This window comes from Vipera ursinii (genome assembly GCF_947247035.1).
Source record: "Vipera ursinii genome assembly, chromosome: 1".
Taxonomy (NCBI): domain Eukaryota; kingdom Metazoa; phylum Chordata; class Lepidosauria; order Squamata; family Viperidae; genus Vipera; species Vipera ursinii.
In genome coordinates this window covers 164,605,830-164,666,777 of record NC_139512.1, presented here as the reverse complement: position 1 = coordinate 164,666,777, position 60,948 = coordinate 164,605,830, and the positions used below count along the sequence as shown (strand labels likewise).

Genomic DNA, 60,948 nt, shown 5'->3' with positions numbered 1-60,948 from the left:
AAGACTCAGGGCAGTTTACAAGCTTAGCAGTGTTCTTGAAGGTGGGAGTGTGCTGTCTTGGAAAATTCTTCTTTAAATCCAGCCATGTTGGGAAACTTCCCCCTAGGCCCCAACCTTCCCTTTTTAGGAGAGGGTAGTATGGAATCAAGGTTTCAACATCTGATCCACAAATACTTGCTGGGGGTCTTTGAGAAACTAAGGGCAGTGGATGGCTGGAGTTAGTTTAATCACAGCTCATTTTCCATCACTAGAGCTTTGCTTCTTGATTAAAGATTCTGGGAACTTTGAAAAGAAGCAACACAATTAAGAAAATATTCAGGGGGAAAAATCTGACAGAAATATCACAATCCTGAAATACAGTTTAATTTATCATAAACTCTTTGTTTACAATACAATCATAGGGTGAGAGAAGAACTTTTGACAGTCACAGTGTAGTTCTGTATCTGTTCTGCTTAAAAGGGCTAAGAAGAATAGTGTTTTTTTTATTTGTAAACTTTACAACGGATTTTAAAACAGAATTGCCATTCTCACACCAAACATTTATAAAGCTCCTCTTTGTAGCACACAGAAGTACAGGCATCCAGGAACAGGTATATATTTTCCCCCCAGACAAGTTGTTTTAGCTTTTGTGCCTTCACATATATTTGATTCCCAATACTGTAGGCAATAATAGGCCCATCTCACAAATGAGTTCAGGCTACTAACATTCAGTTTTCTTCCTCAAATGAAAGCCCAATTAATCAAACATTCTGTGTTTCTTCAATCACTTGTTCTTCTTCTAGTCTAGTATCCAAAGGTATGACCACATACTTAATCAGTTCAGAATATAGGAGTGTCTTCCTACAGTGCAGAATCTTTGGCCTAGATTGTATAATCAAGGAGCACAAAGGTAGGTCTATATGAGCCTAACAGATCTTCCAGACCCAGTCATAAACCACGTTTCCTTATTAGCAAAACCCATTCTCGGGTATACAGAAAATAATTTGCAAGTCAATTTCTAAGACTAAAAGTAAATGGAAGGCAGCTTTTTCTCCCTCCTCCTGCAAGGTAGCATTTTAAAAGTTTTTCTACATTACTGAATCCTGCATCCCAAATAGGCTATATGAGAAACTAATGAACAAAAACATTTATCATTAGATGTAGCCATTTTATCTATTATATTCTATTACAGACCAAATCATATTCTTGTTTTGCTTTCTATTCACCAGCAGTGTCTGTAACCTTAACCTTGGAAGAAGCATATCTGGAAATTTTATAACAAGATGTGCATTCCCAGCTCAGTTATCACTGATTACATCTGGCTATGGATATTTCAGATTATGGAAGTACGTATGTCCATCCTGATCCTTCCATATGCAGAATTTTTTTCCCCCGCATATAAGAAGTCGGTAACAATTACTAGAATGCGTTCACCAATAATCGACCTCAACTTGATGGCAGATAATCCAAAAAGCTACGCATGTGAAAAGTGGTTCCTTTTCTTAAAACAATACTGCCACTAAATCTTGTGTCAATATTAAGCACCACACTCCATTTTTAAGCATAGATTATTATTTTTTTCAAGTAACTAGCAAGAGAGTTGTAAGGAAAGATGTGAGAGCAAGTGAAACATAAGATTTTAAGAACCTGGAATAAGTTTCGTATTTTCATAGGTCTTGATTTGGCATCAGAAAAGAATTATATTGTATGGATACGCATCAAGAACACTGCTCTCCATCCTTGAAACAAGTCTAATGAGAATATCTCAAGAAGGTTCCCAATACCACAAGCTTCACAAAAGTAACCATAACCATCAGTAAATGTTCAGAAGGCACTTAAAATATAGATTTATGTTTTATAATTCTGTTTCTCAAGACATAGGAGTCGGCTGGCATCGAAGCACACTGCCTCAGATGCAGGTTTGATAATCCTGCTTTAAAAAAAACAGAACAATTCTGCTGTGGCCCAAACTGAAAAAGGTGTATTCTGACTGGAAAAATTCCATCCAGACAAATCTTTTTATAGGCTTGCTTTTTAAAATGTGTATCTGCTTTGATATAGAAAGCTTTAAGCTGTTCTTCTACAGTTTAGCTGAAACCAACAAAATTCAGGTAGCCATGGAAAAATCCATGCCAATATTATCTCACTCTTGCTTCAAGTGATTATGACAGAAGCCATGATGGATAATGCCTCTGTTCAGTAATGTTCATAGTACTATTATTACAATCCACAGAAGGAAATTCTTTAGCCTGGGATGAAAAAACTAAACTGCTTTAGCTGGCAACACTGCAAACTTGTGCATGTACTGCCAGCTGCTGAATTCAGCCCACTGTATGACCCTAGAGACAATGGCATTGCTCTTTGAACACTTACATTGGTGTTCTACAAAATGTTCCACCAACGCAAGCATGGTTTCCTCTTAGCTGCCATGCACCGAAATCCTCATGTTGTTCATGATGATCTGAGTGTTCTTCAACATAGTCTAGAGGTCAAGAGAACTCATATTCTATAGAAAGAGGGTTGAATTTTAAAAGGAATTGATCCTTCTTAGAGCTTTAATTTACCCAGTGAATCCCTGACAAAGTGCACTAACAGTAAAATTGAAGTTCAGTCTTTTTCCCTCAGAGATGAAACCGAAGTTCAATCTTTTTCCCCCTCAGAGATGAAGAGATTTGCTTAGTCTTTCTATCTTGAAGAAAAGACTATTCACCTACCACCTTATTGAGTTCTTTTTTTCAAGACAAGAGAGATGATTCTCTGGAGTAAGGTTGGGAAGATGGAAAAAAAAAGAAACAAAACCCACTACATATCAAGTCCCATGTCCATAATCAAAGAAGAACAGCCTTCCTGAGATGCAGTTAGGGTATCAAACTGGTTGCTGGAGTCGATGTCTCTTATTACTAAATGTAGACTTTGGATGATTCAGAACATGTTCCTTAATAGTCATTGAAGATCCACGTGCCCAGGATTTTCAGTCCATTTCCTTTTCTTCTTGAGGAACATGATCTGATCATGCCACTGCTGCAGATTCACTTTGTTCTGAATTCACTTCATAAGTTAGAGTTCATCCTGGTTTTCAGAAAAGGGAGGAAAAGAACAGAAAACACGACTGAGCTAGCAAAACACTAAGAAATTATTGGATTCATAGTCTCAGAAACCCAGATTCATCTGTCCTGCCTACTCCAGAAATATCAGCTGTGTTACACCTTAAAACAGAGGAAAACACTCTTTTTTTAATTAACTTTGTTACAATGTGTTAAGTATTTCCTAGTTGTTCAGTATCGGTCCCCTTCCTTTTTGGATTAAATCTTATGACTCATTCTTTTTCCTGAACATACTGTTGTTAATTTTCTCAATTGAAATGATCTCCCTGGGATTGCAGAGAACTCCTCTATCAGGTTTTTGTTTACTACCACCTGTTTGGGCTGCAGTCCCATTCAAAATCAGCGTTCTGAATTCCGCCAATGTGTAAATATTTGAAATGATTCAGTCTCAACAATGAAATGTTGAAACTGAAAAATGAAAGGAAAGGAAATGTAAGAATGCCATTCACAGGAAACAAAGTTGTGTTTTTTTTTGTTCACAGGATGCATTTTTACAGGTTCTTATTATATGGCATCTTTGCTTTTTGGCAGTTTCTCAAACCTGGCACACATAGAGCAACCCAAATTCCAGTCACCAAGGCCAACAGATCTGGAGGGCATGAAGGAAATGTATGAATTAGTAGTTGATTATCCAATAAGATGGGACACCCACATTTCAGTGATCTGATCAAATATTCAGAAAAGTAATTGAACCTTCAGGAGCAAGTTTTTCAAGCACATTAATATTGATGGTCAGACTGATGAAAATTGGGGTTTCTAGTAAATGAGTATACAGCTATTCTTTACAAAGTTTTTCCACAAATGCAACTACTACCATATCTGGTCTGTAAATATTCAGGAAAATCTCTTTGTTAGCATCTAATGATCACACTGATTTTTTTGCAGGCCAAATGTGGCAGCTCAAACACTTTCAAAGATGCTGATGATACAAGATAATAATATTAAAGCATGTTTCTGGAAAAAAATATCTACCTTTTTTCTGGAAGACTGTTTTTTCTTTTTTTTAAGGCTTTCCACTTTCTCCATCAGTAGTTCGGCAATAACTTTTGCTTCATGGCTGTCAATCTGCTCTCCCAAAATATTTTTCTTTGCAAACAGAGTAAGAAAGAATAATCAGCTCTGCTCAAAATACATGCAACATAAAAGGAGCAAACTGATTTACAGGTGATTTTATAATAATGCTTGGTGTTGCTTAAGTAGGTAATGAATATGTAGGCTTGATACTGTTGTGTTTGGCAGAACAAAGTGATACATATAAATAAGGAATACTTAATATTAAGAGGTGAGGAGTAAGAACACCCCCCCCCAACTTCTTTTTGGCTTACAGTACTTAAAAAGGTGGGCTTATAAATCAGTGAGTGGGGCTCTGCATATGACCAGGTACATTTTATTGGATGCATTTCTAAGATAACACAGGAAAATTCTTTTGGAACAGATATTAATCTATACATATGTATTTTGTAAAAAAACACTTGTAAATGCCCACCCTGTATCTATAACTTATCAAACCATGGTTTATTAAGAACCAAGCAACTAGTGCCACATGTCTACACTGGTGGGTGGCTTTCCTGCAGGTTTTCATAAAAGAGTGACCATGGCAAGGTGGCACAGGTGGTTAACCCTCAAATATTCTAATCTACTCCTTGCTGATGCAGATGGCTTACCTTTGTTCCTTGATAAGGATAAAATTTAACTGTGGGATAGGCTCTGATGCCAGCAGATTGACACGTATGAGCATAGGCTTGGCAGTCAACTTTGCCAGCTTTCACTTTTCCTTTAACAGTCTTTTAAAACAGGAAACAAGAAAAGGAGCTGCATGTTAAAAGTCCATTGGCTTAACAATTAGTTTTACTACTAAGCAATTAGGTGAAAGCAGTTAATTTGTCATTCGTTCATTCATTCAAGTTTTCATAACACCCGCCCCCCCATAACTCTGCGTAGTTAATGCTTCTGTCATCCCAAATAACTAATTTCCTAACTAATCAATTCTCAAAAGCTTCAAAAATCAATGGATTTTGGTTCAGCCATTTTCAACTTTTGTAGGCTGTTTCAAAGAAAGGAGAGAACCGCCACATCCCACCCCAAAATGTAGTACATTCCTCCCTGGAGGATTTGCCATAAGAGGATTTGTTTGTTTGGAATGATAAAAGTAGTTCTAGCATTACTAATAGCAGTGCTTTTTTTGTAAAAGAAAAAGGTGCCAGAACTCACACAACCCTAACCCTAACCCTAACCCCTAACCCAGACATGTCAAACACAAGGCCCGGGGGCCAGATCCGGCCCATGAAGTGGTTTCATGTGGCCCGCGAAGCCATCCTGGAAACAGTGAGGGAACGGCCCCCACTGCCATGGCCCTGGCCCAGAGACCCTCCTTCTGCCACAGACCCTCAGATCTGTCCCACTCCTGCCCAGGCCTCCATAGGCACCCTTGATGCGAACGATGTAGAGCTGGCCATGCCCACCCAGTAGGCCATACACAGTCTAGCCACGCCCACCCAGGCCACACCCACCCGGCCCCCTGAGGGCAACCGCAATGCTGATACGGCCCTCAATGAAATTGAGTTTGACACCCCTGCCCTAACCCATCCCGCCTTGCCTACCCTACAAGGTTCCATCCAAAAAAGGTGCCGGAACTCCGTTCTGAGCGTTCTATGAGGAAAAAAGCCCTGACTAATAGGGACATAAATCAACTGAGCAGATCCTGGGAAAGCAGCCTTTGAACTATCTATTATACAGTGAATTCCTGCGAGAAAGCCACACTCATGTGCTTGGGCAACTGAAACTGATTTTCAAAGTTCAGGTTCAGACACTTTGTGCTATCCCTGCTCATGGTCCTCCCCTCCTCTTTTTATCCCACCTTTTTATATATACCACATATACCTATGGCTATACCTATTCACAGATAAACTGACCCTGGCTTATCTGCACATAAATACAGCAACTCAAAGCGACAAAAATAACTCATACTCCTATACTCCTATGTCTCCTATACTCTTCCCAACAATCCTGTGAGGTTAGTGGGGTTGAGAGAGTGACTGGTCCAAAGCCTCTAAACCAGCTTTCAAGGAAGGCCTGGAAGTGACAGTCTTCTGGTTTCTAGGCCAGCACCTTAACCACCAAACCAAATCAGCCAATGAAGTTCGCCATTATTTTTTCCGGATGATAATAGAGAATTTATTTGCCAGAAAAGAGCTATGCTTAGATTAAGTATATTGTCAACATTTCTATTTCTGACGTGAGACTCCTTTTATTGTTTTGCTTCAACAGTCATTCCCAAGTTTTGAGTTTTGAGAGACTCTATTTGAAGTCCTTGGTGCTCACTAATTATGTTAGTTAGGCTGACTTTACCCTAGGTGTTCATTGTGATATTAGGAGCACCCACTGTGATGTTAGGAGCATTGGTGATGGTGCTCACTGATGATGTTGCTCACTCCTATATTACATAGTTAAGTAAGGGAACGACCACAAGCAAATAACCAAGCTCAGACAGCACCAAGGACTCCACAGTTCCCACCCTGAGCTACATATATTTGCTTCTGCTGGAGACTGTATTTGAGTGAGAAAAATAATTTACAGGTTAAAATGCTAGATATCCTGGTTGGGAGCTAATTTGAGGGATACATCAAGTAAATTCAATTGAACAAATATTTTCTGATGCTGGAAAACCATAAGAATTTACCTTTGCTAGTATCTCAAACTCTGGAGCAAAATTTTGACAAGGGCCACACCAAGGGGCATAGAAGTCAATGACCCAATGCTCTTTCCCATTCAGAACTTTATCACTGAAGCTCTGAGGTGTCAGATCCAGAGACACTGGAGGCAGATAACTAAACAAAGAGAAGAACCATAGGATTCTAGTGAAGTCAACAATGAAGTTAATGCCTTCATGTGAAGGAGAATCTCCGACTGGAACAAACAACTCAATATTCTTAAAAGCAGAGAATCATGAGAGTTGATTTTGACTGCCCATTCATCATCATCCAAGATGAAGAGCACCTACTGAAATACTGATCAGCCCGAGTTTCAGAAAAAAGTAACATTTTACTTTATTTGAATGAAGAATTTCCTTTGGCTAATTTCACTTAGGATCTTAATAATAAAATCTTGAACATCTCTAACACTTTAAATGGTGAATCAACTCCAATAATGTATTCACCAAAGGGAATTTCTGGTTTTAGAAGATGCATTAAACCAGGGGTGTCAAACTGCCGGCCTACGGGCTGGATGCGTCATGGTGAAACCACGCCCACCCCACTGCCGACAATGGGAAAAAAAGTTGCAATACATCACAACACGTCACATGACATCACGAGTTTGACACCCCTGCATTACACACTTGCCTACAATATGGCATGAAAAGCATTGTGATAACTGTTGCTATAATCTTCCACATTTCTAAGAATTCTTAATCAAGCAAATTGATTTTTAAAGCAAACAAAAAAAGTTTGATCAAATTGTGAACCAAGGTAGAGGTAAGCAACTCACCCAAGCGCCCATCTTCGCAATGAATAGGCATCTCGATGCCAGCCATTGTAGCTACTGTTGATAGGTATTAAAAAAAAACAAGTTACCCTTCTAAAAGGTTCAGTTTTGAGAAGAGCTACATAAAAATATCCTTACCCCGAATCTGACTAATACATTTTTCCTTAAATAAACACTCTATAGCCTCAAGATTTTCCTCAAGTTTTCTTCCACAGAAGAAATTGTGACAAGAAAGGACAATTTAACATCACAGATTCCGAAATGATGGGCATCCTTTTATAAAAATGTATGAGTACTAAGAATATACTACAAGTGCAACTGTGCTAAGTCAGATTCGGTAGTTCTCTGTCCATCCAGTGGTCAAACAGCCTTAAGAAGCCTGCAAGCCACCAGTCATTTAGAAGGATAGTGTGCCCTCATCTGGCATTTCACACAGCAGTCATCCCTAATAGATTCTATTAGGATCTATTTCACCCCAATTTATTTAAACAGCTTTTAAAGTCCTTACACTAGATTCTGTCACATCTCAAGGGCAGGAATTCCATAAATGAGTAGTTAAATACAACTGAATAATAAAAATAGTGCAGAAAAGAGATTCATTCCAAAGAATAACAAAGTACTACACTAGGATACCTATGTCGCTGTGCTCATTTAGTTTAATTAGTCATATTGTACACTTGCTTTTTGATAAATATTTCAAAAGAGAGTGATCAAAGTGTTACAGATCCTATTGTACAAATTTTGAACAACAGCTCGGAAACAAACAAACAAAAAAAGATATTTTGGATTATGTAAGGTGCAAATGTAGCACCTATGTTCAACTCTTTAAATCAGTTGTACACTACCCCTGGATTGTGTGGTTTTCTGCAGCTGCTATGCTATGGGAAAAAGATGCAATGATGTAAGGAGTTGCAAGCAGCTGCTATATTTGCCTTTCCAGCCATGCCAAATTACTAATATGCCTTCAGTTATGAAGTACTACACAATTGTAATGAATAGGGTTTAATCCAAATCACCGAATTTTATATTAGACCATCATTATTTTCCCCATCTAGACAAATAAAAGACTTGCTCAGATCTTCAAAATGCACCACACATACAAGCATTTTTAACTAAAGCATTTTTGCACGAATTTAGACTGGAATAGGAGCAACTGCATTACTCACTAGTACTGATAAGATGAAGCTGATTTTTGTGGGAACAGCCTTATTTCAGGATAGCCTTGAATATTTTCTTGATGACACAGGGAAAAGTATTTTTGGCAGTCCACACTACCAACTACAATCAGTCCATTCAGCATCTAAAACAAAGGATTGGATTATTCTAGTCGAGTTGTAAAAAATTGCTCCAATAAACCACCCAAATATAACTGCAACAAAAAATTAAATATGTTTTTAAAGAAAATCTACCCAATTACCTTATTCTATAGCTTGTCATCTGTAGAGTTTGCTAACAGTTTCTCCACAGGCAAATAACCATGACTTGAGTTAGCAAGAAAGTATACTTTTATACAGTTTGAGGCTGTTCTTTGGCAGTGTCAGAATAAGTGGGAAAATACCACTTTTAACACCAGAACAACTAAGGACAATTTAAGATTATCTCACTCATAGGCAGATTAAGAGATGAAAACAAAACAAAAAAAAAATAGCCGCCATGCTTATTAGTGCCCCAAGTAGATACAAGTTAGAAAAGACACCCAGACTTTCTTTATTTTTGCATGGATTTTTGGTTAAGACACCACACTGGTTATAAAAGGAAAGAATGCACACTCCTCTGCTTTTTTCCAAAATAAAAAGCCTTTGAACTACATGAGCCTATACCTAGGTGGTGAATTGGAGTTGTTATATGTGTATAATGGTTATGGCAGTAAACCAAGCTTTTAAGATCTCATTATAAAAAAAAGACTTCCGGTCCTGCGCGGTAGCGACGGGTCGCGTGCTTGCGTACCACCATACCCACGCAGCTAATTTTCGTCCTGCCTGGAGACCCTAATGGGTCCAAGCCACCCCAGACAGGCGGCGAAGAAAGAAGGGTGTCCCGGTGACTCTGGAATGACAACGGTCGCTCCGTTCGTCTTGGGGAAAGCCTTCTAACCCGACAGGAGAAAGGCTGTATTTCACCGATCAGCCCAAGCTACTTGCAACCAGAGTCCAAAAGAACTAACCAGCACAACAGTAAACAGCGTGCTTGAAACTGGGCGAGGAATCTGATTTTCCCTTTTCCAATCCACACTTAATTTCCTGGAAAAGATCCCCAAGAAGCAAAATACCTCCGAAAGTGAAGGAGGGGGGACTTCTGCCCCACCCGTATGCTAACAGAAGTGGTGAATTAAAATTTCCATGGAGGATCAAAATATATGGTAGTGAAATAAATTTATAAACTTGAAAGCTAAAATTTAACTTTGGACAAATTTAAAATTGTTGAATGGTTAAGACTCTCATTTTAAAGACCAACTAAAGAGTGGCAGATGAAGATTACGAGAGTTATTATTTCCATAGAGAACTTGCCAAAACCTGGGAAAAGCTAATCTGTTTGTGACCTTCAAAGCTTTAATAACAAAGAACAGCTGTGACAAAAAAAAGACAACAATCTGGGCTGCAGACAAAGAGAGAATTATAAACTTTAGAAAAAGAAACCTTTCTTGAACTCTTTGGATTACAAATATCTATTTAACCGGGATTTTAAAGCTATTTGCAGAAAAGAAGGAAAATCATGGATCAGAGACATGTAGATAGAACACACCAAAAAAACATAAATACCTCTCAGGAGGAGATATATAATATACTGCAATTATGAGTATATGATATACTACAACAATGAGTTCAAATCACAAAGAAATCCAAAATAAATTTGAAAATAGAAATCAATCTATTTCTAAGTTAACTCTACAACAAAAAAAACCTTCCAGGAAACAACAGAGAAGGAGCAGACAAAACAAATAAGTGGACATAAAATTGAAAATAGAGACTCAAAGATAGAGCTCAACAAAGCAAGAACACACGATTTAATCCTAGTGGGGAAAAATTCACAAGAAATGGAAGAAACAACTCAACCCTTAAGATTACAAAATAAATCTGAGGACAAAACAACAGACTAGATAAAATGGAATGTAGAGATGTTGAAAACATCAGAGAGAAAGGAAGTGATAAGAGAAGCAGAAGAAAAAAAAGATTTTCAAGAAACATGGAAAGGCAAAAGCCTCATATAAAGACACTTCATTCAATTTACTTTTTATACCTACAGCAACAGTCATGAATATATGGAAAAACTTTTTGATTCAGCAAAACACTGATCAAGAAAGATACTGGTCAAAGGAAAAAGATCAAAGTGAAAATTAAGAAAATAGATATGGGATCTATCGGAGAGAATATTTAATAAAGAAACATTTGTTTGAATATGGTTAAAGAAATAGAAAAGATTTTGAATACATATGTCATTCTAAGAGGGATGAATTCCTTAAATAATACTGTATGCTTCCCCCCCTTTTTAATTTTATTTCTTGATATAAGTAATATAATACTGTTGAAATGGCTTAGATAAAGGAAATGTTTTAGATAATTAAATGTGTTTGAATGTAGGGAAATTATAATGTATAAAAAAGAAAAAAAATGTTTTGAATAAGAGTTAAAGGATTAGATGACTAGACACAGTAAATGGAATATTTAAATATTAAATATACTTGTAATTATGGTTAAAAAGAATAAGAAATTTTGGGAATGAATATATATTAGCTTAGGAGGAATATATATTTTAAGTACTATTTTACTTTTTATGTTTCTTTACTCTTGGTCTCTTTTCTTTTAGGTTACTGTTTTTACCTATTCTTTAAGAAATGTAAAAGTGTTGAGATGGTTTATATGGGGAAAATGGATTTAAATCTTTAAATGTAATTAACTGTTGAGAAGATCTTAACCAGCAAGAATATTTTGAACTTTACGGGAGAAACAAATTTAAATAAGGACTGTAACAGGATATAAGATGAGGCAACCAGAATGATTAAATAGAAAAGAAATATTATATTGATGTGATCATTATTTCTAGGAATATTGGGGGGAAAATCATATATGTAACTGTTATTTTTCAAAATAGAACTGTATTAATTCAAGGTTTGCAAAGAAGACATTTTGGGGAAAAGGGGAAATCAACTAAATGTCCTATGTGGATTAGGGATTATAGAAAGTAATTGTTAATGATTTTTCTTTATAAATGTAAACCCAGCAATCACACTGTTTACCAACTATTAAGTGATTTATGTTTTTAAAAAATCAATAAAATATATGGAGAAAAAAGATCTCATTACAAAAATGACTAAAGATAAAATGGTAGTAATCAGATGAACCATAGCTGATGTTCATCTAGCTAAGTTTCTCCAGTGAGTGTCTAATCCCAAATTCCTTGTAAGAAAGCTAAAGGAAAAAGCAATTTGGAGATGTTTCTTTGAAGCATCTTCCTTTCCCCAAAGACAACATTTTGCAATTGTAGTCAAGGAGCCAAGAAGTTGTCATTTCCCTTGTGTATGCATAAGTTAATGCTCTTTTTTGTTGGTTTCTTTTCTCTGACATTCTATGCCATGAATAGCAATGCATTATTCAAAATAACTGAGGAATTTAAACACACCAGAGCCGTCAATCCGATATGGAATCTCAAATAATGTCAAAAGAAAAGCATAAGCCTATTTAATGTCTATTTTCACTGCACTTAAAAATCTGTTGCACTATTCCAATGAATTCAAACTATGGAAATAGTTGCTTTGGAAATATCAGCATCAGCTACAAAAATGCAATTCGTAGGGGCAAGCAGGTAACTTGGACCGCGCTTATGGTTCAAGCACACTATCTATTACACGCCTTTTTCCGCCTACTTTTTATGACAGAAAGGGAGGAAAATATTGAATGGAGTAAGTCAGTTGTTGTTATGGCAAGCTTAAACTCAGTTGAGGAAACTAACAATGACCGTCCAGTTCCAGTGTTGCTGGACTAACTGCTGCCTGAGGGCAAAACCAGCAGGCATAGTTGCCGCTGGTCTCTGAAGATCAGGACCCTGGGCTACCGTCATTTCCTCCTCCAGTCCCAGGGCTCGCCATGTGGACAGCAGAGTAGAGAAAGGAACATCACCCTTCCAAACGTGCAACACTGAGGATGCTTTTATTTAAGAGGAGCAGCATGCTTAGGCCTCTCTGTTGGCAACATTTTTTTTATTTACTCTGACTGTGTGGGCCTTGACTCCCAACTTGAATGGAAAGGCTTGTGGGCACTCCATCACTCGAGGCTTTTAAGAAGAGACTGGACAAGCTACTTGTCTGATATGGTGATAGGGTCTTCTGCTTGAGTGAGGGGTTGCACTAGATCCCTTCTGTTTTTGAGCTTGGACCTGGACCAGCTGAACCTTCTACAACCCTTGGGCTTCATTTGACCACTCTCGTACCTGCTCTTTTGGACTAGACCAGGGGTCTTCAAACTTGGCCCTTTCATGATTTGTGGACTTCAACTCCCAGAATTCCTCAGCAAGGCACGCTGGCTGAGGAATTCTGGGAATTGAAGTCCACAAGTCATAAAAGGGCTGAGTTTGAAGACCCCTGGACTAGAACTTTCTTTAGGGCAAGCTTTTGGGGACTTTCTTTAGGGCAAGCTTTTGGGGCCTGCACATACGCCCTCTGCTGTGGGCGTATGTGCAGCTGCACTCACATTTCCCTTTCACAGATGTATCACTAAAGTTTGCAACCACCTCTCTAGGGATTTGTGTGTGCTTTCCCTGGGACAGGACAAGAGGTCTTTTACCACAGGTCTTTTACCACTATATTAAAATTAAACATAAATGTTATGGAATGCTGGGAGTTTCCACGGATGGTATTTTGGAAAAAACAACCCCCCCGCTGTATACACCCTAAGACAACTAAAAATGAGCAATATTTGCTTTTACCCTTGCCATCCTCTTCCATTCTGGCATTAAAGCTTGGCAAGGACCACACCACGGAGCATAAAAATCAACCACCCAGATTTCATTATTCTTCCTCTTCTTCACTAGCTCAGTGAAGGTATCTGGTGTTAGAGACATCACTGATGGATTCATAAGATCCTGAAACACAGAACGGAAAAGTTTTAATGAAATTCCTTTTCAAATGTATCAACCCTCTCCAACCATACCAAACGGTGCTAGGCAACACTGCCTCTCCGGACAGGTAGGGCTTCTCGTGACTATATCAAGGTTTTAAAATTGGAAAAATTGGTGTTATACAGTTTACATTTCCTTCCTTGTAACTGTTTATTACCTTATGATTATTTATATTTTGATTGTTTTAAACTTGTTATTTACTCAATGCGATACTGTAATACATGTCATGGCAACATCTGCGACATTTTTTTAAACATAAAAGTTTCGTTAAATAAATTTATGATCAAAATAAATTGCTATTTTTTTTGATGCATATCTTATAGGCCAAAGAGTCTAACCCTAACCCTTGAATTGTTTCTGGCTTGAATACAGTACTTCAGGTTTTGTATGATGCTAACTGGACCATAGTAAAGGTAAAGGTTCCCCCGCACATGCGTGCTAGTCGTTTCCGACTCTAGGGGCCGGTGCTCATCTCCATTTCAAAGCCGAAGAGCCAGCGCTTGTCCGAGGACATCTCCGTGGTCATGTGGCCGGCATGACTAGACGCCAAAGGCGCACGGAACGCTGTTACCTTCCCACCGTAGTGGTCCCTATTTTTCTACTTGCATTTTTACGTGCTTTCGAACTGCTAGGTTGGCAGAAGCTGGGACGAGTAACAGGCGCTCACTCTGTTAAGCGGCACTCAGGATTCGACCCGCTAAACTGCCGACCTTCCGATCAACAAGCTCAGCGTCCTAACCCACTGAGCCACCGCGTCCCTTTTAACTGGACCATAGATGTTCTAATTATATTTGTTTTCTGGCAAAGCTGCTGAGACTCCTGTGGGATTGCAATGTGGTAGAAAATGTTAATAAATAAATAATTACCTCAATAAACTCCAAGATCTGTTCAGCTGAGTGATGTCCTTCATACTCATGCGTGTGAGACTGATTGAATACCACAGTGGTTGGATAAGCTCTAATGTTGTGCTATAAAAGATCATGAAGTAAAAGATCTTGAAAAATGGCAAAAGCCACGCCATTCAGGACTCTGGCAGGCCCTTTCTTCTGAAAACTAAATCAAAGTACCCATATCCTATATCACTGAAATCATTTATTAAAAAAAAACAGAAGAGAACAAAACACCACATAAATATTACGTCAGGTTTTTTAAAAAGTTCTACATGCATATATTTAAGTCCCAACAAACATGAATAGGACTACAGGTTCAAAGTTACACATTGTAATTCCAAAAAACAAACAAACCCAATAACCATGATTTTAATTTCTGAGGAGTGCTTTTGAGCTTTTTTTTTAAAGCAGAAATTAACTTAAATAAGTTTTTTTTTATTATTTTAACAGTAAATAACCAAGAAATTTTTCCACAGAAATCTGTTATCTGGATATTCAGCTCATTTATAAAGTTCTAATTCTTTAAAATCAGAAAAATTATTCTGCCTTTCTATGCACCTTATTCTTTATTTTCAAGGTTCATAAAGTTTAAAAGCTGTTAAGATCCTGAAAGAATTAGTGCGTCTCTGTGTGTGCACCCATGCAAGTGTATGTATAAAAGACTCTTTCATATAGAGGCTTTAACTAAAAAAAAGATGTAATTTCCCCTTTCCCCCACAATATGATTATGTTAATATGTGTAAGTGTATGCCAGTGTAAGTGTACGCCAGTAATCTTATTTACAACTTACCAAATTGCAAATCCCTTCATGAACCGTACAATCCAGTGTCCCAAACTTTAGTTGGCCATACAAATGCTTTGATGCTTTCCTCAGTTCTGGCAATAAAGCCCGACAAGGAGGACACCACTAATACCAGAGAGAATGAAAAAAAAATATCAACATCTCCCCAGTTACTAGAGCATCACATTTTGGGGTTCTTTTTGACCAATTGTTGTTGGTAATTGCCTATTCATACATGTGTTCCTTAAGAGTTTAACTGGGAGGAATACACAAGTCTCTCTGGGCTCAGTTCTTTAAGGATGAATTTACCAAGTACTTCTATTACTCAACTCAACATGTGATCCTGCACTAACTACACAAAAGCAGGGCTGTTTTTGTCACAGAACGCTCAGAACGGAGTTCCGGCACCTTTTTTGGATGGAACCTTGTAGGGTAGGCAAGGCGGGTTGTATGACATGTGTGAGTTCCGGCACCTTTTTCTTTTACAAAAAAAAGCACTGCACAAAAGTATGATGAAATGATTGTTCGTGTGCATGCCTTTAGGTCAGTCATGACTAGCTGGATATATTCTTGCAGTTTTTATGAGAAGATTGCCTTCTCCCAAGGGCTGAGAGAGAATACCTTGCCCAAGGTCACTCTAGAACTCACAGTGTCCTAGATTCAACTAAGGTGGCAGTGCCTGGATCGGCTGCAGCTGCACTGGCTCTCAAAAGCGAAAAGTTTTTGAAGGGATATAAGGGATATAGGCCACATGATCGGGAAGGTTTTAATGTGTTTGAGCAACGTGGTGGGACTAAGCTAACACTTGACTGACAATCTTTGCCGGTATGGTGAGTTTTTAGTTGTTCTGGAACTGTTAGTGAGACCGTTTGCGCTGTTTGAAATTGTTCTGCGGGCAGCAAGATCTGACTGCTGGCCCAGTGAGGGATTCTATTGCAAATCAGGGCTGTTTCCGAAGGTGGCAGAGGAGGAGAGGTCCCAGGCCTTATGGAGCGAAGGAACTGGATGAGGCTGTCGGCAGGCCCAGAGGAAGAGAGAGAGGCTTTTGGAGGAGTTGGGGGTGGCAGCAGCATGCTCCAGGGGCAAAAAGGAGCAAGGCCCCTTTAAGGAAAAGAAGAGACAGGATCAGAAAAAGAAAAGGAGGCGAGGTTGTCATGCAGGAATACAAGTTAATTTGAGGGCTAATCCACATGGAGCTCCATTTCCATCTGTCCTGTTTGCCATCGTTCACTCCCTAGAGACTAAAATGGACGTTCTGAAACTTGAACTGGCCACAAACAAGGAGTGTGTATCAGAGGTGGTGACCCTTTGAGAGCTATATTGAATGAAATTTCATTTTGATGTATGCCAATTCAAAGTGACAAAGTTGTTGTTGTTGTTGCCAATTCAAAGTGACAATGTTGTTATTGTTGTTGTTATTATTATTAATAATTATTATTATCTTGGTTACTTAACCACCACAGAAAATTGGTCCTTGATGAAATACTTACAGGTGCAAAAAAATCAACAAGCCATGGTTCTTTCTCCTTGCCAGGAAAATTTTGAGGTCCAAGTGTAATGACATGGGAATTCACACTCTCCTTGGCAAAGGCCACTAAATCATACAGAATATTTTTCCCTTTAAAAGGAAACAAAAATAGAGATGTGGTGTAGACAGCCACCTACTCTTTGTTCAGCAAGTCAGGTCAAGATGAGAAAGAGAGATTAAAATAAAAGAAAAAGAACATGTGTTCTGAGGAGGATTAATCAAGTTTGCAAGATCATTATTTCCCAAAATGGAGTTTAGTTTTTTAAGATGTCATAACAAATATAGCACTCCCAAAGAAAGCACAAGAATGCTACAAGTCAATCTAATAGAACTATGTTTTAGACTGCAACTTCATCAGCAATATAAATCAGCACGCCCAACAGACAGTTACTTAAGGCAAGCTACCATAGATTAATGATCCAGTATTGTGAGAAGGCCTCTTTCAATCACCCTGATCTTAATTCCAAACAATCTTCTGGAATAATCATCCCTGACTTCTACAGCATCCAAATTTTTGCTTAAAGTAGCAAACATAAAATCAATTCTCTTTCTGATGAACTGAGAGCAAAATCAAGAGAACTCCAGTACAGGGACAAACTAGGCACTGTGTTAAATCGATCAGAGCCAAATCAATTTATGATTAATCTAAGAAATACCTATTAAATTTTATCCCATCTTGCACATTAAATGAAAAACAGTCCTAGAAAGCTATCACCTTGAACAAAGGAGTAAAACAAGCAAAAGAAAAAAAATTGCTTAAATTCAGTTGGCCATTTTCTCATCCAAAGGGTAACATATTTGCAGGACCGTCTGCTGCCAGGAACGACTGCCCACCGCCCTGTGCGCTCACACAGGGAGGGCCTCCTCAGGGTGTCATCGGCCAGACAATGTCGATTGGCGACCCCCAGGGGGAGGGCCTTCTCTGTGGGGGCACTTGCCCTTTGGAATCAACTCCCCTTGGAGCTCCGGATGGCCCCGGATCTCCATTCCTTTCGTCGCGACCTTAAAACATGGCTTTTTCAACAGGCCGACCTGGACTGATGGAAGGGAGGTTTTCTTAATTTTGTTTTATTGTGTTTTTAATCGGACTATTTATGGGATAATTTGATTTAATACTTTTTAATGTTTGTATTTTGTGTTTTTATCGTTGTTAGCTGCCCTGAGTCCTTTGGGAGATAGGGCGGCATACAAATCCCATAAATAAATAAATCTATCTCAAATTATTTTCCAAGCTATGTTAAAGCAAGCAATTTAGAGGATGAAAGCAAAGGAGGGAGGTGACAAGTCAGAATGGAAAAATGATCAATACAGAAAAAGCTAAAAGCTCTCCTAGTCATTTCTTTGCTTAACAATAGCAGTATCCAAGATTGCTTTTGATATATACCTTAAAAATGACATTTGGTAAACGCAGATTTGTACTTTCCCTCTGTGGCTAGAGTGGGCAAACCTTTTGTTTTGGAAGCCATTTTTCTTTTCTACACAACACATTTTAATATCAGAATGGATAGACCAAAAATGTTGGCCCTTTCCCAACTGTTTATGTGTATGCCTGGGGCTGTGTCATTCGCTAATAAAGAATAAATCTGAGGTTTGGGGATGAGGCTAAGGGGTGCAGGGTATGCCTTAATTTGCACAAGCTGTTAACAGCATAATCTTTTTGTGACCCCAGAATCCTGAAAATGGAAACAAAAATCTTAATATTATGTCCTCAGCAACTTCATGGAGAATTTCAGCGAGTGTTCCAAAAGGGGAGCTGCAGGGGGGGCATGTATGGCTAGCAGACAGTCCAACCCTTCCCTAAACAAAGGGCATCAAGTACAACATAATGAATCAGAAAGAAGCTATCTATTCATTTTGTACTTTGATTCCAATTGATTTTAACTTGAATGTCAATGGGAAGGAACTGTGAAGCTGCCAGTATATTTGTAAAAAACTAAGTTGCCTATCCCAGTTATAAATGTTGTAAATCTTCTATATAAAAATGGTTTACCGTGGTGAATTTCATAGTTATCCATTCCACGTCCTTTAAAGACCACTACACATGGTTCATAAACATACAGACTGTTACAAATATTAGCAGCAGTAAGACAGTCAAACTTCCCAACCTGTGAAACAAAGAGTTATAAGTTTAAGGCAAACTTTCCACAAAATAAACATTCTACTTTCACTCTCATTTTTAAAACTTCTTTCCTTTTCTTCTTTGTCCATTTTTTCCTCAAGATCTTTGTTGAGTAAGAAATGATCTTCCTTTGCTAATTAGAACATTGGTCAGTTTTAACATATTTTAGCCAATGGACCTTAAGTGCAATCAAAGCCTAGTTTTACCCCAAGCATGCTCACACTGTTTTATGCAAGTTAGAATCTCAAATCTTGAGACTACCTTGCAATTTCACTATATTCTCCATTATAGGAGAAAAGAAACACCCAGAGCTTTCTAACGTTATTGGTGTGCACTTCCAAATCAATCCCAACTTGAAAGGGGAAAGACTATTATTTTAGATGTTGACTCAGCGCATGCTCTAAATCTTTAATGAAGGATCTTTACTACTACTTTAATCTTTACTGCTAAGCTTGTAAGCCGCCCTGAGTCTTCGGAGAAGGGCGGGATATAAATGGAATTAAAATAAAAATAAATAAACAAGTAGCTGTGGATGTCAGTCTGGCAAAAAAATGTTTAATCAGTCTTCCCAACTCAATGATACATTTTTTAGGAAAAGTGCAGGGATGCCCAGATGAATGTGGAAAGCAAGGGACTAAAACAAAGTAGCAGGGAGCTTCAAAATGACCAGGGTTTGAAGAATTAATGGAAGAAAAAGGCACTACATCAGACATGTCAAACACAAGGCCCGGGGGCCGGATCCGGCCCGCGAAGTGGTTTCATGTGGCCCGCGAAGCCATCCTGGAAACAGTGAGGGAACGGCCCCCACTGCCTTAGCCCTGGCCCAGAGACCTTCCTTCTGCCAGAGACCCTCAGATCTGTCCCACTCCTGCCCAGGCCCCCATAAGGCACCCTTGATGCGAACGATGTAGAGCTGGCCACGCCCACCCAGTAGGCCACACGCACTCTAGCCACGCCCACCCAGTAGGCCACACCCACCCAGGCCACACCCACCCGCCCCCTTGAGGGCAACTGCAATGCTGATGCGGCCCTCAATGAAATTGAGTTTGATACCCCTGCACTACATAAACTAATATTGTCTCTTTAAATCAAAGATTATTGAGCTTCACATATTGGTACTTACTTGAATATTTTCAGCTTTAAGGAGAACACTTAACTTCTTAAGGTCATGGGCATCTGACTTGCTGTTTTTGCCAAACTGAAAGAATATTAACCATCGATGATGGGCCACGTGATCCTTGCAAAAAGGAAAAGGCAAGGAAAAACAACTCAGGCTTTTTGAAGGAAAAACATATTAAATAGAGAACAGAAAAAAGAGATCAAGACTAGCTGATTTTTCCCAGGCGTATAATGTGTCAGGTTATCTGTAGCTCCACATATTATTTATTGTATGCATGCTTTCTCCCACTGAATAACTATACACATGTATTTCTTTTTAACTCACAATGCAATTCTATGAAAGTTTCTTCGAACTGTCTATTTCTGTGCACCCAAACATATGCATGAGTGAATGTGCTTGTGCATGTGTTGTATCAAATATACGGTCATAACAAATTAAATAAATTCACCAATGATATGAACATTCATATTATTTGACTTTTCATTCTTAATGGCAGAGTTTGAGCTTCCCAACCAAAACAGATCCTTTTATTTTCTCCCCAGCATCTTACATCTTGATTTAATCCAGGTGTAAGCCCAGGGCTATGACTAAACCTCAGGAGAAGGCCTGCACATTTGGTAGATGGAACGGGCCACACTGATGACAACAATGGAGTTGGCAGCTTTGGTAAAGCCTGGAGCGGTCGGTGTTTCAGGAGGAGGGGTGGGGGAGCAGAGAATTCCTGGCAGTGGTAACATTTGGTGGCAGTGAATTTACTGATTTGTTTACAAATGCCAGTGGGCCACACAAGGCCTCATGTTGTACAGGCCTGCTCTACAGTTTAAAGGAAAACATGGCCCAGATGTGAGAAAAGAGGATTGGTATGACATATTAGGGAAAAATGAGGATTTAGGGAACAAAAAGAATATACGTGTTGCAATGAAGAAAGATCATTTGAGAGTTAATCTTTTTACCTTTAAAGTAGATGCCAGGATTGTATCAAAGTCTGGAAGGTGCTTCATGATTTCCAAATATATTTCTCTTGCATCTAAGGAGTTCACGTACTGAAAAGAGTGGAAACCATCATATTGACGTTATTGAACTGTGCAGTAGATATTTTATTTACCGTAATTTAATTGTTCACAATGTTTCAGTAATATCTAATGCATTTCAGGAGGCATTTCTGCACTCTCATAAATGGGCAAGATGAAGAAAAAAAAGGTAATAGTAAGAATAAAAAGTGTAATTTCTTTGTATAGCTTATGTTTACTGCCACTTCTTTTTGTTATATTTTATTGATTTTGTAATTTTACAATTAAATATTTAGAAAGCAACGTGGTGACTGGGTAATCAGTGATTCCATAACATACATAAATCTTTAACACAAATCTCAAGTTACATCATCAGATATTTCCTCTCTTTATCCCTTAATATCTACGATCTCATATTGAATTAATATAGTTCTTATCGTTATCAACCAAGTAAAACCATCTTTGTTACATTTATCAATAATTTTGAACTTATACACATCTTGTGTTTACATTCAATCTTATGTACATTAATGTTCTGCTGTAGCTTTTTCCCCAGGCTTTAATTTCCCCTCAATATTTAACCATCCCAGTGTTTTGCAGCACTTTGTGGGTGGTTTACAATGTCATCATATTGCCCCCCAACAATCTGGGTCCTCATTTTACCGACCTCAGAAACATGGAATGCTGAGTCAACCTTGAGTTGGCCAGGATCGAACTCCTGACAGTGGGCGGAGTCAGCCTGCAATACTGCATTCTAACCAATGTGCCACCAGGGCTCCAACTGATACCCTCCAGGTATGATGGATAAGAAATCTGAGCAGCCCAGCTAGCAAGATCATGAACAATGCTGCCTGGGGATTATGGTAGTTTAGAACACCATATTTCAAGGGTGTCAGATTGGAGAAGGCTGACCTAAAGTACAGATGTTTTACTCTTTTACTTTACTCTTTACTCTTTCTCTGGAATTTCAAAAATACCCAAACACTTAAATGAACTAGTATCAACTGAACATAAGCCTTGGTGGAGCAATGGGCTAATGCCTCCTTAAGTAACACCAGCTGCCTGCAATTAGTGCAGGTTCGCATCCCACCAGGCTCAAGGTTGACTCAGCCTTCCATCCTTCCGAGGTAGGTAAAATGAGGACCCAGATTGTTGGGGAAAATTAACCGGACTTTGTAATAATGCCGCTTGGGGTGTGTGTGAAAGCCCTAATAAGCAGGCATATACATAGAATGAAGGCTACTGCTAAGCTTGTAAGGCACCCTGAGTCTTCGGAGAAGGGCGGGATATAAATGGAATTAAAATAAAATAAATAAATAAATAAAATAAGCAAAAAATAGGAAGAAAAAAGTACTAAGATACTTTTTCCCTCACCACCTCACCAACACCAACTACTCAGTGTACACAAAGGCAAACCAATGGTAAAACTCATACCAAAACACCTCCTTTCTCTTTATTAGTTAATGTGGCTCCAGGTGGAAAATACGCTGTTGTGCTAGATGAGATATCCAAACTATCACAAAGATCACCCTGGGTGGCACAGTCCATCCAGCCTACTTTAACCAGGCCTTCCTGTATTGAAAAAAAAACAAAGAGAAAATGAAAAACTAAAATCTAATAGAGATATATCACACATCTGTTTGAATGGCAGGCATACTTTGCCATCCAGTTTATGCTTCATTTATAAAACAATTCCATCCCAGGGAGGAGTTAGAAATAATGGCCAAACCAAAGTTACATCGAGATAGAGGACTCTAGTACGCATTTTGCTCTCTCCCACTGAAGTCAGTAAGGTGAAGTGCTTTCCTTTGGGCCAAATTTCACCGGCGTAATTTAATATATTTTTTAAAAAACAAAACAAAACAAAACAAAAATGCTTACCAACATGCCAGCCAGTTTAAGGCGTGTTCGAGAAGTCAAACAATCTAGATAAATTACATTAATATGAGTAAACATCTTTTAAAAAAGGCTTATATTAATCTACACTAGGATTTCTCAACCTTGGCCATTTTAAAATGTGTGGACTTCAATTCCCAGAATTGCTCTGTTAGTGCTGGCTGGGGAATTCTGGCAGTTGAAGTCCACACACTTGATTTATATATTTGTATCTATGTTCAAACCATTACACAACTAAATATTCTTTGGGGGAAACTGTTAAGGTATAGTCTCAACACAAAGAGATTATACAAGACTTGGCATTGAAACCTATGAAAAATAGTCAGGGAAGATTTCTTCATGTCTCTCAACTGAAATATAGAACTTACTAAATCAAGGCAGCAAAGCATCTAAATCATTTTCTAGCAATCTATTGTAGTTCATTTTTTTCTCATTTAATATTTTACACACAAACACACACCCCACCCAAAGCTTCGCAGGGAAGCATGAGGGTCTGGATTTCCATGTTGGATCCCTGCTTCGGTTTGACACCAGGGTTGCTTCTGCCCAATCAGGGAAGGAGGAAGAGCTGATAACCTCCACCCCTCTGAAAAGATAAGATTTGCAATCATAAGAGAAGGTCTAAAATTAACAAGAAAGGGCAAAGAAAATAGTAATTTATTCTCAATGCAAAGATGAGATTTTAAAAATAGCTTTTCAAAAGACCTGTTAAAAAGCAAAACCCATTCCTGCAGGGTTCTAATTATCAGGTAGAATGCTGCCTCTTGAAGTTCAAAATATATCATTGAAAACTAATTTAAAAATTCCTATCCTAGAAGCCATTCTAAATATTTTCCTGCCTAGTTTCAATTTTAAGTTTTTTTGGCTGTTAGAAGAATTAAAATCTCTCATCCATTCTTTGATAAGCAAACATATATTTACCTCCTTGTTCAGTGCAAAAGGTAATTAACCAGCCAACATCAGAAGCAAATGCATTTTCAACAGCGTTAACGAAATTTCCTGGGGGGAAAAAAGAGCAGAATGGATTTAGGAATTTGCACCTGTTGTTGTACTTATTCATAAGGCTTACGTAGTATGATTTAGTTGTAACTTTAAGATCATATTTTTTGTAAACATATTTTAGAATTTATGAAAGAAACATATTTTGGCTAAACAACAGTGAACTATTTATTTATTAGCTACTCACTGTCCAAGACTCTGCTTTGGGTGATTTAAAATAATAAATACTAAAAGAAAAACATATAAAATAAATACTTGAAAATAAATACTTATTCAAAGATAAACGTTTACCTGCCCATAGTTCTGTCACTTTGCTTGTGACATACTGCATGGCAAAATTTGTTAAACTCTCCTTTGATCTGTCACCATGAAATTTCACTGGATTCTAAAAAAGATTTGGAAAAGCATCCAATTTTAAAACAATAATATGGGGCCACACATATTAAGCAATAGTCTTGGGAACTTATTTTTATCCTCTATCTGTGCTACAGAGAGTTACTTTTTTGACTTTAGAAGAGGAATCTGGAGTAGAAATTGAATACATAATATTATTACTTTATCAATGCTATAGTTTTTCCCTAGTTGAAACACTAAAAGGACCTACAAAATATGAATAGCTGCACCTAAGCAGAACAGAACAACAATCTATGGCCTATCCCAGGGGTAGGGAACCTTGGCTCTTTTATGACTCATGGACTTCAACTCCCAGAATCCTGGGAGTTGAAGTCCATGAGTCATAAAAGAGCCGAGGTTGCCTACCCCTGGTCTATCCTGTCCATTTAGCCCTTAAAGATTTGACACTTTCTTGCAATTGGGAAAAAAAATCAGGGTTTAAACTACTTAGGGTTTTGGATTATGTAGGAGCTTTTCTTCCCATTTTCTGGAAGTAAGGAGAATCCTTCTTCATCTCTACTCAATAGAAAGGTTGGGGACAGACACTGTAAAAAAAAATTGGGGAGCAGGATACCTTGTACCTCTTTCGTGCACTTGCCTTAGTCTTTTCAGAATCAAAGTATGAACAGGCCTACTGTTTCAAGTTTCTTCTCAGCATCAAATGCCTTCTATCATACCTCCTCAAAAAAAGGCAATTCTAAATTTAAGACAAATGAAAACTGGACAGAAAAAAAATCTGCATATTCTCAGAAAATCTAAGACATCCTTCTCATTTAAGAAATAAATTACTGGGAGAAACAATCTTCCTTTCAGTGTTGAGATACCCACTTGCAATAGTATTCAAGTGTTTGGGCTTGAGGTTACGTATCCCCATGCTTCTAGGACAAGCTTTGGCCCCCAAGTCTCTAATAAATGGGAAAGACTTTTTTCTTGCCAGAAATCCCTGAATGCAGTGGCGTTACTTCAAAGGCTCCTCTACGGAATGTAATGGAATGCTACGATTCTGTGCCTACTTACCATTCCACTTTTGAAAACATAGAGGCTAGGGTAGCTATTGATTCCCTTACTCCGGCAAAGCATTCTGTTATCACCACAGTTGACGGCTCCAATGCGTATTAATCCATCCATTTCTTTAGCAAATTCTCTCCACTTCAAATGAAAAAAAAAGAAAAAAATATTTTTCAGCCTTTTAGTCCAGTTTGGAAATGCTTAAAAGAATACGATTGCAATACTTGTTCCCTTAATTTTAACTCAATTGTTTACAAGTATTGTTTACAAAAAAAACCTTACTTTTTATTCTTAGGTTAGCTGAATAATGACATCACCACTACCAAGCACATTCCTTATTCTTATTCGATATTGCTACCTGTTCTCAAATACTGTCAAAGTGGGAAAAGAATTGATTTGACTCCTGGCAGATGTTTCAGAAGAAATGGTGGCAGACTGCAGAGCACTGCCTACACTCTTGCCAAAACATACAATAGGGTTACACGTAGACCAAACTGGGGAGCATTATATAGCTGAAATATAGTCCTGGCCCATGCTAGAAGGATGCAGCTTCTTCTTATTCTCATGCCACAGCAAAAGTCTTCATGTTTCCCCTCAATCAGCCCCCTAGGATTCCATCCACAAAAAAGAAGAAATTGGGACGTAAATTCAATGACAATACATCTGCAGTGGTAACCTACCGTGGGTGCTAAATCATGGCAATGTGAACATCGAGGAGAATAGAAATTTATAAACCACAGTTCTCCGGAACCAATAGCAGCATCTATTAAAAAAGGAAGAATGGTGAAGAACTTTATTTTTACCACTGAAGAATTTGGACATAAAGGGGGGGGGGGAGTGGGAGCACATAGATTATCCCAGTGTTCTCCTAAACCAGGGGTAGAGAATCTTGGCTCTTTTATGTCTTGTGGACTTCAATACCCAGAATCCCTGAACCAGCCAAGATGACTCAGGAATTCTGGGAGTTGAAGTCCACAAGGTTCCCTACCCCTGTCCTAAACCAATGCCCTCCAGCAGGGTAAGACTGACATGTCTTCCAATCAACATGCTGCTGATCTAGAGATGATGGGAACTGAAGGATAATATATGGGGAAAGAACTGGATTGAAATATCTCTGCATCCCATCATCATTGGGGTAGGGGGAGAATATGCTTACAATATATGTTTTAAAAGACCTTAAAATGAGAGGGAAACCTGCAAGTTCCAGCTGGGCAACAACTCCCACCATTCACAATTACTCTCCTTGTTTGTTGGGAGCCAAATAGATTTCTATCCCTGCTTTAAAACACACGATACATGGCTAATCTGAGGACCCAGATTGTTGGGGGCAATAAGCTGGCTTTGTAATAATGCCGCTTGGGGTGTGTGTGAAAGCCCTAATAAGCAGGCATATACATAGAATGAAGGCTATTGCTAAGCACATTGGTTTGTGCTTAAATTGTAAGCTGCCCTGAGTCTTCGGAGAAGGGCGGGATATAAATGGGATTAAATAAATAAATAAATAAATAGATTTAAAGGTGACCAGACCAGCGAAACATAACTCCTCCACTAAAAGTTAGGCTATATTAGAAACACTAGTGAGAAATAATAAAGAGAGTGGAGCCTTTATTTTTAGACGTTCCTTAGAAGTCCCCAAAGCTGGGTACTTCTGAAAACTAAATGCTGGATTTGACAGATCCTGCTAGAGTTCAATTAACTATTCTGGTATGCATTAAGAAAACTGCCTGAAGAACAGGTTTCAAATTAATGCTACAAAAATGGTTAAGAACACTCAGCCAGCTCCATGGAGGAGTGAAGTTCTTTTCCTTAGTTTCTCCTTTGAGTAGAAGTTGAAGGGAATCTTGCTCTTTAAAAGTGGAACTGCACAGATCCTGGACCAAAGGAAAGAATATATAGAAAATGCCTGCCATCTCAATTCTAGTTGCCCAGCAACAGAGGATATTTTGGCATCCCACTTCTTACAAATCATTATGCCAATTTATTAACCTCATGAATATATGCTCACTTAAAAGTCAATTTAAGATGCATACCATATTCATTTGGAAAGGCAAAAACAGAAACAATGGGAAAGAATTAATATTAATAGGTCTACTGTAGGATGAAAACAGCATTATGGGGATAAGTGCATGAAGTATGAACATGAGGTATTGACCTAAAAGCATGGAGACCAATGTTTAAGTCCAGGCTCAGTGACAAAAGCTCAACCACTATTACTTTATCCCTGCCTAGTCAACCTGACAGTCACGTGCTCGCTCAATGACCATTTCACTCAGTGATTATTTAACTTCAAATTTAAGAATTGCAGTCACTAAATGAGGGCGTAAATAAAACAATCTTGGGACACCATGTCACATGGATTCAGAATGACATTCTGCTATCTGCAAAATAACAGCAAAAAAGTCATAAAAATAACACAATAAAGAAACTGGAAAGCAGAAATGTTAGGAAACTACACAATCACAAATGACTTACCAAATTCTCCTTTATCTAATGTTATGATTTCAGGATCATCATCATAGATACCTGGTTAAAAAAAAAGCAGCCAGTTAGCATTTTTAGAAGTCCATTTAACACAGATACATAACACTTAAATACTAATAATCAATTATTACTCCTTTGGTCATGTATACCTTAGAGCAGGAGTGTCAAACTCAATTTCATTGAGAGCCACATCAGCATTGTGGTTGCCCTCGGGGGGCTGGGTGGATATGGCCAGGGTGGGCGCGGCCTACTGGGTGGACGTGGCTGGAGTGTGTATGGCCTACTGAGTGGGCATGGCCAGCTCTACATCATTCGCATCAAGGGTGCCTATGGGGGCCTGGGCAGGAGTGGGACAGATCTGAGGGTCTCTGGCAGAAGGAGGGTCTCTCGGCCAGGGCCAAGGCAGTGGGGGCCGTTCCCTCACTGTTTCCAGGATGGCTTTGCGGGCCACATAAAACCACTTCGCGGGCTGGATCCGGCCCCCGGGCCTTGTGTTTGACATGTCTGCCTTAGAGCCCATTAAACCACAAATAGCAAGAGACATCAGGTTCTTGCAGTTATTTTCTTTCAACTTTTCTGACATATCCTAGAATATTTTACAATGACAAAATCTTAGCATAAAAACCAATCAGTAGTGGCCATAATACATATCTTTAAAACAGGGCAGCTTTATTTCATTCATACAGTGTGTACATGTTCATTTTTTTGCTTAAATGAAACTGAGTCTCATAGCTCAGTTTTGTCACACATAACACTGTCAAGCTTTTAACAGCACAGAACAATGAAGAAAGATTCATAGAAGTCTCATTATTTTGCTCTATTGGCAAGAAGCAAAGGGCTAAAACTTGGAAATACGAAGAAACCAAAACTCTAGTACTTATTCATGAGTATATTAAGGCAATGTCTCAGACACACCTGAACCTCTTTTAACCAGAATGTGAGAGCAAAGGGCTATCTTTTTCCCCAGGTAAGACTTACATTGAAATATCCTTCTACTTATTATAAGTATTGTTTTGAAACACTCCCATTTCTTTCCCAGCATCAGAGATCTATTTACAAGGCAAGGAATGTTGTTTGTGGAGAAAGTGAAAATGCCTCTGCTCATTTTGTTTTAGGATGCAGATAATTGAGAATTCCTACATGCAGTAGGAAGAGGATACTTAGGAAATGTATATGGTAAAACAAGAAAATATAGTCTCAACAATAATTATGATCTCAATGATTCTGGGTAATAAATGCAGAGCACAAAATCAAAGGAACCACACTGAGTTGATTTAACTCTAAAAAGAGACTGAATGAGAACTGAATTGTGAAACAAATATATGAAGAAAGGGTTTAAGGCAGGGGTAGGCAACCTCGGCTCTTTTATGATTCATGGACTTCAACTCCCAGAATTCCTGAGTCAGCTGACTCAGGAATTCTGGGAGTTGAAGTCCATGAGTCATAAAAGAGCCGAGGTTGCCTACCCCTGGTTTAAGGGGAAAGGGGAGACTATGAAACTTGTGGTTAAATATAGAATTCCCCAGAAAGACGGTTAGAAGTTTAAAAAGCAACGGACAACATACAAAGCAATAGAAGGATGTAATAAAAGCAAGGACAGTGTGCAAAGACAAAAAGTAAGGAGTGATGAAATGGGTGATATTAGCATAAACTAAATTTAGTTTGACTTTTTCTTTTTTTCTTAGATCCTCCTTTAATTTCTTTTCATTCATTGTGCTCTGTATTACCTCAAATAGAAAGAATCTATTATGTATGTATGGCTGGCTATTGCACTGCCAGTTGGCCATCCATACCAAGAAGCAATTTTGAATGGAGACTCTTAAGTCAATCTGAAAGCAGTCTGAGAACATACTATGAAGCAACTCATTAACAACTCTGTTGGCAAAATAAATTTAATATAGTCGATGTCCTATTCCCAAAGTAATTAAAAAAGCCAAGTATACATAATATGTGTTGTGATTCAGGGTCAGCCTGTGGGTTCGGCAGTTGGGTCGGACGACTCAGAGGAGGAGGGGGGTGTTGAAGAGCTTGCTGAGGGGGTTGGAGAGCTTGCTGATGAGAGCCCTCAGCCAGGCCCCTCCCACCTGGTCACGACGCAGACCCAGCTGTGTGAGCCTGACAGCGTGGATGAAGATGACCCACAGCTGGCCCTGTTCAAGGACGCCTGATGCAGGAGGCAGTCAATCAGGAGTAAACAGAGGAAGGCAATGGGGCACCTCGGAAGGAGGCAGAGAGAAGCCACGCCCTGAACTGTATAAAAGGGGAATGCGTGGGAGGGCTGGTTTGCTGAAGGCAACCGCTTGAATAGCTCCTGTTTCATGGTTCTTGTCTTGTTCTGTTTGCTTTTGTATCCATAAATTTGGCAGGCTTAGTTCCAGCCTCTTGCCTTCTTGTAAAAGGGGTTGTCCCTGCCTTTTCTGCAGGGGCGGTAGCAGGCTGGTACAGAACAATATGCTATCACACAACATCCATACTCCTGATTAAGACTTAAATATTCTTACATCTTTTTATGTGCAGATTACGGCCAACATTTTCCTTCGAAAGTTGTTGTTTTTTTGTTTTTGTTTTTAACAAATGAGCCACAGGGAAATAGCAGGTAACAATTCAGTTTCTCCTACAAGAAAGTATCTTACCAAAATCATAGCGGTAAAAGTGCCAGCTTTCATAGCGACCTCCCTCCTGGTGATCTTCCAGACCTTTCTCACCATATTTATCATACTTCTTTCTCAGATCTTCATCTTTTAATACTTCATATGCTCGGTTTATTTTCAAGAAATTTTCATGTGCCTCTGGATTGTTCTGGAAAAAGAGCATTGGTGTTAAATTAAAATATTGAGAAAAATATTGAAATCTGCTCAGTACATTTCAATTTTCAAAATCATTCTGACACTGGCATTGCATTAATTTTTAGCTGCTTTATAATTATATCGAGAGCTCATTACATTTTTGCTAATTTCAGCTGAAGACATTACCTAGGATTCTGACAAGTGCTAGGCAGGATGGGCTATGATAAGGCATAAGATAATTTGCCGATTACCATCACCTCATCAGCAATATCACAAATTTCATTACAGTGGGGGTGGAAATGGCTTGATGAATCTTTTAAGTCAGGGGTATCAAACTCGCAACATCACATGACGTGTCGTGACATTTTGCGACTTTTTTTCCATTGCCGGCAATGGGGTGGGCGCGGTTTCGGCATGATGCATCCAGCCCGCGGGCTGGCAGTTTGACACCTGTTTTAAGTGGAGTGAGCTCTAGCATGAGAATTAATGATAAGCAGTTGATTATATGACTTGTAAGTTCCTACATGTTGGTATAATTTTCTTTCTTTCTGAATCTTTTCATTTATTTATCTATAGCTCACAAATCATAGGAGGTAACTTCTCTAAGGAGAGGTAAGCAGGAAACTAACCTACTCCTCCTCATTGGCCAACATTTTCTGGATCTGAGCTTGAAGTAGAATGAATGCTGCTAATACATTCACAGCATTAAGACAGAGTCTATTGTTGGGTGCATAATTCAAGTAAGAAATACCACATTGCACAGTAATCCTGTACAAAGTGTGACCTATTTCAAAAGGAACACAAGCTACTCATTTTATAGAAATGTATGCAGTGTATGTGCCAGACTGGTTATTATTATTGATGGCTCACTGGGGCTCCGATTACAAAAAAGAAGGGATTTATCATGTATCTTTGTAGTTTGCTGCATACATTTCATGGATCTATTATTATTCACCCTGAAGGTATAGATCAGTGTTTCTCAACTTTGGCAACGTTAAGATGCTGTGGCTGCCGAAATCTGGGAGTTGAAGTCCACATATCTTAAACTTGCCAAGGTTGGGAAACACTGGTGTAGATTATATAATCAAATAGGTTTGACTACAACTTCTGGAACTGTAGTCCACAATTAAGAAGCATCAGGTTGAATATGAAATGGTTTCTTGGAAGTAGAAAAAAAGAGAAGTGCGTGCTGCAGAAGTTGTAAGAATTTCATGGGTATTTTCCCTTTTGATTATACAGGGAACTCAAGATTGTATAAGTGTAACATAAAGCACTGTACTTTTTGAAACAATTATACCAAGCAATCATGAAATACGTATTATAACAAGATAGAGATTTAAACATTTGCATGTACATTTCTTAATTAACAGGAAAACATTTCCTGACAAGCCTACCTACCTGGTTCTTGTCAGGATGTAACTTGAGAGCCAACTTTTTGAAAGCCTGCCTAATTTCTCTACTTGTTGCTTCTTTGGATATTCCAAGTAAACTGTAATAGTCTTGAGTTGGATCAACTAAAGCTACAAGGCATATTAAAATGAAATACAAGGAGACAATTTTTATAAAGTCTCTGACGCATTGTCTTCTGGGAAATGAAGTCTCCATTATGAATATCTTAGTCAAGTATACTTTATAACAGACTAACAGATCTCACTCTGATGTAACCGGGACTGCATATATTTCTGAAGAAGCTTCTTGTAGGATTTTTGCTGTTGTAATCCAGGCATAGACATTTATGTTTCTTAAGTAAGCTGCACCTAGGAAAATAACAAACAGATTTTAGATCTTTTATGTTGTACAGCAAATTCATGACATGAATTCCCTCAGTGGTTCCCCCAGTTTTCTCTAAAGCATTCAACATAACTCTGCTGTTTCTATATTGTTCTGCAACGATGCTTGTACAGAGACATAACTCAACTTCCTCAAATTTAATCGCCTGTCTCTGTTGCTGTAACCTGTTCTTTGATGCAAAACATCTTGCATTGAGAGTGCAATAGTAATAATAGACAGTACAACAAAAGTACAAAAACAAGCATTTCTTTTGGAGTGATCAGAAGCTACGACTGCAATGTCTAGCGTAATTAAGAGAGGAACTAGAGGTGACATGACAGCAATCTTCCAATATTTGAGGAGCTGTTATAGAGAAGAAGGGGGTCAACCTATTCGTCAAAGCACCTGAAGGCAGGACAAGAAGCAATGGATAGAAACTAATCAAGGAGAGAAGCAACCTTATAACTAAGGAGAAATTTCCTGATAGTTAGAACAATTAATCAGTGGAACAAGAAGTTCACAAGTTCTTCTGAACAAGAAGTTCAGAAGTTGTGGGTGCTCAATCACTGGAGATTTTTATGAAGAAATTGGACAAGTATTTGTCTGAAATGGTATAGGGTCTTCTGCTTGAGTAGGCGGGTTGGATTAGAAGACCTCCAAGGTCCCTTCCAACTCTGTTATTCTAGATTCTCATTGAGTGAAAAATAAGCATACATTTTTGCAGGGCTTTTTTTCCCCCATAGAACGCTCAGAACGGAGTTCCGGCACCTTTTTTGGATGGAACCTTGTAGGGTAGGCAAGGCGGGTTGTATGACATGTGTGCGTTCTGGCACCTTTTTCTTTTACAAAAAAAGCACTGCATTTTTGCCAATGTATTAGGAGCGCCCAGTCAAAAGAGAAAAAAAAAGAGGAAGAACTATAACATTAGTGACAAAGTACACACTGTAACCGGAAGAAAGTTCCAGGTTTTCTCCTTACATATTCAGTCGAATGTAATTAAGGAAGCATGGCAGGAAAGTCCATTGCAAAAGAATCTGCCAGCATTTTTTTTTTAATTCCATTTATATCCCGCCCTTCTCCGAAGACTCAGGGCGGCTTACAAGCTTAGCAGTAGCCTTCATTCTCTGTATATGCCTGCTTATTAGGGCTTTCACACACACCCCAAGCGGCATTATTACAAAGTCAGCTTAATTGCCCCCAACAATCTGGGTCCTCATTTTACCTACCTCGGAAGGATGGAAGGCTGAGTCAACCTTGAGCCTGGTGGGATGCGAACCTGCACTAATGGCAGGCAGCTGGTGTTACTTAAGGAGGCATTAGCCCACTGCTCCACCAAGAAAGACAATTAATTGATTTTGGAATAAGGTTCCCCCCCCAATGTAATAAATTATTGAGAACCAGTTTGGTTCTGTAAGCATCCAGTTAAAAGCCAGGAAACTATGGGCTCTAGGCTGGCCTCGGATGAAAGCTACCTGGGAGACTTTGGGTCAGTCACTCTTTATCAGTTCGTGGTTGGCCGATATGCCAGCTAATCAAATCCTGTCACAACCAATGTATCAGCACTCTGATGATCTGAAAAAAGCAGGCCCTGCACTTGCAGAAAAAAATTCTAGGAAGAAAAAAATGCTGAGAAACCATTCCTGAAAGGTAGAAATGGAGTTTAAGTACTTTAACGCAAGGAAAGTGTAGAAAATATAGAAACAGAGAAACATATCTTCTATCATGGGCCCTGCAAGGTTTCCCGTAAATTAGGGAGGAATAGTCTGTAAATCAAATTCAAAACTTGAAGGATCCTGGGATTATCAAGAACCTAGAAAAGCTGTCTTATATTTAATTGGTTCAACTGATTTCTGTATTGCTTCCCCTTTAGCCGTATCTTAAATCAGTTATTTCTCTATTTTTAAAATACAGTAATAAAATGTTAAATATGAAGAACAGAAGAAAATAAAGCCATTTGTGGATAACATTCATTTAGGGGAGACTTGAATGAGGAGGTAAGTTTTCAACAAGGATCAACAAAATATAGATGCCTTAGATGCCTTAGTAAAAAATGACAATAAAGAGATAATAAAGGTTATCTTATAGGGTTCAGCTTACAAAGCTAAGGCCACCATAGTCCTAGCTATGAGTAATCAGGAAATGGCATTCTGCCAACCCCAGCACTTGCAAGGACTTCTCTGATGTTTGATAGGATCTATATCCTAGTTCAAGATTGTTTACACCCTTGCATGCCAGAATCAAAATTTTGATGCTAGCTTGGTAAACTAACTGATAGTCAATCGTAGTTCCTTTAGCCAAGTGCCCCATTTTGGTGTTCCAATATTACTTTCTGCATCTATTTCCAGATCCAGCACATTATACTGCATTACAACAATCTAACTGTGAAGCATTCAATATATGGATTAATGAAATTAGATGGTTAAGGCAATTAGCTCTTCTAGCCCAGTAACACAGTGATTTATCAGTAGTTCTACATGACACTTTCTCAGCCTTTGAGCACGGGCTCTTTTGCACACAAAGCTACAGCCCTTACTGTGCAGGTAAGGATGAGGCTCACCTATTTATTCCTATGGTTCAAAGGCAGGAGCATTCCAGCAAAGCAGCTTTACGATATTCAGATGAAGCGTGGCTACAGGAAATGAGCAAATGCACTCACATATAGTTCACCCTGAGAAGAAACCAACAAGAGAATGAGTGAAAAAAGCTACACACTAAAATTTTCAAAATCAAGTTTCTGAAAAAACCAAGTTAAGTATAAATGATACTTTAAGTATTAACATTCTTCCATCTTAGTTTGTGGCTTGAAATCCACGTAACTGCCATCCTGGTCTTTTAAAAATATTAACAGAGCTGCCATCTTCTTGAGTTATAGGTCCTGCTAGTATGGCTTTGCTCCTTTCCGGAGCACTAATGATCCACCTTGCCTTTATGGGGGACTGATGAAATAATACATAGGCATGCAATCTGATGCCGTCCAGATACATCTTTAGGCAATTCCCATCAGTCCAAGACTGCAAAGACAATGGCAAAGGATGATGGAAGCTATCACCCACAGCAATGACCTCTCTATACAGATAGTCCTTGACTTGCAACAGTTCGTTTAGTGACCTTTCAAAGTTAACGAAGGCACTGGGAAAAAGTGACTTACGACCCTTTTTCACACTTATAACCATTTACACTACCTACATGGGAACACGATCAAAATTCAGGGGCTTGGCAATTGCCTTGGTGGAGCAGTGGGCTAATGCCTCCTTAAGTAACACCAGCTGCCTGCAATTAGTGCAGGTTCGAGTCCCACCAGGCTCAAGGTTGACTCAGCCTTCCATCCTTCTGAGGTAGGTAAAATGAGGACCCAGATTGTTGGGGGCAATAAGCTGACTTTGTAATAATGCCGCTTGGGGGGCCCCCCGAAAGCCCTAATAAGCAGGCATATCCATAGAACGAAGGCTACTGCTAAGCACATTTGATTTGTGCTTAGATTGTAAGCCGCCCTGAGTCTTCGGAGAAGGGCGGGATATAAATGGGATTTTAAAAAAAATTGATTCGTATTTAAGACCCTTGCAGTGTCCCAGGGCCAAGTGATCACTTTTTGCGACCTTCTGACAGGCAAAGTCAACGGGGGGGGGGGGGGGGAAGTCTAGTTGTAGCTCCAACTTCTATTCGGCAGTCTCTCTCTCCCCATAACTCTTAAGTTATGGAGGAGAGAGTTGCAGTGCTGACACCCCACTGGGGTTAGGATGGGGAGGAGGACTAAAGGAAACCCGGCCAAAATGACATTCTAATTGCAAAACTCTTGGCCTGTTCCTACACACACACACACACACACACACACACACACACACACACACACACACAAAGGGGGGGACCAATAACGGCTTAGGGCAGGGGTCTTCAAACTTGGCCCTTTTATGACTTGTGGACTTCAACTCCCAGAATTCCTCAGCCAGCAAAGCTGGCTGAGGAATTCTGGGAGTTGAAGTCCACAAGTCATAAAAGGGCCAAGTTTGAAGACTCCTGGCTTAGGGAGTGGGTAAAGAGTGAAGGCAGCAATGTCTCGAGAAACAATGCAACGGCTTCCCCCGGCCTAGAGCTTGGGGGAAAAAAACCTCGAGGAACGGCTAAAACACACCAGAAAAAGCCTCCGGGCAGAAGCCGCGGGCGGGAATTTAAAACCAGCGAGGCACGCCAGGGGGCTGCGGCGGAATCAAGAAGGCCTAAGCTCGGAGGAAGAAAGAGGGGCTGGTGGGCGGGAAAGGGAAGCGGAGGCCCTTCCAACCGAGGGACGGGGAAGGAAAAGCGGGGAGACGCTTCAGCTAGCCAACGGGACTGAGATCGGGGGGCAGCCGCAAAAGCCAGGCTACCTCGCGGCTCCAGCTTGCTTTAGCTTTGCCAGGCCGCGGGCGCTGGGAGCAGAGGCGGAGGAGGCGACTGCGGCGGCAGCAGCCGGAGCCTTACCTGATGCCGGCGCGGGGGAGGAGCCGGAGTTGCAGCCCGGAGCGGGCAGGCGCGGGGAGCCGACTGGAGCGGCGAAGATACAAGATGGGGAAGCCAGGCGGCGGATCCGGTTCGCGGCCGGAGGCGGCGGCGGCGGAGGCGGCGGGCGGGGTTGGGAAGGGCAAAGCGAGCTGACGTGGCCGCTGCTCCGACCGCCGAGTCTCCCAGGGGAAAATCTCAGGGTGGAGACCCTGGCCCAAACCCCCGCAACTTACACGAAGTAGCTCCGGAGGAGAAAGGGCGGGCCGGGCCGGGCCTCTGCACGTGGCTGCTCCGAAGCCAGCCCCGGCGCTCAACGAAGTCGCGGCGGCCTCCCTAGAGCCTGTGCTCTCTTCCCTTTGTTTGCTTCTCCCGAAGCAAATGCCTCGGCACTTACTCCGAAGTAATCTTTGTGACGCGGCCGGGAGGACTCGTGACTTCTTTTGTCCTTTGACAAGTTGTAGTAGTTGCTGAAATAGCAACCTCCACGCCGTAAAGACGCGAGATCCCCCCAGTATCTGGGCAGCGGCCCTTTTCTGGATTTACTTTAGCTTTGCTTGGGTTCGTTCAGAGGTGTAGCCGGCAGTTCCTATTTGGTTGTAAGCCCGTAGAACAGGTGCTTGGATGCATTGGGGGAAAAGCGTCTCCTACAGATGAATCTGAGATGTCTTTCTTTCTTTCTTTCTTTCTTTCTTTCTTTCTTTCTTTCTTTCTTTCTTTCTTTCTTTCTTTCTTTCTTTCTTTCTTTCTCCTTCCTCTTTCTTCTTTCTTTCTTTCTTTCTTTCTTTCTTTCTTTCTTTCTTTCTTTCTTTCTTTCTTTCTCCTTCCTCTTTCTTCTTTCTTTCTTTCTTTCTTTCTTTCTTTCTTTTCTTTCTTTCTTTCTCCTTCCTTCCTTCCTTCCTCTTTCTTTCTTTCTTTCTTTCTTTCTTTCTTTCTTTCTTTCTTTCTTTCTTTCTTTCTCCTTCCTTCCTCTTTCTTTCTTTCTTTCTTTCTTTCTTTCTTTCTTTCTCTTTCTTTCTCCTTCCTTCCTTCCTCTTTCTTTCTTTCTTTTTCTTTCTTTCTTTCTTTCTTTCTTTCTTTCTTTCTTTCTCCTTCCTCTTTCTTCTTTCTTTCTTTCTTTCTTTCTTTCTTTCTTTCTTTCTTTCTTTCTCCTTCCTTCCTTCCTCTTTCTTTCTTTCTTTCTTTCTTTCTTTCTCCTTCCTTCCTCTTTCTTTCTTTCTTTCTTTCTTTCTTTCTTTCTTTCTTTCTTTTTTTCTTTCTCTTTCTTTCTCCTTCCTTCCTTCCTCTTTCTTTCTTTCTTTCTTTCTTTCTTTTTCTTTCTTTCTTTCTTTCTTTCTTTCTTTCTTTCTTTCTTTCTTTCTTTCTTTCTTTCTTTCTTTCTCTCCTTCCTTCCTTCCTTCCTTCCTTCCTTCCTTCCTTCCTTCCTTCCTCTTTCTTTCTTTCTTTCTTTCTTTCTTTCTTTCTTTCTTTCTTTCTTTCTTTCTTCTTTCTTTGCTGTAGCTGTCAAAATTAGTGGGTGGGAAGAGAGAGATGGCTTTTTTGCAGCCATGCTCATTAACATCCCACAGGGCTGCTCATCACTCCCACGCCCAAAGAGAAGTTGGCACCGTGGCCAGATCCCTTGGTTTGGAGTTGTCTTCACAAAGCAAAGTATGTTTAATGCTGGGGAGGGAGGCTGAACTTTGCTGCTTATACCTAGCTTCTCTCTTGGTAAGGGCGTAAACGGCTTTCTGCCGGAAATGGGAAGCCGGAGAACTCTGGTCTTAGGCTTTAGTGGTACCCCAGTTTTATTCTGACTTGAAAACAAAAGTCCTTAGGTCTGGATGGACAGTGAGAGTTAAAAAAAATATGGTGTCAAATTTTTGCTTCTTTAACATAATAGCAATAGTACTTAGACTTATATACTGTTTCACAATGCTTTACAGCCCTCTCTAAGTGGTTTACATATTGCACCCAACAATCTGAATCCTCATTTTACCGACCTCGGAAGGATGGAAGGCTGAGTCAACCTTGAGCCGGTCAGAATCGAACTTCTGGCAGTTGGCAGAATTAGCCTGCAATACTGCCTTCTAACCACTGCAGCACCACAGCTCATAAGCTGTGTATAGTAATGTTGACCCTTAAGCATGGTCTTTGACTTGGACAGCCAGTGATATAAAGACATTTTCTTAATTTATAGCACGATATGAGAAATGTCTTAGATATTCTGGAGGAAAGAATTATTCCGGCTGAAATGATCTAATAGGAGGATAAATTTTGCCAAAGCATTCTTCTACGTTGAAGTTCTAACTCTTGCTAACTTTCAGAAATTTGAAAGGGCTGAGGTGGTCTTTGTCTGTACAAAGATAGAACTAAAGTTAATTGGAGGAATGTGAAAATATAAGCAGAAATACTGAAAAAGATCCTTACACATTTTAGCCAGAAGATCTGGAAACAGCAGTTAGTGCAGTTTGATGGTTATTTTCAGCCCTGTCTGCTGTAGGCAACCGAAGGCAGAAGTCCCATGAATGTTTAAGTATCTTTAAAGCCTCTTTCACTTTGTTCAAGAAATTAACAGCTCTTGGGACAAAAAAAAAGTATTCATGCTCTTGGCATAGATATTGTACATCCCTTCTTCCAGTTATGTAAGTATACTTAAACATATTATTGAGGAATAAAAAGTTGAGAAACTTAAATTTAAAATAACTATATTACCCAAACCAAATCTTAAGAAAGTTAATCAAGTATGTATTTATTTTTCCAGACCAGTTTTTTTTCCCTTTTAACAAGGAAAATTACTTAGTATTCTTATCCAGTTCAAACCAGTGTGTATCTCATCTTTTTTAAATAGGTACAGTAATTTATATGGCATTGTGTAAATAAATGGCAGCCCCAGATAAGAATCCATTTCAACTAAGCATCTTGCTGGAAAGTGATTTTCTTTATTAGACAAAATCAGTGCTTAGACACAAGAGGGTGCTCTGATCACATTTATTTTCTAATGGGAGAGAAACTTTTTTTTATGAAGTACTATATAGCATATATCTAAAATACTAAATCCTTTCACATGAACATTAGATATGAAAAAAATCTCATGTTTGACACATTTACCATGCTGACTACTACAGATGTACAACATATGTTTAGATACCCATGGTTGCAAAATATATACATAATTCCTAATAATAATTTATTGGATTTAAACTCTTCTTCGACAGTCTAAATTTTACACAGGTCTACTTAGGAGCATGAGTATTATAAACATGTTTGTGATTCGGTGGAAACCTATTAATTTTGCAGATCCAAAAATCTGTTCGCAAACTAGTATGCAATTAATAGGGAAATGTACAAATATCTGAATTTTGTGATAAAGTTCACAATTCAAATTACTTGTACAAAACTGAATATTGAAGAACAGTGCAACAAAAATAGGTATTTAAGGAAAATAATTTGCATATATTATATGTTCGCATATATTAGGAGACAAGCTCACAAAAATATGTAAAAGTTTTCATATTGACTTTATTTTTTGCCAAATATACCATTTAGGAAATCAGTACTCTTGAAATATGTTCAGACAGAGTCAACAGTCTGTTAAGTTGTATGTGTGGGTAATCGTCTTTGATATATTCAATTGTAATGGTAACTCCTTTATTTAGTAGTCTATTTGTGTGAAGATTTTGTTCTGATAATTGTTGAGCTATTGATTGCTTTCAAATGCTGTTGACTTTGTACTGGATAGACAAAAGCCCATAGCATCAGTTTCTGAGGAAAACACCCCACCCAGATTATCTCCCAACAATATTAATGAATAGGGTTGAACCCCCCCCCCAAACATTCTTACAATTATTAGTTTAGGAAATATTGTCCCACACTCAGCAGTACTACCTGTGACTTTAAACTAGAGAACATCTGATGCAGGCTAGTAAATTCTATTAAACATAACAAGGCCTCCTTTAAGTAAGTAGGTACACAGCATTCTAGAGAAACCATGTCTCTCTTAATACCAGCTCCAGCAATCTGGACCAGTTCAGCAACATATGGAAGATTTGTACTATATAGCAGGGGTCCCCAACCCCTAGTCCGTGGACTGGTACCGGGCCACAGCATGCCAGCAATCAGTCCGCACAAACAAGCAAAGCCCCATCCACGGGATGCAGGCAGCACACAAAACCACGTATCCTCTGGCCCGCAGAAAAACCTCTCTCCACAGAACTGGTCCCTGGTGCCCAAAAGGTTGGGAACCTCTGGTGTATAAGGTTGTATATCTTGAGTCTTGGCTGAATTCCCAGTTGTACTAACATCCTCTTTCTCAGCATGCAATAAAATCCTAAGTCTATTTATTTAGGTGTAAATATCTCTGAGTTCAATGGCCTTCTTTCCTCTCTAATCAGCCCGCTTCAGATAAATACTCTGAGGACTTGATCAGAAATTGCCAGAATTGCTTCTACCCTTTCTTCAAAATGAGCATTCCTTTGTAGCTTAATCTTCAGAAAGGAAACAGCGAAAGGCAACAAAAGAAATCCTGTACTTGCTCCAGAGTCAAGACTTTTGGACAGGACATAGCAAGGTATTAGTAGCTAGCCTTCTCCTAATATTCTGGTTAAGGGATAGTAGACTTGCATGATTACTTTTTCTGTCTTGGATACTCAATTGAAAGAGCCAATTTGTTTTTCCTGTACTATGCCTTTGAGGAAGTCAGTACTGTTGAAATACGTTTGAATAGTGCCAGCAATCTATGTTAAGTTGTGTATGTGGCTAAACATTTTTTTATAAATTCACATGTAACAGCAACTTCTGGTTTTTTTTAGAAGTTTATTTGTATGAAAACTTTGTTCTAATAATTTTTGAGTTATTGATTGCTTTCAAAAGCTGTTGGCTTTTTATTACATATAAAAAAGTAACTTTCTGGGGAAAATAACCTCCCAGATAATGATCCCTCAGCAATATTAGTGAATAGATTAAATAAAAAAGTATTCCCACAGTTACTAGTTTAGGGGAAATGGTCCCACACCCAAGAGTACTACCTGGACTCTAAATGGGAGAACATCTGGTAGAAGTTAGTTATAAAGATTTCTATCACCGCAAAGGGAAGCATCCAGAATGCAAGCAAGAATGGTTCTCCACTCAGTTTGCCAAGACATATTGCCTCTCCAAGCACTGGAGAATAAACACAGTTTTAGTTTGGAAAAATAGAGTTTAGTAGGGGTGGAAAACACCACCATTGTTTTAACACTGCTTCATTCGCTCCAGATGAAGCAATTGTTTCCAGGCTTCATGCGTCAAACCAAGAGGGAATTTCAGAGAAGGAATATATTTATTGGCTGTCCTCAGAATTTAGTCTGTGGATGGACAGATTTTGCCATAATTCAGTAGTAACTCCTTCTCTATCCTTGCTTTCCTTGGTATTGGGTGCTTCTGATGGTAAACATAAATCATCATTTTTTGTTAATTTATGATTTAAGAGGTTAGGATATTTTTTTTGTTATGGAGGAGGGTATAAATCCAATAAATAAATTCACAGTATTTATCAAACATCTCTATCATTACATAGTTTAGTAATAATGAAAGATGGGTTATCTGTTCTTTTTAAAAAAAAACGTTAGTGAAATAATATTGACAAATATCATTTGGTGGGCTCTGAAAATGGACTAGCCTGATGCTAACTATCTACATCTCCCAGAGATTTTAATGAGTGTAATTTTGGCTTCAGACATTTGTGCTAAGTTATTGGGAAGAAGCAATTTTGTTTTGAATATTTTTATTCCTCCCTTTAAGAAAGTTGCAAAATGTCATTTTTTTTGATTTTGCTGAAGTTCTTGTATATTTTTTATGTTCCAACTGTGAAAGCATAAGACATTTTCCGCCATGCTAAAGACAAAGATCAGTAGAACAAAACCTCCTTAACTATGATGTAATGTTTCAGAAGGCTGAGAGTGATACAAACCAGGTTTTTAGTGACTGGCCTGCTGTGTTTTCAGGACACATTCCTAATTCAAACTCTGCAAGATTTATAATCAGAAATAGTATGGATTGTTGGTGGGGTGGGTCAGAAGGAAGCAACAAAACAAATGCAACTCTTGTGCGATAGGCTGTTGTATACAGGGGTGTCAAACTGCTGGCCCGTGGGCCGGATGTATCATAGCAAAACCGCGCTCATCCCATTGCCGGCAATGGCAAAAAAGTCACGACACATCACGTGACGTTGCAAGTTTGACACCCCTGGTCTACTATAAGGAACATCTAGGAAAAATTAGCCTTGGGAATCGTGCTAAAGGACTATCGTGTACTTTTATAAATACATATACCAGTGGTTTTCAATTTTTATACTGTTTCTAGTTGAAAGCATCTTTTGTCTGAATGTTTTTAATGTTTTTGTATTATTGATAGGTCATTAATCTTTTTTCCTTTGAAAGCCTACACGGTATTTCTTTGGACATATTGTAATAGCTGATAGGCTCATAATTAACTTTCTTCACATTGTGCGATTGCTGATTCACATTTGTTGTCATAAAAATTACATATTACAACTTGGCTATTAAGTCTCAGTTGAAGCTGAAATATACTAGCTAGTGACATTAACACTTTTGTTAAGGTAAAAAAAGAAAAGACTGGGGAATAGATAAAGCCTTTTGAAATTGTACAAATTGCATAGGCGAATTATTTATTTTTGAAGAAAGAGACAGAAAGCTTTGTATCAAGGCAGTGAAGAGTATTCAGCAAGACAGCAATAGCTTAAAAGAAAGCTACAGTGATTTTCCCCCAACCTTGACATTTTCACAAAAGAGCAGAAAATCCGTTTTGTTGTTCACATAGAGCATCAGTGCATAAACCAAACCACACAGCTCTGTTCATATATCATGCTAGGTGAAAATCAAACATCCCACGTTACCCTTGAACAAACCTGCTTGTAAGAAAACTGGATGGTTGAAACACATCCACAGAGGGAGGTCTCTCTCAACTGTTTAAAACTAGTGCTAAACTAATACTTTAATGAAATAAAACTAAGCTAACAACGGTCCCACTTGTTATGATAAATGCAAAATACAATCCCAAATTATAGAATCTCACAAGAGAAGCACTGAGCTTTGTGGCCAAATGAAAATGGAAATAAGCTTAGAGACTCGTTCTCAGGGAAAGAATTTCTGCTGAGTACTTGGTTAAGAATTATAGTTAGGAGGTAAGCATTGCATTTGACGTGATTGCCTCTGAGCACCCTATTTTCTGACCCCAGGGTGCTTCTTAGTTTCTGAGTTGCTTCAGAAGTTGAAGTGACGAGAGTAAATGCTTGAAGTGCCAGGGAATGGAAAAAAAATAATAATGATCATGATCAAGCAAGAGTACAAGCTCTTACTCAAGCCCACACCTTGGAAGAGCATCAGTACTTTCCCAGCCTTATTTTATCAGTGAGTCATCATCCAGCATTGCTACTTAAGGGAGCCTTCCAGTTAGAAATGAGGGGCAGGAATATCTGCCACCCTGCTGGTTTGATGGGACTGCATGGCATTTTGCCTTACGAAGACACGTCTCCATGGATGGAATCTGAATGGTTAAGGTAGCCTTTTGTAGGGTGATCTGGAATTTCATTTGGCTTCTCAAGATGAAGCAGAAAAGGTATTCTGATTTAATCTTCGCCATCCGTGGCTTGGATCCATGTCCCTCCCTGCTTCTTCAGTTGGCTGGGCATATGCGGTAATAGATTCATCTGGGGACATGGTCTATGGCTGTTTGGGAGAGGGGGGTCATGCTGGAAAGAAGGGGTTGCTGCATCCACTTGGGCCTGTCCTACACTGGACAACTACTGCTTTAAATATAACCTTTGTAGGAAAGATGACTGAGTAGGAGGTATGGCTTTAATTACAACTTACCTAGAGCCCTTTCAGATAGGATTCAGGCATGAGCCTGGGACCCAAGGGGTATTGGTTGCTCTGGTGGGTGACTTTCATTGGACCTGGACTTTCATTCTTGACCTTTCATTATTTATCCATCTAGAGTTAATGTAGGGAGATTGTTCTGCAGTAGTTCCATTCCTTTATAAATGAGCAGAATCAGTCAATGGTGAGGAAAGAGATTGACTCAGTAGGCAATCCTGTTTATGATCCAACGGGGGTTCAGTCTCCTTATCCCTGTTTCACCATCTGGTAAGATTTGAAAGAGGTATTATCAGCATGCCTGCTTTAGGGCAAATATGCTATAGACATTTTCTTCCGGCATCTGGAGACTGTGAAGTCCAGATAGGATTTTGAATCCTATTATGGTAGAATTGCTGTTTGCCAAGAAATCACCTGTCTCTCTCATAATTCTGGACAGGGTGTCACCCACCCCAGGAGTAGGTGGAGATTGGAGCCAGTGGGAGCTTCACTCAGCTTTACCTGAGGTACCAATCTGGAACAAAAGGTCCTGATAGTTATGACTTGTGCCCTTTCTACCACTAGAGCAGACTCCCCCAACATGCCTTTTGATGACTACTATAAAGCCGCACTTGGTGCAAAATGCAGCAGTCCATGTGCTGGCAGATAAGAGCCAAACAATCATATTGCAACTGTGGGTTTAACTTCCACTGAATTTCTGAGTAGGGCCTGAAGTCCTAGTTTTAGCCTATAAAGATACAGCAACCACATTTTCTTTTTCAATATGTGAGGCATTCAGGGGGAAAAAAATAGTAGCTTGCATGAACAGCCGGATTCTGATAGTCTAGAACAGGGGTGTCAAACTCAATTTCATTGAGGGCTGCATCAGCATTGCAGTTGCCCTCAGGGGGCCGGGTGGGCATGGCCTGGGTGGGTGTGGCCTACTGGGTGGGCGTGGCTAGAGTGCGTATGGCCTACTGGGTGGGCGTGGCCAGCTCTACATCGTTCGCATCAAGGGTGCCTATGGGGGCCTGGGCAGGAGTGGGACAGATCTGAGGGTCTCTGGCAGAAGGAGGGTCTCTGGGCCAGGGCCAAGGCAGTGGGGGCCGTTCCCTCACCGTTTCCAGGATGGCTTTGCGGGCCACATGAAACCACTTCACGGTCCGGATCCGGCCCCCGGGCCTTGTGTTTGACATGTCTGGTCTAGAAAGAAGGAATTCAGCTTGTGTGACCCAGCTCCAAAGAAGAAAAATTGTTAAAAGGAAAAACTTATTTCCTTAGGAAGACAAATAGTTCTGGCTTTCAGCTATCATCTGATTGTTCTCCTCAGGTTTATGCAGCAGTAGCCCACAAAGTTAGCTCTAATCTCTACGAATAGGGGCGAACATCATACACACAGAGATACAGAAATTTCTCCTCTGGGCGTCTTCTTCAGATATCATATTCAGTGGTTTACTTGATTTAAATTTCTCACAAACTGAATTAAAAAACATGTTTCCAGCAATAATATATATAACCAGATTTTAAACTATGATTAAAAAAAAAGAGTAAAAGTAAGGTTTCCCCTGCCTAGTTTTGTCCAACTCTAGGGGGCAGTGCTCTTCTCCATTTCCTAATTGAGGGAGGCAGCATTGTCCAAAGATGCTTCCATGGTTATGTGGCCAGCACGATTAAATACCGAAGCACACGGAATGCCATCATATCCCCACCAAAACGGTACTTATTATCTACTCGCTTTTGCATGCTTTCGAACTGCCAGGTGGGCAGAAGCTAGGGCAAGGGTGGGAGGTCACTCCATCACACGGTACTGGGTTTCGAACTACCAACCTTCCACTCTTCTGGTCTTAACTGCTAGGCTACCACACGCCTTAAACTATGGTATTCTGTTAAAAAGAACTTTTGAGACATCTGCCCCTACCAATGCTGCTCAAGAGATATTAATACATTTGGTCTATTTCTGAAGGCTGCATCATTAATCCTAAATATTCATGGTATCTGAAATATACGAGCACTAAGAAGTCTTAGGTATTTTTATGTGTAGGCTTGGGGTAATGTGGGATAATGAGCACATAATTCTGTAATTTAAATGGGTTAGATAAAATGATTTTTAAGCAACAGGATCCCACCAAGCAAAGTAAAATTGGCTCTCTTTTGGCACTATTACACAAATCCATTTTATAATTAAATGATAGGAATTTAAATACATTTTCATTTCAGTACTTCTGTTGCCCCGTGATAGATTCTCCAACAAAGTCACTCACAGCTTTAACAATCAGAAGCATTTCCAATACTTCTGATTGTTAAATTTGCACTACACTTTTTGAGCTCCGGACGGCGCCCGATCTGTGCTCCTTTCGCCGCGATCTGAAAACATACTTGTTCGAGCAAGCCGGCCTGGCCTGAGGGGGGATTGGTGGGGTTTTTTATCATTTTTATTGGGGTTTTTACTATGTATCAATTGTATTTTAATCGGGCATGTATTTAATTATCTTTTAGTTTTTGTAAATTTTTGTGTTTTATTCTTGCCCTGTACACCACCCTGAGTCCTCCGGGAGAAGGGCGGTATAGAAATATTAATAAATTAAATTAAATACTGACATTAAAGCTACTAATTTATCCCCTCTTAAGAAAGACATGCAACTGTCTAAATTGCATTCTTCTCTCATCAGAAGATCGTCTGATTCTCTTTTTTCAAGTAAACCATCAGATATGACATCAAAAAGGAAAACGAAAAGGGAATTTTTCCTTGAGCAATATTCAAACATAAGAGTGTAGCAATTGTACCTCAACCTTATGAGAGGACAGCTTGGAGAAGAAAAGAGAATGGAGCAGTTTTGAAGAGAACTGTCAAAATTTCTCCCACTGATGGTGATCACAGTTGATCAGGAAATGATCTCCTCCCTGTATGGGTACTGGATTTATCCTTAAAATAAAATAAAAATCTGTTCATTCTGGTGTCATTCATTCTTTTTATGGCATCCCACCTGCAGTAGCCATGGGCAACAATAATGGGAAAATTTAAAGAGAGAGTCATGAATCAGCCATCTATTTTGGCAATAGCAATAATTTAAAGTTTTCTCTTCGTTAATTATCTGAAGTTTGTGAGTTTTAGATAAATCTATTTTAAAGGTGCAAGATTTGGATTATTAACAAACGACCCAAAAATATAACAAACTGTTTTAGCATTTAATAGTTTGGAAGTTAAATATTTTAGGCTTTTATATTGTGGTGTCTTCTACAATACATAGTACTCGAGCGTTTTCTCCAGCATTTTAGTATCTGCATTTATATTCAGTCCATTTTCACATTACGTATTTAAGAAACATTCATGTTCTTTGAAGTTCTATAAAGTTACAAACATGGCACATTTAAAAAATGATTTGTAAAGTGTGCCTGGGAAGTTTTTAGCAGAATGTAAATTTAAGAATTTAAAAAATTTAAACAAACGTTCAGCCAAACTACAATGTATGGCTTTCTGCAGAGCAAATTTTTTTGCTGTTCAGCGGGTCACTAAAAAAATATAGTTGTGAAAAAGAAAGTTGACTACATGTTTTATTAATTTATAGAAAAATTACAAGAAAGCAAATAGACTTGGATTATGGAATTTTTTGCATAAATATGAAGTTGAAGATTGATTCTGAATGCAGTAAAGAACAACAGTGTCGGCATATGTGAGACAAAAATGGGGAGCTGCTCTGGAAGACCATCCAAAAAGTGGAATTGGTCTAGAATGCAGGGCAGTTATGGATCTGTCTCATTATCCCCATGTAACCCTGCCACTCTGCAAGCTGCACTGGCTGCAAGTAGGCTCTCCAAATATAATTGAAGATGCTTGGTACCTTTAAACCAGACATGTCAAACACAAGACCCGGGGGCCAGATCCGGCCCACGAAGTGGTTTCATGAGGCCCGCGAAGCCATCCTGATAACAGTGAGGGAACAGCCCCCACTGCCTTGGCCCCGGCCCAGAGACCCTCCTTCTGCCAGAGACCCTCAGATCTGTCCCACTCCTGCCCAGGCCCCCATAGGCACCCTTGATGCGAACGATGTAGAGCTGGCCACGCCCACCCAGTAGGCCATATGCACTCTAACCACGCCCACCCAATAGGCCATGCCCACCCTGGCCATACCCACCCGGCCCCCTGAGGCAACCACAATGCTGATGCGGCCCTCAATGAAATTGAGTTTGACACCCCTGCTTTAAACCTTTATATGGCATATAAGATCAGATTATTTGAAGGACTGCTTGCTCCAGGTTCCTTCCTTTAAATTTTGTCAACTTACTGGACCTTTTCTGTGTTTGTCCTTGTTCTCTGGACAATAGCCCCACCCCATATTCCATTTTATTTATTTATTTATTTATTTATAATATAAAATACAAAAAAATACAAAATAAAATCATAAGAAAATGAAGGGGAAGGGAAAAGTGTAGTGCAAATTATTACGTGTGACAAAACTAGATACAAGTGAGTATCTTGGTAGATTGAAAAATGGATTGAGATTTTGAGGGTTGAAATACTGGTAGGTTTATGATGGTTTATTGAAAAAAAAGTTATTTGTCAAAAGAAGCAAAATGGGCTTTTATGTGGAAATGAGAGCTGTGTATGTCAGAAGAAAAATCAAAGGAACTTGAATGCTGTGGGAATGGGGTACCTAAAAAGTTTGTGTATTAAAAAAGAAATAGGGTTGGAAAATAATTGAATGCAATATGAATGGTACATTAAGCGGTACATTAAGGTGGCTTGGTCAAATAGGGAGAACGAATAAGGATCAAATTGCAAAACTAATATATGAAAAAAGGGTAAACTCAGTAGTATGCTGGAGCTGGCTTGTACTGGTGTGGGAAAGCCAACTGTTCAATTTTTAGGAATTTTGCAAGCCAATTGAAAGCACAACTAAACTACAGCACCCTTTGCACTGATCTGTTGTTCCATGGTTAGAAACACATCAGAGACAATGGAGCCAAACATAGCTGATTCTTAAACATTTACCCATACATTACTAGGTAAATTGGGTGAAGAATAGGGGGAGAGCAAAATGTTGTAGTTGGATGGATTTGATGAAAAACTCACAGAGAGATGAGAAGTTTAAAGACTGCAAGAGGCAAGGTATGAAGTATAGAAATGGTGGTAGCAAGGAGATCTTTAGAGTAAATTTTTTTCTTTAAGAAGATCATGCTTGAGACAGAAGGATGTGTATTCCCCCGTCTGTGAAGCAGCTGCCAAGCTTTTGAATGCAAGGTGACATCATGAGAAATTTATCAGAATTATTCACTTTAGCTTAGACAAGAGATTTAAGGCCGTCATCCACCATAATCCTTGAGGAATTCAGGTACAGTTTTCTTGCTCTACTGTTGAAACCTTTAAGGACTCGTTTGGGTAATTTTCTGGATGACTGTACAAAGTGTTTAATTAATTAATTAAATTTAGACACAAGTAACTTTGTCACTGCCTGTTCTGGGATTTCTTTTCCCCCACTTCCCAGCGCAGTCCAGCCAAGAGTCTTGATGGTTTCCTGCCAAAGTACTAATCGGCTTGCCCAGATTATGCAAACTAGTTTTTGCTTATAAGGCAAGAATTTCATTTTCTTTCTCCTCCCCCCCCACATCATTTCTCCCCCACTAAGTCTGCTAGAAAACTTTCCAGAGCCCATGTGTGTGGTATACTAGGGGGGTAGCCAGATTGGCCAAGCAAAGTTCTGCTGATTGAAGAGGGCTTATAGAGAAAAGCTGACGCTTGCAGGACATCCATCATCAGTCAGATTATACATTTTCCTTAGCAAAAGCTCTTTGAAATGAAGTTTAAACATTGTTTTTAAATACAAGCCCTGCTCAGGTGCTTGAAAAGCATAGCCTGATGTTGTTGTTAGCTGCGAAGTCGTGTCCGACCCATCGCGACCCTATGGACAACATTCCTCCAGGCCTTCCTGTCCTCTACCATCTTCTGGAGTCCATTTAAGCTCACGCCTACTGCTTCAGTGACTCCATCCAGCCACCTCATTCTCTGTCGTCCCTTTCTTCTATTGCCCTCGATCTTTCCCAGCATTAGGCTCTTCTCCAGTGAGTCCTTCCTTCTCATTAGGTGGCCAAAGTACTTGAGTTTTAGCTTCAGGATCTGGCCTTCTAAAGAGCAGTCAGGATTGATCTCCTCTAGGACTGACCGGTTTGATCGCCTTGCAGTCCAAGGGACTCGCAGGAGTCTTCTCCAGCACCAGAGTTCAAAGGCTTCAATTCTTTGGCGCTCAGCCTTTCTTATGGTCCAACTTTCACTGCCATACATTGCAACTGGGAAGACCATAGCCTTGACTATACGCACTTTTGTTGACAGGGTGATGGCTCTTCTTTTTAGTGTGCTGTCTAGATTTGCCATGGCTTTCCTCCCCAGGAGCAAGCGTCTTTTAATTTCTTGGCTACAGTCCCCATCTGCAGTGATCTTGGAGCCCAGGAAAATAAAATCTGTCACTACCTCCATTTCTTCCCCATCTATTTGCCAGGAATTGAGAGGGCCAGATGCCATGATCTTGGTTTTCTTAATGTTAAGTTTCAACCCAAGTTTTGCACACTCCTTCTTCACCTGCAACAAGAGGCTCTTTAGTTCTTCTTCACTTTCTGCCATTAGAGTGGTATCATCTGCGTATCTTAGGTTGTTGATATTTCTTCCGGCATGATGTTAATCAGAAGTTTGTCTTAAGTTCCCAAAGCTGCCTGTTTTGTATCCTCAGAGAGAAGTCAGAGTTAAAAGTAGATGAATAATCCACACTTTATGGTGTCTGAATTTACTGTTGCACTTTGATTAATTATCTTTCCTTATTTTAATTGATTTTAAAATATTTTAAATGCATATGTGACAGTATTTTTATTACTCTCAGGCTAAGAATAAAATTGAATCCCAGGTGAATCATCTATTCTTCCAAAAGAGCTACAGGTAGTCCTTGATTTACGACCACAATTGAGCCCAAAATTTATGTTGCTAAATGAGAAATGTTGTTAAGCGAGTTTTGCCCCATTTTATGACGTTTCTTGCCACATTTGTTAAGTGAATCACTGCAATTCTTAAATTAATAAGACGGTTGTTAAGTGAATCTGGCTTCCCTATTGACTTTGCTTGTCAGAAGGTTGCAAAAAGGGATCACATGACCCCAGGATACTGCAACTGAGATAAATATGAACCAGTTGCCAAGCATCCAAATGTAAATCACATGACCACAGGGATGCTGCAATGGTCATAGTGTAAGTGTGAAAAATGGTCATATGTCACTTTTTCCAGTGCTGTTGTAACTTTGAACAATCACTAAATGAACTGTTGTAAGTCAAGGACTACCTGTATGTTAAGAAAAAGTTTCTGCTACCATCTTTGTGTCATTTTTGGATCCTAAAATCTTACCTCTAGATTAGTTTAGGATTAACTGTCAAGATGCAAATGATTTAAAAACATTCTTTGTCCTGTGACTGATTTATGCATAAAATCAGTAATGTCCTGCTTCATCATTTAAAGGGGATTCCCAAAGCACCTCACAAGAGATGATCACAATAGCAGATCACATTCCTTTCCTTGTGTGTCGTAGTGATCCTTCGGGTATAGTGCCATGTTTTCATTTGCCCAAGATTATTGATTTCCTTCTACTGCAGGGGTGTCAAACTGCTGGCCCATGGGTCGGATATGTCATGCCAAAACTGCGCCCACCCCATTGCCGGCAATGGAAAAAAAGTTGGGATACGTCACGACACATCATGTGCCTTTGCAAGTTTGACACCCCAGTTCTACTGCAAACAAAATACTTTCTGCAAATACTAGGAGCTGATAAAATGTGGCATTATGTATGGATTATATACAAGTTGCAAGCAAATCCTCCATTAATATTTCAGAAGTACAGGTTTGTTTATTTCCAGTGTGGACATTCTTCAAACTTTTGATGATATTCCAGTCAATCCTAGATAGATATATTATGTATCAGTTATAATTCCACTCCATGCAGACTGTGCTAATATGTATTTGTTTCTATTGTGGATCATCACAAGCTGTGAAGATACCAAAGAAATACTAAAGTTTATAATTTCTGAATTTCACTTTCTTTCTCTGTGTTAATTAATGAACTTGTTGCACTGTTGTGTAGCTTTCTATTTCCTGCATTGTCAGCTTACTTATTTGTGGTAAATGAAATGCACTGATTTGAAGGCAAGGGAGGGATGTCACATGGTCTCTGTTCAGCCTATAGGAACCATATTTTTCTATATCAATTGTTCTATTTTTTATGTTGTAACAATAGGAAAAATGCAGAATGCCTAAACTATCCTGCTGTTGATAATAACTCACATCCTGAGTGTTTTTTAAAAATTATTATTTTGCATAGACACTTCAGCTCCTGCTATTTCTGGCAAAGACCATTAAAGTTCTTTTTTCCCCCCACAAAGCAAAATTCAGCCATTTATTTTTCAGCAGCTGGAGAAGCCAGTTAACACTATCGCAGGAATTACTACATGAAGAACATAATCGCAAGAGAAATACTTCCACGATGATACAATATGTTGCTTAAGAGATGCCAAAGAAGCAGAAATAAAGTCATACTTTTATCAAAAATATTCCTTTTAAAAGGCAAGGTTGACAAATCTCAAAATCCACACAAATAGGTAAATAAGCCCATTATATCCTCTTCTAAGTGGGAGCCAGGTTGGTTAAATACCTGGTGGAACCAACCATGTTAGTCTTGTTTAGAGTTTTTAAGAAGTGACTGGACAGCCATTTGTCTGAAATGGTATAGGGTTTCCTGCCTAAGCAGGGGGTTGGACTAGAGGACCTCCAAGGTCCCTTCTAACTTTACTATGATGAAATTATGAAATATCCCACTAACCTTGATAGAAGGATGAAACACAGGTTGTCATTGCCAGCTTTCAGTGGAGACAGATTAAATAGGCTGTGAATTCTTTTAGTTTATAATACCTTTTTACCTCTTGCCTCAGTGGAGATCATGTTATGCACCACCCTCAACGGCCATTTTGGGATCTGCCTAGTAATCACTTATTATTATTTGAGTTGCTGCAAGTGTGCTTCTCCCCTTAGCACTACCCTTCATGGCCATTTTTGGCTTCTGCTTCTGTGAAAGCATCTGACTGTGAAAGCATCCTCAGGGAAAGGGCGGTATATAAATGTAACTAAATAAAAATAAAAAATAAATGACTTGGCTGGGACTTTCTGAAGTGCTGTGCATTTGCTCTGTGGGCTCCTTCTAAGCTTTGAGTTTACTGTTCTTTTAAAAGAGCATCTTTAGAAAGCCCAGATCCTTCCTTTCTTGTGGGGAGGGGGTATACACTTGTTTGAATATTGTTTGCCCTTCTCCCGTTTTTTATCTGCAGGGTAGATGGGCGTGTATGTAGTGCTAGCAGCTTTCCCTCCCTTATTTATTTAAAACATTTACATAATCGCCCATGTTAAACCAAACTCTGGATGGCTCACAAGCAAATATAAACGATACATGCAGACAATATAAAGAAACACCCACCCATCCTAATAAACTCAAAATCAAAGAAACCTGGTGCCAGAACTAAAGTTCCCAATACAGACCGACCACTGGAATCTCCTCCCATTCTGCCTTCATTCTATCCCAATGCTTTAGGGGAAGGCCAGCTTTTTATGTACTTTTCAGAAGATGAAAAAGTAGGGGCCTGCTGGATGTCTAGAAGAAAAAAGTATTCTATGGCTGTAGTAGATTGCCTGTCAAGGTAATGCTTTAGAAGCTAACCAGCTTGTGCAGTGTGAGATGCATGATGTAAAAAGGCACACTTCCTAGGCCTCATAAGATGGTGAAATTCAAGATGGCTACCCTCTCCGTCTAACCGGGATGAGCAGAAGTTCCCAAGAGAGGCAGTCCCACAAATAAACTGAACCTGTGCCATACCTTCTACATTGAATTTCCTTCTACCAGAAGGAAAGGGAGCTAGTGCAACTTGCATTAAGGGCTATAATCTGGATGAATCTAGAGGTGGCCAATGCTGTGTGCACTGCCACATTCTGGACTAGTTGTAACTTCCAGCTAGTTTTCAAGGAGTAGAGCACATAGAGTTCCATCAGACATGTCAAACACAAGGCCCGGGGGCCGGATGCGGCCCGGGAAGTGGTTTCATGCGGCCCGCGAAGCCATCCTGGAAACAGTGAGGGAACGGCCCCCACTGCCTTGGCCCTGGCCCAGAGACCCTCCTCCTGCCAGAGACCCTCAGATCTGTCCCACTCCTGCCCAGGCCCCATAGGCACCCTTGATGCGAACGATGTAGAGCTGGCCACACCCACCCAGTAGGCCATACGCACTCTAGCCACGCCCACCCAGCAGGCCACGCCCACCCTGGCCATACCCACCCGGCCCCTTGAGGGCAACCGCAATGCTGATGCGGCCCTCAATGAAATTGAGTTTGACACCCCTGCATTAGAGCATATTTAAACTGCTCTCCTCTTCTCTCTCCCTCTCTCTCCCTCCCTCCCTCTCTCTCTCTCTCTTTCTCTCTCTCATCACATCTCTCTCCCAGTTCATTCTTCCCATTCTAGAATTGACTAGTTTCTCAACTATGCCATCAATTACCAAAATTATAGTCTTCTCTTTTTTTTAGAAATGCAGATTAATTGCAGCTCAATACATGAACCAGGTTTCAAGCCATGGTACCATAGAATCCAATGGATTTTCTTTCAAAGCTTCCAAAACATAGGGGTGGGGTGGGGGGAAACCCTCCCAAATCTATCCCACCCATCTCCAAGATATTCATTTGAAATCTCATTTAAAATTACAGGAGATGCCTTTAATTGCAGGTGGTAAGATTGCTCTGTTTAAAATTTCAACTTTCGTATAAAGAAAGCCCTTCACTGACAAGTTACAAAAAGGAGAATGCATGCATGCAGACATTACCCTTGATTTAACCACTCGAAAAAGAACTGACAGGTAGAAGGTGTTGTTTGATGCTATGGGAGTGCTCCTTCACACACATGAATGCCTTCGCCTGTCCCTGGTTTTTCCGGCTTAAATGTAGCTTGAAAAACCACTGACGAACGTTGGGGGAATATTCTTTTGAATGCACCTCTGCAAAACACCTGCACAAAAACTTTGGCCTTAGTTCACATTAAGGAGAATGCTTGGGGGAGATTTCACCCACAGAGAGGTGACTGATTCTTGGTTGGGAAACAAAGTGAGGCTGGGGGAACCCATTTTCTTCTTTAACTTGCTCACCTTAATCTTTTCATAAGGGCAGCAGCACATTTTCCCTTTTCTGAGGCAGAATAGAGCTTGACCCTTGATGCAAAGCCATTTATGCCAGTGTATATTTCTATCTGTAAGGTTTTACACTTAGCCTCACAATTGCCCCAGCATTACTCAGGAATTTAAAAGAGCCAAAAGAAACTCCTGAGCCGAGGTTTCAGCAAGCAAACAACTTTTATTTTGATCAAAATAGAGTTGGGTGGCCACATCTCTCTTGGTGGCTGGTAGAGAGATGAAGGCAACAACCAGGAAAAACGTCTTCCGCCTTTTATACCCCTTCAAAACAAAGACATCTGGTCTTGGTACTAGGAACGAAAAGGTACAGAAAAATAATTCCTAGATGATGACTCATACACAACCACCCAGGTTCCACCATAACTCCTCTTCCTCCCTCCCCTCACCATGCTCATTTCATGTAAGCAATCCCCTGTACCTAAAGCGTGAAACATTTGCTTTTATATAACTAATTTCCCAATATAAAGCACCTACAAAGCTGCTTGCACATAAACAAAGATGATTACAAAGTATCACTTACCAGTGCTTTTTTTGTAAAAGAAAAAGGTGCCGGAACTCACACATGTCATACAACCCGCCTTGCCTACCCTACAAGGTTCCATCCAAAAAAGGTGCCGGAACTCCGTTCTGGGCGTTCTATGAGAAAAAAAGCCCTGATCACTACTAATATCAATATTACTAACATCAACCTTAAGCATAATAAAATCTCTTCATATTGATTGAAGGACTGCATGTTAACATATCTGAAAAAAAAGATTCTGTAGGCCTCTTTGAAAGCAGTGGAACACGATGTTGCCAAAAAAGAGAAATGGATCAAATCTGTTATGTTCCCTCTCTACAGTAACATCCTTGGAGGATAAAACTTGTCATACTGATGCAAGTCTGAGGTAATGTTTTTGATTTTCTTTTAATTGGGATCTCTTTATCTAGCTTTAGGATTTGTGTACAGAACAAATCATGCTATAGATAATATTTATGCAGAAATATCAAAAATTCAAATGGGTTCACAAACATTTAAGCACCACTGCGTATCCTTATACTTCTACTTGCAAGGGTAAACAATCTTCTTGATCATAATGAATTCTATAAACCCCAAAATAAACTAAAGCTTCAAAACTTTTGAGAGTGTGAAACTTAACTGTGAAATCAAATTTCAATTAACTTTATTTCAATATTAGCAGCTGTGCTTTCTGAACATTCAAGATTGAACAGATCAATTTTCTGGACAAAATGTTGAATTGTTTTCGATCCCGAGTAAAAGACACTTAAAAAAAATGAAAACAGTTTCTTTTTCCCCCTGGTTACATTTCCTGATTAATTCACTGCAACCATATGCTGGAACTTGTTTATATTCTGTGACACACACTGAGATGTATTTCATTTGAAAGTTGTTTCAAACTAACACAGCCCAATAGTCTTTTTAGAAAAATCAACAGGAACTCAGGCTTATAAAGGATGAACCACAGGCCTGCAGAAAATGAAGATGACAATTGCTGTTATTTATAATAATGACAATCATGTTTTCCTCTGAAGAATTAAAACACCTGATCTGTAGTTCTCCATTGGTCTGGTCTTCCATCCTGAACTCTTCAGGGCCAGATCTGTTTAGCTTCAAACATTTAATTGCACAATGGAGCTTCAACCATTATGATGGCTAGTCTATTTCAACTAGAGATGCATTTGGCACATTTTCACCCATACTTCTGCGAGCCTTATTTGCAAAAGAATAAGCCCTGAATAGGTTGCAATGTATCAGTTAAATTGCAATAAAATATTGTCTAAGACATAAAGGCCAGTTAAAATGGCACGATCTGATTTCAGCAAATCCTTCAGTCCAAACAACAATTTAAAACAAATAGACTGATAAATAAAACTGAATCCAGAGACTAGAAGTACCTTGGAGACATAACTGGAATACACTGAAACACACTACCCATTAACACAGAGAGAGAGATAATAAGAAATAAGCCGTAGCTCATTAAACTGCAGGTGGAGAGAGTTATAAATTTGACTTCTCCCCTAGGTAAAATTACAAAAACACAAACTTTCTTTATGGAGGTAATGAGCACAACAGGGAGCAGACTGAAAATTAATATATTTATCCCCAACGGAATACCTTTTTATTTATATATCTTTTTCTTCTTAAGTGGATGAGTGCAAAAGTGAAATGATCACCAGCGGTATGAAACTGTGCAGTCCACACAATTCTACCTCCTTATTTTCCTGCAAGTAATCTGATCAAATACTCGAAGAAATCTGAGTAAAAAAGAATATTGACATCTTGAAGTATTTAACCTTTGGTTTGCCCACAGGCTTTTTCTGATCCTTTATACCAGGGGTCTTCAAACCTGGCCCTTTTTAAGACTCGTAGACTTCAACTCCCAGAATTCCTCAGCCAGGCACACTGGCTGAGGAATTCTGGGAGCTGAAGTCTATGAGTCATAAAAGGGCCAAGTCTGAAGACCCCTGCTTTATACCATTCAACAACCAAACTCCAACAGTCTTGCCAACATGGCATCCTTGAGAATACTGTGATTTACTTTGCACACCAAAGGCCCCAAATTCAGTCCCAAGGATCTCCAAATACAACTGGAAAAGATGGCTCTCTAATATTCTGCGAGTATGAACCATACTAAAATAGATAGACCTAAAAGCTGACTTTATTCCTTATGTTCATTTACTCAGCACTCGTTTCAAGCAGGAGAATTCAAGTCAAATTTGATAAGGCACCTTGAAGGGAAATGTGCCCAGAAATAAATGGACTTTCTCCTCAAACCATCAATTTTTCTTTCTAGTCTCACCTCCTAATTCTATTTTCCCTCTAGCTGTGGACAGTGAACCACAAAGCTGTAGTGGAAAAAATATATATGCTTGGGTTAGATTGGTTTTGACAATCCAACTACATTTATTTTAAGGAGCCATTCAAGCTTTACTCTCTGGTGTACTCCGTATATTGCTGTAAACACTGATGAAACTTCACTTTTCAAACTTCCTTCAGAAGAAGCTGGGGAACACAAAGTCCATTTTAAGTCAACCAAGGAGTTAACTGACTTTTGATTATCGCAGGCGGTCCCACAGTTGCAGGCTTGCAGCTTGGCATGGGGTTGAAAGATACAGTATTCTGTTTTCATAGTCTTCCCAAATCAGCACAGATAGTAATATTCTCTCTTTTCCTTAATTTTTGAAACACCTTTTTGTTTTTAACAATAGTTAACAGCGGGTATTTGTAACAATCTTATACAAGAATATTTACAATATTCTATAAAATGACAAACTATGTTTATTGGGTGCATTATTTTTTTTCCCCAAAGTACACGTATTAGCGCAAATTGCATTAAAATATATATGAGGGTCGTGGTAACTTTTTCAGTTGCAAAATTATGAGCAAGTTTAAGATTTAAAAATTAGAAGCCAAGTGAATCTGACAGATTTATCAATTTTGTAAGTCAGTTGATTCTGGAAAGGAGGCAATGTTCTAACAAAGGATACAATTCCCCTCCAAGGGGCCAGAAATTTACCCAATATGCAGCGTTGGAATAATATATGGAATAACATATCAGTTTACCTGTCTTTTGCAGAAATGTAAATTAGACATTGCAGTGTTATTTAGATATTATTCCATGTTAACGTTATTTCAAACACTTGTGAGTTTTGGTTGATGTCTTAACAATGCTTATACATACATGAAGTTAATGCAAACAATTTATTAGAAGAGAGCAAAGGTGCTTGTAGACTAGGGGTCTCCAAGTATGGCAACTTTAAGACTTCAACTCCCAGGATTTAAGACTTCAACTCCTGGGATTTCAACTCCCAGGATTCCCGAGCCAGCATGGCTGACTGAGGGTACCTGGGAGTTGAATCCACAAGTGTTAAAGTTGCCAAGTTTGGACAACCCTGTTTTATACTATGCTTTCATTTTGCCATGCCTTGGTCATGGAATAGGGAAAAAGGGAAAATATCTTTTCCCTCCTCCCAAACTCATATAATCCATTAAGGAAAAGCTGGAATATTCTGTGGACTGTTCACGGTAGGAGACATCAGTCTATATGTAGTCTGGGGAAGCTTCTGAGTCGGTTTAAAAATTGTGCACAACTTAAAAAGTCCTTACATTTCAATACTGGGAGGTGGGAGGGAAGAATTCAAGGAAATTTTACCTAAACTAGAGAATTAGACAATCTTCTGGGCTCACAGTATTTTAAATTACACTTTCCATTATACCCTAATCGCTGTATGTACTTATGTGTATTGCAGTCTAACACATAAGAATTGCTTTGGCTGCTTTTTCCTACTGAAATGTGACCATCTTGGAGAGATTCAAGGAATCAAAATAACTGGAAAATCTGTTTTATTCCTGAAACCATTTTTCTGCAGAACATTATTCTGATTAGAAGGCAACATCTGATGCCAAAACCAATACTATGAAATATGCTAGCTTAATTAATTGGACCTCTGTCAATACAATGGTTTATACACCAAGAAATTGTAATTGAGTTTTTCACTCTTAACCTATTGGTTACTGCATAGTAAAGCTACATTTTGGTGGAGCTAATGAAAAGCTTGTCATTATAATTTTTAAAGAAACATTATGTCTCCAGTTCAGATACAGTGAGTAAAGGTTAAAACAGAACCTCTTTTGGAAACAATTTTCTTTCAGAGCTTTACCCACAGAACAAAGGCATTTCATCGTACAACACCATTAAGGTAAAGAATTTGAGAAAGTGGCTTCATTAATCAAGCAGCTCTTTGAATACTACTTCTACAGTTTAAACTCAATCTTGCTGGCATGCACAGATTGTTAAGTGCAGAAGAATTAAAAATATCAACTTGGATGTTTATCCTGTCATTGCTTTTTTTTGGTGGGGGCGGTGGAGAGGATTTGTTAATCAAACATATGGTGTAAAAGAGTTAGGCTTTCACTTGTTTTTCACCTTTTATTCTTT

General features: G+C 39.3%; 1 protein-coding gene across 1 annotated transcript; it reads right to left on the bottom strand.

The window, feature by feature from the left end:
* Nucleotides 1–347: 347 nt before the first annotated feature.
* DNAJC10 (DnaJ heat shock protein family (Hsp40) member C10) lies at nucleotides 348–37,137 on the bottom strand. Its single transcript, XM_083375989.1, has 24 exons — nucleotides 36,913–37,137; nucleotides 35,015–35,125; nucleotides 32,086–32,444; nucleotides 30,535–30,700; nucleotides 27,893–27,943; nucleotides 26,101–26,183; nucleotides 25,430–25,561; nucleotides 24,311–24,404; nucleotides 23,942–24,019; nucleotides 23,006–23,049; nucleotides 22,559–22,696; nucleotides 21,068–21,157; nucleotides 20,118–20,231; nucleotides 18,866–18,980; nucleotides 16,838–16,965; nucleotides 15,357–15,473; nucleotides 14,543–14,644; nucleotides 13,485–13,640; nucleotides 8,732–8,865; nucleotides 7,569–7,622; nucleotides 6,763–6,910; nucleotides 4,748–4,867; nucleotides 4,056–4,169; nucleotides 348–3,048 (listed from the first exon to the last, which is right to left on the bottom strand). The coding sequence occupies exons 3-24, from the start codon at nucleotides 32,290–32,292 to the stop codon at nucleotides 3,037–3,039; spliced, it is 2,397 nt and encodes a 798-aa protein (XP_083232115.1). The 5' UTR covers nucleotides 32,293–32,444; nucleotides 35,015–35,125; nucleotides 36,913–37,137; the 3' UTR covers nucleotides 348–3,036.
* Nucleotides 37,138–60,948: the final 23,811 nt, after the last annotated feature.

Bases quoted from the DNA above. Each gene is read 5' to 3' on its own strand.
- DNAJC10 (XM_083375989.1), bottom strand. From the start codon at position 32,292: ATGGAGACTTCATTTCCCAGAAGACAATGCGTCAGAGACTTTATAAAA. The intron at 8,866-13,484 runs GTAAAAGCAAAT...CCTTTGTTTTAG, and splicing joins AATGGAAGAGGATGGCAAGG to ATGCTGAATGGACTGATTGT. The intron at 4,170-4,747 runs GTAAGCCATCTG...CTGTTTGCAAAG, and splicing joins ATCCTTATCAAGGAACAAAG to AAAAATATTTTGGGAGAGCA.